A 60,948-nucleotide genomic window follows, 5' to 3' on the forward strand; every position below is an offset into this window, starting at 1 on the left:
GGTGTGGAGGGTTTACCATGGCTGAACTCCAGGTGCCCACCAAAGCTGCTCTGTCACTGCCCTCCTCAGCTGGGCTGAGAAGAGAGAGTGTAACAAAAGGCTCGGTGCTGGTTTTGGCTCGAATAGCATTAATCTTCTTCAATAGTCGCTAGTAAGGGGCTATGCTTTGGACTCATACTGGAAACTGTGTTGATAACACAGGGATGTTTTCCTTACTGCTGAGCAATGCCACAGTCAAGACCTTTTCTGCTTCCCACTCCATCCCACCACGGAGCAGACTGGGGGTGCACAGGAAGGCGGTAGGGAACGCAGCCAGGACAGCTGACTCCAAGCAACCCAAGGGGTATTCCACCCCATAGGATTTCATGCTCAGCGTATAAAACCAGAGGAAGAAGAAGGAGTGGAGGGGATATTCAGAGTGATAGCATTTGTCTTCCCAAGTAACCACTATGCCCTGCTCTCCTGGAGATGGTTGAACACCTGCCTGTCCATGAGAAGCAGTGAATGAGTTTTGCTTTGCTTGCTGCACAGCCTTTGCTTTACCTGTTAAACTGTATTTATCTCAATCCATGAGTTTTCTCACTTTTACCCTTCCAATTCCCTCCTCCATCCTACCAGGGGGAAAAAGAGCAAGTGGCTTTGTGGTCCTTAGTTTCCAGCTGGGGCCAAACCACAAAAGACTCATGGGTGGAGATAAGGACAGGGAAATAACTTAGCAATTGCCATGGGGGCAAAACAGACTCGACTTGGGGAAATTGATTTAATTTAATTAATTACCAATAAAATCAGAGTAGTATAATGAGAAATATAAACTAAATCTTAAAACGTCTTCCCTCCACTCCTCCCTTCTTCCTGGGCTCAACTTCACTCCCAATTTTTTCTACCTTCTACCCAGCAGCACCATAGGGAACACGGAGGATGGGGGTTGCAACCAGTTCAACATACAGTGTCTCTGCTGCTCCTTCCTCCTCTCAACAAATACTCCTCACACCCTTCCTCTGCTCCAGCATGGGATTCTTCCCATGTGAAACAGCCCTGCACGAACTTCTCCAATGTGAGTCCTTCCTACTGACTGCAATTCTACACAAACTGCTCCAGCGTGGGTCCCTTCCATGGGCTGTAGTCCTTCAGGAACAGATTGCTACAGCATAGGACCCCACAGGGTCACAAGTCCTGCTAGGACCCTGCTCCGGCATGAGCTCCTCTCTCCACAGGGCCATGGACCTTGCTCCAGCACAGGCTTTGCACACTGTCACAGCCTTCTTTGGGCACGTCCTCCATGAGCTGCAGGTTGATATTCGCTCCACCATGGACCTCCACAGGCTGCAGGGGGGTATCTGTTCCACTGCAGACCTCCACGAGCTCTAAGGGGACCCCCTGCTTCTTTGGAGTCTGCACCATCGGCTGCAGGGGAATCTTTGCTCCAGAACCTGGAGCTCCTTCTGCCACTCCTTTGCCAACCTTCATGTCCACAGGGCTGTTCCTCTCATGCATTCTCACACCTCTCTTCAGCTGCAGTTGGGCAGGTTTTTACCACCTCCATAAACGTATTATCACAGTGACACTGCCACCATCTCTGATAGACTTGGCTTTGGCCAGTGGCGGGTCCCTCTTGGAGAGGGTGGCATTAGCTGTCGGACATGGGGGAAGCTTCTAGCAGCACGTCACAGAAACCGCCCCTGCAGCCCCTCACTACCAAAACCTGGTCACACAAACCAAGTACAGAAGGTGAAAAACATTCAAGAATTTACTGTGAAATTGCTGAAGAACTGTGGCATCTGATAAATAAGAGATGCACACCTTGAGGCGTACAGCGCACAGATGCCCATACGGCCTCAGTACCATGAGAAGTTTTGTGCACTCTTGGGCACTGCAAGTCCTTGATACAAATGGCCTGAGAGCTCTGCTGAATACAGGTAGGCTTAAAATATGTTTTAAATCAAACGCTTAAATTACTTGCTGAATCAAATTCCAAATCCTGTGTGTTGGCATAGCCTCAGTTTTACACATTCAAGAATTAGGCCAAGGTGAATGAAGTGAGTTTGTAATTTCCAGCAAAAATAACCAAGATTGCAAAGCTATCAAGGGTTATAAACAAAAAGGAGAGAAACAAGGCCAAGATTTTTATCTGTCCATGAATCATGGCAGAGAGCAAAGGGAGAAGCAGAGAAAAAGCTTTCTTTTCTTTGCTTTTTTCCTCACTTGGCAGAATGAGTGGGTGTCTGCAGCTCCATTCAAATGGGATTATCTCACTTTCAGAAATGAATTTGCCAGGAAACAGCTGCTTATCATGAAGCTGCAAATAAGATGTACCCCCAGCCCACCAGCACCCAGAATCTAGGATGAGCAATTAAAAACCTGTAGAACTAAATGAACATTTGTTCTCCATCACCAACAACAAGTATTGATAAGGTTTCACCGTGCTAGTCCCCTGCTGCTTCCCCTCTCACACTGCTTTGCCCCAAGGTAAACTATAATTTGAAAATTGTCAGTCACATTCCTATTACTCCACTAAAGACATGTGAGGTTCCCTATAAATACCTCTGGTCAAAGCTCTCTGTTTAACAAAAGAAAATTGTAACTCCAATTTGAAGCGGAAATTGATGATTCTCTCATTTTTATTTTCACTCTATAATGACTGCAATTAGCTTTTTTAGAGTAGAAATGACACTGAATCTAGCACTATTCTTGCTTTCTTCATGCTCCTAAAGTTGATCACTTTTCTTTTTTCTTTTCTTTTTTTTTCTTTTATTTTTTGGTTTTAACAAATAAACTAGATGGACAGGGTAGATTTAATTTGGACAACTTTATATATCTCTACAGCAATGTCTAAGCATATCAGGCCAAACACACTGATGTTTTGGCAACAGGCCTATACTTTATATAGTGTGAGCACCCCTGAACAAACTGAAGAGCAGTGTGTCCCCCACTGGAGCCAGAGGGACAGCACAGCAAACTGAAGAACAGCACTTTCTGATGAATACACAGGGCACAACTTGGGAAATGCTCCATCTCTGCATGTTCCTAATTGAAGCAAAGCAGCTCCAGTCTGGTGGCCACATGGCTGCGTTGCTGTGGCACTGTACCAGTGGTAACAAACCTTGCCGAGATGCAGATCTATTACCTCAGGCACAACACCGACCTACCACAGCTGCCAAGCCTTCACACCAGCGTGCAACCAGCTTTAAGCATGGGCAAAAGACAAAAACGTCTCCACCCAACCACTCAGACATATCCATTCTTCACTGTTTAATTTGATTATATATCTGACCACTGGCATATCCCTTACATACGGAGCATAAGCTAAAAGAGAAAGCTTACTAGCTAAGAAATTGCACAGATGTAGCTTGTTTTGGACAGGGTTTCTTATCCCCAGGCAGTACTCTGCTACACACTAACATCACCGCCTGTACCTTCATTCTAAAGACTGCCATACTCTACCAATGAGCCCTGGCTCTCTGCGCAGCCCAGCAAGCACCAAACACGGTCCTGCCACAACCAACAGACGATGCTCTAGAAAGTCCTGCCAAGAAGTATTTACCTTCGAGCCCTTGGAAGCAAGCATGTAGAACCTTATTTCAATATTTCAAGTAAATTAGATTGTTTTGTTTTCAGAAGAGCTCCATAAACTGCACAAAACTAGTTTCGACTAGAATATAAGCTAAACAAACACAAAGCCAGAATACAATAGATCCAGACTATAAGGAGCACTGGTTCCAGGAAGGAATACAGAAAATGCTTGAAACTTTCTTCAGCACTTACTTTGTGTCATTCTAAATCCCACAAAATCAGGTCTTTCCAAGGCTGTCTGACAGCTTTCAAGGTTATTAGAAATTTCTGCATAAAAGCACATTTCAAAGGACACAATGATAACTGATTTTTAAGTATAAAGCAGTCACAGAATACAGACATGAAGGGGAGCTTTTAGTGAGGGCAGCTTAGAGTTGCTCATGAAAGCGGTCTTAAAGAATATCTTCATCCTGCCATGAACAAGTCACAAGGACAATGAAGAAGTGTGTTGAGTTGGAGAGAAATGAACCTTAGAATTCCAGAAATTTATTGGATTGAGACTGGTAATTCAATGTCAGGGAGAGGCTTTGTTTCTAGAAGAGCTAATAGGGTGAGGATCATGACCCAAGGATTGCAGAGGTGAAAGAAACACTACCATTGAATTTAGTAAGTTCTGGACCGATAATCAACCCTTTTCAGCAGCCCAATGTCTGGTATTCAGATGATGGATTACAGGACTTTTGTGTTCCTATAAGAGCTGTCTGGTCCCTTCTGTCTCAGGCTGTTAATCTCCCTGCATAAGCAATAGGAGTGCAAAAAAACACCATCAAAGATGCTCGGTGTTCGCTGGTTTGCCACAGTCCTTATCCTTGCTGAGCTCATGGCTGGATGCTGTCGGGTTTCAGTCTCCCTCACCAAGCACAAAGTACCCTGGCCTTGCCATCCACTGCTTTTGCTGGGGCAGTTACTTTTCTGCAGTCTGGAAAGTCTGAAGGGAAGGCAAGACTAATTCCTGTTGCTACTGCAGAGCTCAGGAAGCATGAAATATTTATCAATTTGAGAAAGCCAATTATTTTGCCACTCTCAAAAGCAACCTGTTAGATGATTGCTGCTACTCCTAGCAGTGTAAAGAAGCTGCAGAGCTGGAGAAAGGTCACTTAGCTCATCACTCGCTCAGCTCCTGCTTCGTGTGACTAAGATAACTATGCAAATAGATCCCAGAAGACATTAGAGCAATACACTGTTTTTGCTATGGGTGGGTGTCTCCAGACACACATGGCTGCCTTATTCCTGAATCACAGGATTAATGAAGATATGCCTAAGAGTCTGAAGGTGAATTGGGAAGAGGCACATCGATTTTGCAAACTGCTGAACTGAACTCTGAATTAAATGTGAGCCCTGGAGATAAAGTTGAGTAGCCCTTAAAGCTGCAACATCCTACTGCCTCTCCTAGTCTTCAATTTCTCTCTCTCCTCCTCTGCAACAGATTGATATGAATTACTCCAGAATAATCACTACCTCCCCCAGGGCTCAGCTTTCAACTGACAGAAAAGAGTTTATTTCTGTCCTGTTAGTAAATTGTCTTGTTTCCTTTTTCTAGTTTTTCAAGTATTTGCACTGAACTTTAAGGACATGATATCAGACTCCTCAAATTAGCAGAAATTCTCTCATTTTATAATAATTGAGAAAAAATGTAGTAATCAATAATCATACGTAATAAACCTTGTGTCTGTATGAGACTCTGCACATGACTACATAAGTCATTGAATTTTTTTATGCTTCTGTTCCCACTCTGGTCTGAGAAATGATAGTTCTCTCTTCTTTCTATTTCTTTTGTTTAATTAGAGTGCAACCACTTCAGGACAAGGTCTTTGAAACAGACACCTGGTTCACAGCAGTGCCAAAAGTAGAGGTAAAGATAAATACATACAGATATGCATATCATGTGGACAGATATTTCAAATTACAGTTATGATTAAATCTCCCACACTGCAATATTTTGGCATGAGAGTAGGGATGCTATCAATCTCAGAGGCACTAAATAATTGGCAAATCATAACTACTTATCCTAAATAAACCAGGCCTTATAAGAGGGACTCTACCATTCCTTTTGAGAGAGCTTTCTCAAAACAACAAGAAAATGCTATTTCAGGCTCTAACTCTTACTTCAGTTTAAAAAAAGTCCTTAGGAGTAACAAATGAACGAAGTTATTTTAAGCAGATAATGAATTTCAAGGTGAGCACCTTACCCCTGGCACTTTTCAATTAAGAGTGCGGGACTTGCATGTCTTGAGAATATAATCACTGCCAGTGCTGTTCTAATATCTTTTTAGAGGATTGCCCTCAGGGCTTCAGTTTCTTCAATCCATATCCTCCTCTCTTCCTTCCAGAGGTTCCTGCTGAGTTTCTGCCAACCCATAATACTTCAACGTCTCTCATCCTTTCCACCTTCTTCCTAACTGAAAATGAACAAACATCTTTTAACCTACTTTGTTGTTGTTGTTCTCCCAGCTGAAGGCCCCACACGCGAATAGACTGTTTGAACATCATCAAGAAAAGTGGTGATGGTTGATGAGAACTGTATTAACAGAACAGCCTGGAGAATTTTGTTGGTTTACGGTGTGCAACTGCATACAGATTTATTCAATTTAAGTCTCAAGTATGCTCAGTGGTGGAAAGCCAGCAAAACCCTCGGTATGAATAAACACCAATCCGGCTCCAGGCCTCCCGCAGCTCCTGTTTCACACTAAATACAAAGTCTGAAATTGCTAAAAGGCAATTTTGGGGAACTTATATCACAGTGCTTATAACAACCAGCCAGACTTCTGACTTACAACAAAACTGGTCTTTGACTAACACAGAAGACAGCTTTGCCAGTCCCTACCTGTTTCACAAGGCTGTTCTCCCAAGGTCAAAACAAAGCCACTGGAATTTCCAAGGAAGACTTCCTGTTCACCATTCCAGGATCATGGATTCACACTGCTTTTCATTCCTCTACCTCCTTTTACAACAGATAAATGTAAACAAAACAAAAGCTCCTCTAATTAGATTCAAGAGCTCATCACAATAACGAAAAGTTCCAGGTTGTGGATACTGCCATAACCATGGACAACTGTGATGTAATGACTGTTATTAGTAGCAGCTGCAAGCATGCCTGAAGTAGCACATGATCCTTGAACAAGAAGCCCAAGGAGATTATTTACTCATGGCTGATATTAGATTTATTGTTTTAAAGGTTGTCTTTTAATTAATCCACAACTCCAGAAAACTCTCCCATCTTTCCAACACAGGAAGAACACGGACGCCATGACCTAGGTGTGAAGGTTATGATGTATGCAATGAGAGTCACTGTTCCCAAAGCACAGCAGCAAGCCCACTCTTCACCACATGTCTAGTAAAAAGGATTGTTTCCAAGTTGCCTTGCCTTTGTAAAAGGACATGAGACTTAGGTCCTACTGCATACATCATTCACCATTGCTAGAAAGACTTAATGATGCTTCTGGACTGATACATCTCTTGGATGAAATTAAGGAAACACAGAACATTCCCCAGTGTCCATTAACACATAATAGTACTGCCCTCAGCTAAACCACCATTCTCCGATGAAACGGTGAAATAGTTTGAATATCATAGGGGAGAAAAACAGTTTCTCAAGATATGATATAAAAAAAAAAGACCAAGACAAAAGCTCAAACAACTTGCTAAAAAGACAGAGCGAGTGACTTGTAAACAACATAGTGTCAGTACTGTGCTCTGATCCCCTCTTTCAAATATAAGTGGACTTTTATGCAACTGAAAGATTTATAACAAGGTTACAGAACCTCAGAGAACATCAAGCACCTCAGCTTTCACTTAGGATCACCGTGGACAGGCTCCTGCAGAGGTATGGTTTAGTTTCACACCTTTACCTCTACATTTCAATAGCCTGGGTTTAACCGGAAGATCAACTGAGTGAATGTGGGAAGTTTTAGGTAAAGTTCCTTCTTTATCCAGGCCACCTTAGGGAAAGAGAACCTCAGGACAAAGGCAGTGGGATTGGAGACACACTTCTTGACAGTAAGAAAGGAACGAAGGGAAAGATCACGTCTCACTGACTTTTAGGGTGAGAGAGAGAGCATCATATTTTGTTATTCCAGTTCTTCCCTCTCATATTCTAGAGGCTGCCTACTCATATCTACCTAAGTCTCAGTGTGCACCAGATGCAGAAATGCCCTTTAGGATGACCAAGATCACCGATGACCTCTCTCCCATATTTACTTTCCATCTAGCCAGCCAATACATATTTAGAGCGTTAAAGGCAAAAGTGATGACAATACTCTGCAATAATAAATATTGGAAACATTTCACCTGCTTAATGTATAGCTTACCTAAAATAAATAAATAGATTCTTCCTTTTTCAGTAGAGGTTTCTCCAATCTTTCACTGTGGTGGCAAAAATAATTACTCCTTACCTTTGAAAGCAGCACAAAGAATATTTCAATTTGCTTGCAGAGACAACACAGCAATGAAAAGAGATTGTGTCCCTCTGTAAGAGTTAGCAGCAGCAGCACTGTTAAGTGACTCTTACTGCAAGGTCATACTTTGATCTCCATTATGATTTTAGCAAATGCATTTTCTGCAAGGATCCTGCTTACAAATACATTTGGCCTGCACAAATTCTTGATAGGTCCCAACTAACACATCTTGCTTCTCAGATACCAACAGCTAGGGAGATCATAGCTGCATTTATGAGTTGTTTGTAATTAATATGCAAGTCACTAAATTGCCAAGATTTAAAAACACATTTCCTTAAGTTCATGTTTACTTTTGCACCCACTAGTCTTTTACACAGACAATGCAAATTCAAGCAAACCATACTTTTAATACATTCACTCTAGGAAGCATTAGCTGTAAATACAGACCTTCACCATGCAGTCATTACAAAGAATAATCACTGCTTCTGATAACATTATTGGGATGATGTAACACAGAAAATAGTCCATCTATTTGATAGACATAATCAACACTCCCTTTGGACTTGACATTGTTATCCTAATTTCTCCATAACAGTACCGGCTGCTTTCTAAGTGTTGACATATCCTCCAGCCTCTGCCTCTTTCAAGCCAGTGACACCTCTAGACCACTGTAACTAATACAGCGTAATGCCAGAAGAGATCAGCAGCAAAGCACTACAACACTGAAATTTCAAACAATAAATCACAGCTCGTGGCTCTCGAGCAGAGTCCATACTAACAGACTGCAGTACACATCCTCCAGCTGACTGCAAAGCTTATGCAATATTTGACATACATATACCCATAACACTCAATAACCCGAGAATGTATTTGCAATTTTGTATATAAAAAAAGTGTCAGCTACCTAAGCAGAGTCACAGCTATAAAAAATAAATAGCATGTAATTATACGTAAAACTTCCATGTTGCTGTATCTGAATCTACCTTGGCCCACTAACAGATTCCTAAAGTAGGCAGTGCACACAAAATGATTCGCAAAGTCAGATTGAAATGGTTGACTACTAGCACTCATCCACATTGTCAGCACAGAACTTCTTGCTTAGTTGTCAGCCCTTGTATTTATGAAAATAAATGCAAGCCTTTACCAGCAACTATTAGATTACAAATATGGTCATTTTTGTTTGTGAAAGTAAAACTACAAAGCGCTTTGTAACATATTGAATTATTCCAAATGATTCAAGGAGAAGGTAGATTTGTGTTTTAGATTAAAGCAACTGATTCTAGTTGTTCTAGTTCTAAATGGTGACTATTTTAAGAAAAAAAAAATTGAGATATTTTTCATGCATAAACCTAAAAACAGTTTTCTGACATGGTTAGGAATGCAATAGCCTGAACCCTATTTGCCTGGTAATGCACTAACAAAATAGTTAATAAGCTGTAGGGGAGATGAGAGAGATGCGTGGCAGAGTAAATTTTCAAGCTTTCAAGTTGAAAGCCACCAAGGCACTAAATATAATGACAACCCCCTCAGCCTCATCTTCATTTTGAAACCACAGAGCAAAACAGTTGTGATTCACAGGTAAGTTAAGAGATCTGCACTTCCTGTTCTGTCTCAGAAACACTCTCCAAAATTTCCCTCAAAGCTCTGCTTCGAGCAGCTGTGCAAATCACCACAGTGATCCAGCACATTGTGCTATAGTGCCTGTCCAGAGAGTTGCATGGGGACAAAGAGCGAGATGATAGCTGAACAAGTACGACAATAATAGACATACAGTTGCTAACGCACAGTCACTGCTGATATCAGCACAACTCCCAATGCGACGTGTAGTTTTCCATACTCAGCCTTCATGTGATGCACGCAGCAGCTCCGTTCTACCTGCCTACGGCAAACACACTCACTATCCAGAAGTTCTATGGTACAAAGCAGCAGCAGACAGGACAGTTGCTAATATTTTGAGCTCTAGTCACGCAACAGAGATGTAGCGGCACCCCTTGCTCATACAAGGCAACGGCTACTAAATTACATTTCATTATCGTCCCTTTCACTCTGTTAGATGCATTCACTATGTCACAACCCACTGCACATTAGCCTTCACCTACAGTGCGTGTCTGGGCAGTGACGGACCGCCTGCTCGTGCCAGGCACGCAGGCAGCCAAACGGCTGGAATGTGCCCCTAATCATGTACAGAGATAACCTGGAGGTACAGACAGAGGTGGGTGGGAGAAAGCTAAAAATGGCAGTCTAATAGCTAACCAAATTCATGTAAGCTTTACATCCCTGAGCTAGGAAGATTCAAATGACAAGTATGCTCCCATCTGGTGAAAAATGATCTTTAAAAGTAGAAGAAAATCATGCTGTACTGACCAAAATACCTTGCCAGAAAGACTTTGTAATAATGTTGCACAATTTTCTCCAGCTGAGAAGAAAACACTTCGGAAAAGCATCCAGTCACAGATTTGAAAACCTCTGCAGGCTCAGTCAACTCAAAATTCAAAAGAGAATTCATGAAAAGGCAATCCATGCGACCCAAAAAATCAAACCTACCTATTAGCAAAATCATATGCAATAGCACCACCAGCTTGAATAGAATTTACCTAATACACAGCAAGCTTGTCTTTTTCTCAAACCCTTCCAAATCCAGATATTTGTAACAGAATAAGATAAAAATTATTTGGATTCCTATTTATAAGAATAAATTGAAGAAACCTTTCTTTTTTTGTCTTGGCCCAGCAAATTTAGTTCACCTCAAACTCATCAAGTTTGTTTAGAGCATATAGAGACAAACTTTTACATGATTTTAAGCAAACTTATACAGACAAAAGTGACAGAACACTATAAAAATATTTTTTGTCATTTATTACACACTGACCAACATATATATATGTAATGTGTAACACCTATATTTTATTCTATGTAATATCTAACACTTTCCATTAATGTGCTTTTTTTTAATGTCAGAAATATTCATTACATACTGGCTCCTACAATCTGCTCAGAAATTACTGCTTCTAAGCTAATCAATAAGAAAGCTTACTGTGATAACACAATTGAAGCAGCGCAGATGAAATAAAATAGTCTGAGTAACAGCACTCTCTGTTCAATACCTTATTAATACATCATCTATGCTAGCCACCTAACTGGGCATTATTCTGCAGCACACAGCACAAGAAATAAATACTGGTGAAATTATCCCTATTGTTTAACAACCTGACCACCAGAGATTGCTCTGGGTAAGTCTAGATGACTTCATCAGCCAGTTATTAACATCTTTTTTTCCTAGACATCTGCATCCATTACTACCGCTCTGGTGGTATTAGAAAGAGCTTTTGGAAATACAAGTTCAGCGCTGGGCAACCAAAGAGGTCAGACATGTGAAAACTGATTTTTCCAGTTTTTATTCCTGATGTAGAAAGATCAGAAAGTTATAGTTTCAACCGAGAAGCTGAACTGATTTTTTAAACCAGGAGTTGCCTTACCTGCCTCTCCAACTGAAAATGAACAAAAAGATTTTAAATGAAATACAATGCCTCATTACACACGCCATCCCTGATCTTTTAATTCTGGCCAGAAACACATGAGCAAGAGGAGTTAACAATTCTTATCCCAAGCAAAACCAGGATATTCAAAGGCATATGGGAAACACAGAGATATCCAAAGATTTTTAAGGGCAGGAAGAACTGTGACAATCATCTAATTAGATTTGCTTGAGAGTACATGCAACGCTCCCCAGCAATTACTATAGCAAAAGCAATAAAATGCAGCTGAACTAAAAGAACCTCTCTCAGAAACCAAATTCTTGTTTAAAGACTGAAAGTAGTGATCAACAAACCACTTTCCTCAATAAATTACTGTAGCAGTTAATTAAAATCTGTCCCTTATGTTCCGTTTTCCTTGGCATTCAACTCCCAGACAGCAGATTCTGATTTATCTTACACTGCATCCAGGCAAAGTTTATAAGGTGTGGCAGTAATTTTTTTCTAGACAAATTGATAGAAACTGGAGGCAACCTTTCTGGTACAATGCCCAAGACATCTATACCATAGAAAAGAAGGCACAGTTTATTATTCCAGTTTATGCTAGCTGCTGGTATCTGAGAAGTTTATGTAGTTGCTAGCATACATCACAAGTTATGCCAAGGTGTCTATAATCATAACCACTACCTGCCCTGGCTAGGTTGACTCTGCCATAGGACTCCCAACACATATGCTGCAATCATACCTCCATTCTATGGTGCAGAGAGATCCTTCTCTAATAAACATAAAAACTCTTTAACCTTCATTAGTTTTTCCTCCAAGCACAAGTGTTTGGTGAACGAAACCTTGCTATCGTCTGTGTGATACTCTCAACAGACTGAACTCTGTAAACTCTCACAGAAGGATAAAGACTTCAGAAGATCTATGGGTGCAAGCAGGACAAAAGAATCTTTCTGATTTCCTACAGACCAGCTTCTCCTACGCACAGACCCCTTTTTCCTCCTTTGGCCCCTTCCAGACATTGAATCCCTAGTTAACGCAGACGACTCCTCCCACTGCATGAAGGGAAAAGCTGACTCTGCCATTGCTGGCAGTGTGCACGGGGAGGAGAGACTGGTACTGCTCCTGTGTCTAGTTCTGGTGGGCAGGGATGAGCAGTTCCTTCTCGCACACAGGTCGCACAGCTCTCCTCCATGCCCCAGCTAAGACAGGGAAAGCAGCCTTCAAGGTCAGCTCTAGACTTGGCCTATATCTAAAGTTCGTCCCGCAGCTACATTCACGCAGATCCCCTGACGTCAATGAACTAGAGTTGCATGCATTGAGGTGAATTCAGTAATGGCATCTCACATTAGAGCAATTCAGTACTGGGAATTTCTATATTTATACCACACTAGCAGAAATGTAAGTGCTCCAAGGTCCCTGGGCTCATACATCCATCTCCTGGAATCACTCTTCATCAAGGTGTCAAAGCCAAGAACATCAGTATGACATTTCATTAAAATAGGCACATTAAAATATTCTGCGAAGTCAACACCTGAATGACTTATCAACTTCTTATTTTAATATTTTATTTGAGTTGATTGTGCATGGAAGTTCAGGGCCTGATCATAAACAGAGGAGTCACTCATAGCGCCAAAGCACAGCATTTTGCTCTAAACCAAACTTGCAAAATCATTGCAGGCAGTTTCTTGTTCTGAACCTGTTTCAATTTCAACTGATTCACATTCATACAAGTCCTGGTCATCACCTATATGGGAACACTCAAAATATGTGACAGCTCCATTCTCCAGACATGCTTCTGTTTCATATAATTATTTTATTTGCAGATATTTTGTAAATACTTGCGTGGCTTCTACCCTGAATGTACATGCTCTGTGGTGCATTAGATTCTCTAGCAACAATCCTCTTCCAGCTCCAGTTATTGTGAGAGAGGATGTTTCATCACTCAGCTGCTTGCCAGTACCTCTGACAGCCGTTACTTTGGGAAGACTTTAAAAAGTCACTGTCCATCACACACACAACCAATGCAAATTACACCAAAGTTCTTAATATTATTGGTGAGTAATTCCAGGTGTTCATGCATTGTTTTATATCAGCATAGACAGGAACTAAAATTTGTTTACAAAATTCCTATTAGAAACCTAGTATATTCATCTAAATGTCCCAGGCTAACTTCTGAATTTTTAAAGATATAAACAAATAAGATGGTCTTTGCTATTTAGGGAGAAGTGGAAGGGACCAGAAGACAGATAACAACAGAACTGAAGACAGACTGACAAGCAATTATGCTGTAAAAAAGCAACATACGAGCGTACACACCTGACAGGACTAGGAAAGATATAGAGAAAATTCCATTGTACATGCAAAGGATATATCATGTACAGCTCTTATTCTTTATTAGAGCATGAACACGCTATTGTAAAAATTAATTTTAATTTAAAAAATACATAGCTATAAACACCACAACAGTTCTCAAAAGTCCACTGAAACAGAAAGGAAATGTTTGAAATGTCTGCTTCACTGAATCTTGACTGGATTTGCCATTCATATTGCCACTTTTCTTTATATCGCTTCAGGGGATCTGAAAGTCCTGGACAAAAGTAGCAACCACTGTTTAAAAGAACTTGCTTCATCCAGGTGGGATTACTATATTCAGACTGGAGGAAGCCACAGTGAAGATGAGGTCAGGGAAGACCATGGAGCCTACTAAAAAATACAAATAGACAGGGCTACAAACCCCAGTGCTCTTTGCTGGCACTGGTAAATCTGTCTCCAGTTACTGCATGCAGAGCTGAAAGCAGCTTGTACAGGGAATGATTTGACTAAAACTGTTTCCCCCTACACTACTAAAGCATGAAATCCTTCCAATATTTCCATGCTGTAGCAAAAGCCAGTGATTAAACCAATGTGAAAAAAACAAAGGTTTTATTTAGAAAAAATTCTAGGGTTTTAAAAATTTATCTTCAGATTCCAGGTCTCAAAAATGCCTGAGAATAAAAATTTCATGAGTCTGAAATATCAACATAAACTTCTTGAAATACTTAATTCTGCTTATTCCTGTTCTTCATAATTAAAGAAACTTTCTATATGAAGATATACTACCTCAATTTTCATTTTGTAGTACAAAATCAAGTATTTCAGAACAACAAAGGAAGAAATCACACAAATGAGAAAGCCATACTTAGGTTCATTTAATATTCCAAATAATTTGTTTGAAAAACTCAATTTCTTTGAAAGCAGCCAGATCCTGACAGGTTTTTTTAACTCAAAACGATTTTTCCAATATAAATTACTCTATTATTTTCAGACTGCTTGACTTAAAATAAAGCTCATTACAAGCAGATCATATTGCAATTAAAGCTAGCAACTTTTCCAAAACATGGATTAAAACCTACATCACTAAACTCTGAGGGAAAGAGATTTGCCTTGGACCACTGGATTTATATGGCTTAATAAGTTTTCTAGTTTGTGGCCGGTATTTCCTGCAGTTGTACACTGAAATGGCCTCTGGTAAACTGCATACAGTTAAAAGATTTGCCTCTGCATTGTAGATTTCCAAGAAATGTTTTTCATAGTCATAATGCAAAGCTAGCGTCAAGCTGAACATGTCAGGATGCATTCAGTTGCAGGGCTTGTAGGGCCATAGCAAAACAATTAAATTCTGCACTTGAACAGCACATCTGTACATCTGAGATCGGACAGCAACTGTACGTACTATCAAAAACTTGCAGACAAACTGGCAAACAGCTCATACCCCATTTTCTGTTGGCTTTACATTTCTGGTTGGGATCTTCTGCTTCCTCGAGCTGATAAAGCATGAGACAGCGTTTTTCACAGAACAGTTTGCGAATCATCCTGAAGAGACGTGAGTTCTGCTGAATATATAATACTGTGTTTGACAGGAAATCTATGTCTTCTCTAAGAGGCAGAGTATCAAATTAGCAAAGACAGTACAGTGCTAGAAAACTGCAGCTCAGCAGTTAACTTAAGCAAGTGATGAATTTTTCATAAGTGGCCTGAAAATTTCACCTCCTAAGAAACCCCCATCTCTCTAATAAAACAGGAATAAAACAACTCCTCTTGATTGCAACATAGCTGACATGGGGCAATGGTGGGGCAAATCCATCGGGTTGTGCTTGGCTCGCCCATGGCGTTGAGTCAAACAGAGTTGCATTTCAAGAGAAGGAGCTGCAAATGCTCTCGCACCTCTTGACTTCTGTTTTTAAAAGCCAGGAATCAGCAAGGATGGCAGTGTTGTGGTTCTGCATCCACATTCATAACAACGTTTATAAAAATCCCACAAGCTACAGTGACTTTCAGCAGATGTTTCTGGTAAAGCAATCATCGCAAGTGAAGGACATCAGCAGCTTAGACAATATTGTTATTCAGCCAGTGTGCATGACTTCATGATGCACAGAACATTTCGTGGTTTCTGCAGCTACAGAAATGATGGCCTTTCTTTTCCAACCTACAGTTTATGAACATACTCACTTTCCTTTAAATATCAATGAAATGCTACATCCACCTAATGAAAGTTTTCTCTACTGAGTTGGTGGGGGCCTCGGCCAGCTAATTAGTATGAGATTTTGCAACTCTTACCAATACTGTTTATCGTTGTTCTACGAAGTGTTCACTGAAGACCCCAATTTCTGTCTCTCAGGGATTTTTTTCTAAAAATAAATTACATTTTTTTGAGAGCTTACCAAATTGCCAAAAAGAATTTTTCCCTGAGGGTACAATCCACATCGATATATCTTCTATTTTGTAAAAGTAACAAGTGGTTCAGAACTGCCACTGACTACAAATGTTTTGGGTTTGCGGGGCTTTTTTAAATCACCAGTCACAGATTTCAGCTTGACACTCCCCGTTACAAAGTTATTGGCCTGGAAAGGCACAAGAACATATAATATACGTGAACAACTACCCAAGTATACATATTCGTCATATATCAACAGCAGGACACTTCAAGCCTGAAGAAGCAAGACACTAGAACAATGATGAACTACAGGATTGTTAGGAATCCAGGAAGAGAAGAAATAAGAAGAGAACTAGAAGAATAAGATTTAAGGCATCTTACAGAAGATGTGACTGATTGCAAGCAGTATAAGCAGTCTGTGTTTTCAACCATTAACATGAAAAACAAGCATAGATCGGATTACAGCTACTTGGAGGAAAGGAAGAAATATTCCCATTTTCAAATGTGATGTTTCTCTTTAAGATGAAGAGACACTTTTCAAATATTTTCAACAGCGGGTATATGCAAGGGAAACAAACCCAAGAGATCTTCAAGGGGACAGTGGACATCCTCAGGGAGCAGTGTTCCATCACAGTACCTCAAAATCATAGAATCATAGAATAGTTTGGGTTGGAAGGGACTTTAAAGATCATTAAGTTCCAACCTCCCTGCCATGGGCAGGGACATCCCACTAGATCAGGCTGTCCAAGGCCCCAAACAACCTGGCCCTGAACACCTCCAGGGATGCGGCAGTCACAACCTCCCCAGGCAACATGTTCCAAAACAGGTGAATCCTGTTTGGTACACCATGGTACAACGCCCTCAGGCTTTCATGCTACTTAAGTCAAAGATTTGTACGCTGCTACTCCATGCATTTAATCCTCAGCTTTCCATATTTCCCAGAGGAAGATCCTGTGGCTGCTATGGCTAAGACTGACCTGAGCTGTGATACATCCTGCGATGCTGGGATCTTTGAGGAATACTTTTCAGACATTGATTCTCTCTCACTACAGTAATTCCCAAGTTTTAGCTTTCCTCACTTCACTAGAGTTCAAGAGCAGCAAGTTAAGATGTTTAGACGATAAGGAAGGTACTGATCAGTTGATCTAGCAGGCTCCAGTCTCCATCTAGGTTACAGTGGCACTTCAGTGCATTTGAAAACCTGGAATGGTTATTCAGTTAGAGCACAAGCAAACCTGAATTTAGTGGTGTTAGTTATTTATAGTCACCAAGGTCCAGCCCTACTCTATAGGTACTGTAAAGATGATCAAGCACCTTTGGTGTGGTCAAGGAACTTCTGTATTTCAAATAATTCTCCAATTACTTGTGAACCGTGGTATGGTGTAACTATGGCTGGACGGCAATTATGATACCAGCTATCCCCAGCACGCTGAAAAAGTAATGATTAGACAGATAGCACATTCTTACTTTTATCCACTTCATGTATTTTATGCAGCTCAGCTGCTGCTCAGGACAAAACCCTAACAGAGGCTCCTTTATAAGCGCATTTTCCAGCTAACCAACACCTGCCTGAACTTAAACGTTCACAGTCTAGAAAAAGCAGTCATTAAATTGTATTTATTTATGGAAGATTTTCCTAGGCATTAGAGGATGCCCTCTCCTTCCTCTGAGTTTTTCACTGAATAACCTTTGAACGATCTTTTATGCACTGGTGTACTGAAGTATTGAGCTCTGACAAACAGACCATGTCATGGAAAAAAACAAATTAGATTTGTATCTCTTTAATGAGCCACATCCATGGCTTTTTCTCATAGTTTTCCATAGAGAAAGAATGAAGTACTTGAACAAGGTAAGAAGCAATCAGAAGTGTTAGCAAAAAGAACACTCCCTCTCCAAGCTGCTGCGTCAGTCTAATTCTATACTAGAAAAATCATACATTTCTCAGTGCTATTAGTTAGTAAAGGAAACCCAGTGGATTATCATTTAACATGACTGGATTGCTGGCATTACCTTTCCATGCCAACATGGCAATGCTTATATACCCAAGCACATGAGTATATTTAAGAACAATGAAAGTCTAGAGAGTCCTGGCTTTATAACATTATCTGCAAGTAAGATATTGTATCATCTGCAATAAAAAGATAAAGAATCCCAATAGCACGCTGTTCAGCAAAGAGATAATGGGCTCCTTCCTTTCACTCACCCTCTCCTCTCCTGCAGACACTCCTTACAACATCTTCCGTCTTCCATATATTTAAATAAAAGTCTATCCCATTTTAATGTTATTGGTGGGCATTTTGCCTAAAGAGTATATCTGATCTAGAACTGTATTCCTTTCCAATGCATCTAACCAATGCATTTGCATAGAACCAAAGCAGTATACCAACATGCACCCAAACCTGCGTGTGGACAAAGTACGGCTTAATGTGGAAAAAGGAGTATTACCTGTCTGCAGTCCTCCCTTTTCCCCATTTCACTGTCCAGTGTGTAATGAAAGATTTTTGTGTAACATAAAGCAACACAGCTTCACAGAGTCCTCGCTGACCCCATACTCTCCTTAGCAGGATAGGGCATTCAAGTAATAGTCTCAGTTTTTCCCTCACCGTGTCTCAGAGCCTGTACGCTGACATGCATATTAGCAGAGAATAGTTAATCATTCAAATGTCAGGAATAGTTAAATGTATAACCATGTATATGCAACATCAGCTCTGAACCTATGGTGTGTCTATGTAAAAAATACCAAGTTAGCAATAGGAACTGAAATACAATAACATGATAAAAACTGTGTGCCAGCTAATGCTGAGCAGTCCACTCTTTGTTCTGTTTTTCACTAACAATTCCTACTCTACCCTTTTAGACAAAAAGAAACTGAAGAAGGGAGAAAAAAGGCAACCTGGAAAACAGCACTCTGAAGTCTCTGAAGTTCTGCAAAGTTGGTGCCTAATGAAAACTCCACAGTCTGGGGATTTACATAATCTGGGAGTAGCTAAACTATCCTACCAGGATATCTTGGCCTGTGTGGAAGCTTGAAAGAGGGACTTATTGTTGATCCACACATCAGAAAATACAGAGCTGAGTGAAGGCTGCACTAAGATAAGTTGAGAACTTTTTCTGGAGACCGGAACACAGATGCAATGGAAGCACAGTATAGGAAACTGCAGCCTACAGAGTCTGCCTACAAGCTAATGAGAGCCTGTCAACAAACCCAGTACCTTCCCTGACTCATCTCTATTCCCTGTCCCTCCAGTCTGGTTTGGAGATATTTTGTATTCCAAGAATTGCTTCGCTGCTTGAGCTACTCGGAGGCACAGAGTTAACAAAACTCAAATATGCAATCATGCAGCTCTATGTCTTTATGAAGGGAAGGAAGGGAGAAGCAGAATGAAGAAAGTGCATATAATGCCGTTGCCTTACTGTGAGTCCTTCTCAAAGCTATTGATTTTCTGTCATAGCTTTTTACTGAAATCACAGCGTGGCCTTCTGGCTGACAGAGATGCGTTTTTGTGTACACGTACTCCCTGGTGTCTGTATATTATCACATTATCCTCACATGGCAGTGCTCAGCATCTCAGTCACTACTAGAAGCTGACACACAGGTTTCCTTTATAAAAACATAAGGTTGTAACAATTTCCACTTTGACTTAAACTGAATCCATTGTTGCTGATCCTCATTCCCAGCATCAGTATTCTCCTTCTACTTGTTCCTTCACTTTGAGGGAAAATGGTGTTTGCCGAGGAGCTGTGCTAAATCTCTAATTAACAGGTAGTGCACTGAGCAAAAAGCACACCAGAAAATAGGCCTGTTTTAAGTCTATACTTTAATCAACATTACATTCAAGACATGTTCCCTCCGTTGTGAAGGCCCACACAGTCACTTAGGTCTTACTGCCGGCTTCAATTTCTGGCTGTTTCCCAAATTTTCGTTTCCTTCTCTCTTATTCTATACCCATGGAGACAACAAATGAGCTACTTCCACCATCAAGAGAAGCTCCTTGCTGAGTCCGAAGAATGAGCCCTAGTCAGAGAGGAGAATACTCTCAGACCCAGGTGTGGAAGTGACATCATAATTACAGTCAGAATAGATGGCCAGGAAATTGCACGGCATTTATAATTAACAGTGCTCTATAATGAAGACCACTCTGTGTGTGATTATAACCTAATAATACTTCATAGCAGCATGAAGAAATCTTTACTTCAATGAGAAAATGTAGATCAAATATTCACAGAAGCAATCTACCTTGCAATGTAAGAACCCCAAGTCACAGATGAAATTGTGGTTTATTTAAATACCCATCAAATTAAATTTCTTCTTAAACACTTGTTTTCCACAGAAATTTCAGACAGGGTAATGGCAGTTGCAACATAGAAATCTCTCTGTTGATTTAAAATCAGTACAGGGAGTGTTTGATTTACACAATAACACAATAGCAGTAATAAAAGAACATCTACTCAACGAAGGTGAATTTCAAATCCTATGTTTTTACCATTCAGTTGTTTTTCAGGTAAAAGAAATCGAGTTACACTAATTTTTCATAATGCAATGAAATAAATCTACTGCTCAACTGCTTCACTCGGAGTCCTGTCAAAATTGCCACTGCGGAGCAATTTAGCTTTAACAACATCAAGTCTGATGCCCCTGAAACCATGAGGTGCAGTAGGGTTGTGTACCCACCTTTCTCTAAATACATATATTTAAACTTACTTCCAGATCACCTGACATGCCAGGAGACATATTTCACTTACGAGGAATGACGTTGTTCATCCTTATCCTTCATTTACCCCTTTGGACTGCCATTATTTGTGAATGTTGTTCCATTTAAGGGTTCCTTGGAAGCCATGTCCCAAATTACTTCGCAGTCTGCATCAGCAGCTCTCGCTTTGTCCCGGGAACAGTGTGCTTTTACCTAGCACCACACTATTAAACACAGCATATGCCCTTCAGAAATTTCTAGATCCCATCATCTTTACTACGTATCTCCTCATTCACACACCACCAAGTTCCTCCCTTCAAAATTTGGTACACCACTACGGATCAGTCTGGCTCCCAGTTTTGTCCAGCCGAGTCCTGCTAGCAAGTCCTGGATGAATGGTCCCCTTCAGCAGGACCCTGGTGGCACCACATACTGCTGCATCCTATGATGATGGTTTTCCATGATTACTTCACAGCAGATTTATGGATGAATGCTGCTCCGTGCCCAGCTCCAGGCCTTTGGTGTCTGCTTTGGTTTCTTTTCTCACACACTGACTTTGAGACTGTATCTTCTTTCCAGCCCAAGTCCTATCCACTAGTCTGAAATGTTCTGGCCTAGATCACTTGCACACTGGCAGCTTATCTCGTCCATTTATTCCCATTTACTATCTCCAGCAAGTACAACCTTTTCTTTTTACCACTAACTCTGTGGGTAGTTCTGTAACCTTAGTCACTCTTTTGGGCTATGCTTAATAGGAATAAGACAAAAAACTTTCTATTTGCTATTTACAATAGTCATTCTTTTCCAATAGAAATATTAAATGTCAGGAAATTGAGCCCTCACAACACCAATAAAATAATTTTACAATTAAAGAGATTTATTTACAAGATTCTTACAGAAGTAATGCTATATGTATGCAGAAGATAAAGTACAAATAAGTTTATCAGTTCCCTCTGTTTTTTGTTTTCACTTCAAACAAATGAGATTTTACCTTATTCAATGAAAGAGTCCATAGAAATAAAAGCACCAATTCTTGCAGGTGAGAAGGAAATAGGAGTTTCTTTTAAATTATGATACACCTTTACACCAACACCACCAACACTGAACTTTTAATTTTTTAATCACTGCTATTTTCCTTTACAATGCTAGACAATGGCTGGCATCTCATTTCATATAATCAAAAAGAAAGTATTCTTTAAAACAACACACTCAAATTTCCTATTGCATCTTAGATATCAAAACAACATTCGATTAATAAAAAGCAGCTTGCAGATCAGTTAATGATCTCTTTAAGGACCTGATCATCTACCCTTGTCCTCTCTTTTTTCAAAAGGAAATCAGCCTCTCTTCCAGCCCATGAACGCACACTGTTGCAACTTCACACTTTGCCTCATAGCAGTTAGATTTTCCCGTGTGCCATCTCTAGATTAAAGCTGACATTTCCAGAGTGAATGAGTGACTGAAGATCAACAAGTCATGACAATGTTAATCAAAAATACTCCACATAGAATTCAATGCACTTTTAAGCTTGGAACTACATTTATCAATTGTTCATTTTCTCTGTGAAATAGTAAAGTTCGAAGAAGGGCAAGAGGCAGAATTGCAGCAGCCGCTGAAGGTTTTATCCCAGAGCTTACAAGTGACTGTGCAGAAAGTATAAAGCATTTTAAGGCTCTGTTTGTGCCAGAGAGTCACTATTAACGTCAGTTTTTAATACATCCAGTGTTAATAGAATTGAAGAAATTTCAGTGTAAAGGTATTAGATATTCACTTGTTTCAAATTCAAATGTTATTTTAATGAGGTCAGGGCCTAATTGTACAAGGATGCTGAGACTCGCAGAATGATGATGAAAACATCCCCCAATGTCTTAAGAGAGAATAACAACCATAATTAGCATTTGTATCACACAATGTCATAGCATCCCTCAGCCCTTTACAGAGCACATCTCTGGACTCTATTCCATGGTAGTTATTCAACAATCCTTGAGGTTAGCAGCACAACTGCATTATGCACCGACCCTTTATCCTCATTCCAAGGCAGCTACTGACAGCACTGGAACAGCCAAGCAAATAAGACTAAGCGAGTAGCGAGCAATATTGTTGTATTTATGAAGCAAATAAATCCAACAGCCTCTGAAATCTCCTGGGGCTATCTGGCATTCTCCATGTCTCCCACAGGAGCGACTTCCTATTCCCTGTCCTTTTGGCAGTACAAGAATACCCTCACTGGAGCAACAGAAATCAGCTTTGCACAGCTCATCATGAGAGAAAACAAAACACAACAGGGATGCAGGAAAAAAGCTTGGCTTATCTACACTGATGTTGGTGGTGTTCTGACAGCTCAGGCCAACCTAAGTCCTGTCCGAAAGAGTTTTAAATGGTAGCACAAAGTTAAAAAGGAAACGTAGTGTCTGGCCACACTGAGGGATTAGTTTTGTCAGAACAAAGCTTCCTGTCGCTGACTTAATGACTTGGCAAACCCACTGTAAATAAAAGCAACCCCGAATCTGCCAATTCCCAGCTTGTCAAACTCCTCAACAGCCAACAAACCACAAAAGTAATTACAGACAGTTAAAATGCAAAGAGCAGGAGACCATTTTCTGAAAGACACAATCGCTGTGTCCCTAGAGGCTGGGTTTAAGTCTATACCCTGCATTGATTTCCATACATTTCCATCTGAAATTTGCTTGGCTTTCCCAAGATGTAAGTTCGAGGTGTTTCCTATTTATCTGAGACTTCATCATGAAGGAACTCGCAGTACATATTTCAGTGACATGTTTAAGTCGCTCATTCCCATGGCATTTGCCCATAGCCAGCTTTCTGCAAGACAGTGTTCTAATCAGATCTAAATAAAGAGCTTGTTCTCAGCATCTTAATTTACAGTTTTCAGTATTAATGGGTTTTACTTTGTCTCCAGAAATTAACTGTTCATTTGCAGGGACAATTGCCTGATCTAGTGGGTCACATCCCTGCTCATCTCAGGGGAGTTGGAACTGGATGATCTTTAAGGTCCCTTCCAACCCAACCATTCTACGATTCAATGACATTTTGAAAATCCTATGAATCTGTGACCTAAAGATCTAATCCCATTTCCTGTATAAAAATGTTATGAATGCCACCAAGTGTCCACAAGTGCTTGTGTTCCTCGGAACATTTATCGATTCCTGAACAGAAATCCAAACGCATGTTCAGCATGTAAACTAGCGTGAATCCAGCTGCATGTACGTTTAGCAATAACAGAGGGAAACGTATAAGATGTCACAGCACTTTCACATTGCTCACACAGTCGAAAGCTTCGTGTTTATGAGCGTGCTCCCGTTCTCAGGAATCGTACACCAAAGGACAAGGAATGAGATGAGGCTATAATCATCCAAAATCATTAAAAATTAAAGAATATAAATAACTATATATTTAAGTGCTAGCTAGAAAGCCTACAAGGGGAAACACCAGCTCCTGTTTCACTTACATGCAGCAACTTCTGTGTGTCCGGTTTCTCTCTGCCCCAGTGCAACTTCTGGCTGCAGCCCAGGGGCAGCCACCAACCTGGCCCCAGCTGCCACGCTGTACTTGTGCTGTTCAGAACCCTGAAACCTGCTGACTGAGGGGCATTCACACCATTTAACTTCAAGAACTCCAGTGCTGTACTCTGAATCACCTCCAGAAGCTTCATTTTCCTTCATGGAGTCCAGATTCTTGGGAACTATTCTAAGAACATCTTTTATTGTTTTGCTTTTCTGGCTCTTAGGTAGAACACATACGTCATTCTTTCACAGCGGATAATATATTCGGAAGCATTTTCCAGGTCAGAGGAGTTTCTGTCAGCTTCAGCTGAGCTTCTTGGTAAACTTGTCCTATGCAGAACAGCAAATGCAAAGAGGACAAAGCTGATAAGTGTTTAGCTGCAACTGTAAAGCACACTCTGGGGCTACACAAACTCCTCAGCCTCACTTTGAACAAAGAGAATTTAAACTTAGGGAGGGGAAGGCAACTTTTCTAAATCTGCGAACAGATGGTTTCTATGCGTGCTGTAGTTTCACCTGTATTTTTCCCAAGGCCGCACAGGATTCCAGGCAGATGCTGGTTTGGGGAAGTCTAGAACAGTGCTGCCATTCATTAATTTGAACAGAGGTGAACAGGGTAGCAACCACAGCAATGTTGTGTTCACCTCTGTAAACATGGAATGCAGATGTAATCCACTGAATGCTTTTATATGATCTATAGAAATAATGTCATTGTCAGGAATTCTTGGGAATCACACCACCAGTGTAACACACCCACACTGTCAAAACTGCTTGGGCCCAGGAGACACTACGGATCATGACCACAGTCAGCAATGTTATGATATTTCCCGTTTCCTGCTCCAGCACACAAAAGTAGCTGAAGTTTCTATAAAACCTGTCCTTTCTACACACTCTTAAGACCCAACCAGACATAAAAGATCTCCAGTTGCTGTTAAAGTCCTCGAGGTTAAATCCCACTAGTGTATATCTGGATGCTTCACTAAAAAGCTCCATTAAAGCTAAGTAGATTTATGTCAGATGAACATATGACATTGTTGCTTTCTTCCCCTTATGCATCATTACCACAGACACACCAAGCAGCAGTTATAAAGGACATCACTAAAAAAGCAGTCTTTATTATTCATAGAAGCCTATATAAGTTTCTAGGCTGGTCTCTCAGTTATCCAGTGTTACTTTCTGCAAAAAATTTACAAGTTGGTATGACCTTTTACAAAACCTACCCTTAAGACACCTCTAAACTACGATGGCATTACAGAATTTGAAATCTGCTGAGGTAGATTAAACATTTCTTACTAGGATGACCTGAAAAATACAGGGTATGCTCATGTATTCCCCAGAAATTCTCATTCAGTGAGTTTTAGCTTTTTTCTTTTCCTTCCTCTGCAGATTTGCAGACCTTTAAGCATTTCCCTTTGGATCCCCCAGTGTCAGCATACTACTAACATCCTTGCCTTTCTTAATTACCTTTCTCAGATCTCTTAGAAGAAGCTAATAGACCTCCAGGGATCCATAGAACATAATCTGAAAATGATGAGTTAATAACCTTGTAAGTACAGACCCTTAAGTGATTGCCCTTCAAAGAAGGGCATACATTAGATATATATTATATACCACTTGCCCATTCTTCTATCTTGCATAGCAGAAATAACAACTGCAATCTCTGTAACCCTTTGAAACTCCATTAGTTTAAATTGTCACAAAACCTGCCCAAAGCACATTGGAGAAGTCAGGGTCAGCGGAACGGTGGATCCCAGGCTCAGCAATTACACCCAGCTACAGTATGCAAAATATACCTGATAGTAACATTTATTTTTATATGGTTTCCTCCATGAGGAGAGTTACAAAGTGCTTCATGCAGAGCAAATCATTCATAGTTCAAGCAACAAGGGAAGGTGCTGAATGAAACCTCATTTCAAAAGGAAAGTAATATAGATTTTAGTACTGCAAGTTTTAATGGTAATGCACACTAGAGAGAAATAGCACTTAGAAAAACGTACTAATGATACTGTCTTTTCAATAGAGACATCAGAGCAATAATTTCTATGGCACTTTTGATCCTAGACTCTGAAGGTGAAATTTTCTCTTCAGGAGCCGATGTGTAAGTTTTTATGAGGTTGTCATTAACTTTAGCTTGAAACTTTCACTGGCACACGTGATTTTGCCAAACGCTAACCAGAGGTAAGTTTGAAGCAAATGAAGTTTATTAAAAACAACAACAAACTACAAAACCAACTCATTCACTCAGGAGTTCTTTTATTGGAACTCTCATTTGATGACTCAGAATTTTTCTCAAATCCAAGGATACACTCACCTGGAATGTCATGTCAACTATGTAGCAGACACAACCCAGGTCTGTAAAACCAAGCCTCACAACAGACTTGGCCAACAAGCAACAGGGTCGCTTTACATGGTTCTGGGACACTGATCTGTGAGAAAGAAAAAAAAAAAAAAACAAAATAGACATAATTCAGGATCACTTATTAAGAGTGTGCTGAGAACAAGTCTTATGAGGAGCAGCTGAGGGAACTGGGGTTGTTTAGCCTTGAGAAGAGGAGGCTGAGGGGAGACCTTATTGCTCTCTACAACTACCTGAAAGGAGGTTGTGGAGAGGAGGGAGCTGGGCTCTTCTCCCAAGTGACAGGGGACACGACAAGGGGGAATAGCCTCAAGCTGCACCAGCGGAGGGTCAGGCTGGACAGAAAGGGTCATCAGACACTGGCAGAGGCTGCCCAGGGAGGTGGTTGAGTCACCATCTCTAGAGGTATTTAAAAGACAGGTGGACCAGATGCTCAGGGGCATGGTTTAGTGGCAGATAGGAATGTTTGGACTCAATGATCTAAGAGGTCTTTTTCAACCTAGTGATTCTACGATTCTTCTATAATCTCATGGAAATAGATAGAGTAAGAAAAACTTGGAAAAACTTACCTTTGCGATGCTTGCTGAAGACCAATGTAAAAAACTGCACATCAGCTGATGGATCCAATGAGAACAGGAGGAGGTTTGGGTTTAGTTTTCCATGGAATAAACTCAAAGTTTTTAAACTTTTAGCATGAATTTTCAAACCACTCAGTGGCTCCTTCCATTCACAGCATAGACTGTGGCAGCAACAGTGCAGTTAGTGATAACGCTTCATCACCAAATGCTAATACCACCGAGGGCTTTCCCTCTTTAAGCCAACACAGTGGTTTACCTCTTCATCTAGAGTTATGCCGCTGCTCTAACTAAAGCTTCATTAGCACAGATGGTGAGAGTAGGAGATGAAGTGGAAGCACTTTCAAAGTAGCATTCACATCTGTGCTATTGCACCAGGGGTAGTTGAACAAGGGAATAATTTCAGAAATCTGCCAGTCTTGGCAGGGCTATAATGAAGGGACACTCACCGTCAATGTTTCATTATGCAAGAGGGAGTTTATCATGAGCTGCCTGCTGTCACTGTCATGTTGATAGACAGGAACACAGAGCATCTCAGCTGTAATCTGTTTTCCTCACACTGAGGAATAACAGCCAGAGGAGATATATATGAACCGTCCTCTGCTCAGGGGTATCTGCCATCTACCATAGGTTCAAAGCAATATTGGTTTTGAAAGACATTTCTGAAGGCTTCTTCTCCTGTCCATCAACCTGCATTTCTATTAAGCTGAAATAATAAGGAAGCAAAATGGAAAAGGGATAATAAAAGAAGGGAAAGGGAAATTTTGAGCTTGAAGTCTGAGACGTTTTACCCCCAAATGATAGCCTTCATTCGGAATACTGAGTGTCTCTGTGAATAGGACACACAAGCAGCATGCACATGCTCTTTTGTGGGTGGCACACAAAAATATACCAAAAGTTTCAGCTCTTCAAACAGAGACTGATATTTAAGAACACGAAAAATAAGAAGGTTCTTCTGAGGAGTACTTCCCAGCAGGAAGGGAAGTACTTCCAATGGCTTCTGTGGTTACACCTTCTGTGAAAACCTGAACACCATTTGCTCTGTGCTACACATCGTGTCAGAAAGCTTCTACAGCTAAAAACAACACTTTCGCTTCTCAAAGTTTTCAGGTGGCTGAATTCTGACAAGTATCACTTCTCTTTGCAAGTTAACTTGGTATAACGTAGATGGAAATACTACAGAAATCTTCAATCTGCCTGGCTCTGAAGTAACAGAAAGAACTTAATCTTGGAGGTGGGAAAGGAGGGAAAAAGAAATGCTTTGTTGTTACAGTCTTCTGTGTTTGAAAGACTGTGTGACAGCTCAAAGTTTTGACAACACAGCTGCATTTATATATACTTGTAATGAGAGTTCCCATCAGCTCAAACCTGGCATTATGCCTGACTGGTAATTCATTACTTATTTTAATGTAGAAGCACTTCTTAAATCATCTCAGTTCCTCTTTAATGTCATCTTTTCCCTCTACCATGAATGTGCCAACTAGCTGACGTGCCTAAGTGGCGATGTGCACACCACTGAGCTCCAGGACTGTGTCCCTGAGCTGGTGAAGAGAAGCAGTGTGTTTATTCCAAACAGAGACCTGGGATAGGTACTCTAAAGAGTACTCTCTCCCCATGCACTACAGAGAGAGCCCAGATACATAAAATGAATAATGAAGGAACAAAAGCATACAGCAGGGCTCCACTCAAGAATTAATGTGCTTATTTTAACTCAACAAGCTCTGTCTTCCCAATTTACAGCCTGAATTATCTCCTTTAACGCTGAAACAATAGAGGGAGAACACTGTCACTGTTTTCTTCCTGCTAAGCAGACAGGTGCGTGCTGCTTGTTGGAGGAAAAAATGAGTCTCCTAATAGGATAATATAGTTTGGATTATATCAGTTATGGAAAAATTGAGACCAGAAAGCCTCAAGGGTATAATTATCAGGAGACACAGGGCTGATTACAACAAAGTGCTGAGCATCTGCAGTTCCAGACAAAGTCATTGGGTGTTACATGTGCTTTACAATATGACCCTTACCGTCCTTTCAAAAATAATGGAAAAAAGGTAGATTTTCCTACAGCTACATATCAAAGATTCCCTCAATGTGTATTTTTAAATATGCAGTTCTAGCCATTTAAACCTCTGAGTGCACAGAACAACAGTACAATTATTTATAATCTATATTTAGAAAGCAGAAACCATATAGCACATGCCCTACTGCATAATTCACAAAAAACCAAATGTCTTGAATGAAGATCAATTCTCTTGACCAACACAATGGAAAGAAAATTAAGGCTAACAAAAAGATGAACCAAAAAAAAAAAAATCAAAGACTTCCAGGTATTTTTCAAATTAGAGATCAGAGGAAAAACATTTTTAAGTCATTGGGATTTTCCAGTGTGTCTAAGGGACGAGACCACTTTACTCTGTACTAGTTAGCAGGACCAGGGCTATATTCTGGTAGCAGCACATGCTCAAACGTTTGGGGTAAAAAAAGGATCATGCAGTGCTAGCTGCAACTACCAGCGTGGCTGGAAGCCTGTACTACTATGCTACAGTGAAAATAAAATTACTGCATTGTAAAGGAACAAGATAAAAACTTGGTGATTGAGAGCATTCTTGAAAAAACCTTTGCTCCCATGCCAAGGGAACATCTCTACTGCTATCACCCCAAATAAGAGCCCAGAGCAAACAGGATGAAGGGCAAAAGGCGGAAGTTCTAATGGAAAGTCCATCAATGATACCTTAAGTGACTCACTGTGAGCCAAGAAATGAATAAATTATAACATCAAAGACTGCACTCATATACGTGACAGGTTGCTAAATTAAGACCTTTTTTATATTTGGGGAGCTCATTACCTACATAAATGTTTATGTGCTATCAAAACAAAAAAAAAGTGATTCCTTTTTAAAATTACCGTTACTGGCTTTTCTCCTTGGAGAGGGAAACACAGAACCACACAAAACTGCCAAAATCACAACAACACACTCCAATGTGTCCATCAACTAATACTAATCTATAATTGAACACTATGTAAGTACTCAGGAAATCCATTAATCTATACAGACTGTTCCTTCAGGATCAGTGCTTCAGGTTACTTTACATAAGGAGAGGCATTCAAGGTCTAGGACACTGTTTAAAAACCCATGGATTTTCAGAAATAGTCATGAGATAAGAGAGACATCTGAGAAGTAGGATGCTTAACTTCGGAAAGAGTACATTCACTGAAGACGTCCACCATAGAAATTGTCTGCAAAGACTTAGAGGACTTGATTTATTGTCAAAATCACTCAAAATTGTAATCAAGATTTAACTCCAGCCATTTCTTTTCTTTACACCGATGGCCCTTCTTTACGACGGTGAAACAAATTTGGCAAGGAAGACAAATGTCTTAAAACTCAATATACGTTTTAACAGTTTTTCATGTTATTTGCTACTTATCAAACGAAGCTTTAGGGTAATAAAATTGAAATAAACCAAAGAAAAATCACAATTTAAAACAAACAAAAAAAGAAAATCTTACATTTCCAGTAGAGAGGTATTACCTTTATTTCCTCTGAGTTCAAGTGACTTGCTGTGAAGACATATAAACCTACAGCTCCCATCCACTTTTGAAACAAAACTGTCAGCACTCCTTGATGATACGCAAAACATCGGAATGGGTTCAGCCCAAATGACAAGCACAGGGGAACAGGGCACCATTGGCACAATTCAGAACAGATGGAAAGGTTCTGCAAACACAGTAGTAGGCCTTAAATTTATTGAAAAACACATTTCTTCACAACATTATTTGCGAAGCCAATTGTTTTCTTTCTCAGAGGTTCTTCATTTCACAAGTATTACTTTTGTCCACTGGCCCCAGCTGTTCAAATGGATTTTCACAGATAAAGTACTCTGTTTTGCACTTCTCTATTTTGTAAGAAGTTGGAGATGAAAAGTCTTTTGACATCTTTTCTCTGCCAGAAGAGATTGACCAATGACAGCATGAGCTTGGCAACACATCAGAGGAGTAAAACCTTGTTTGAGGACACAGAGAATCATGAGTGACAGCAATCCAACAGAGTTTTTATTAATGGCAACATACAGATTTATCGCTGTGCAGCTGAGATCAGAAAGTGCTCCAGTCTGTACTCATATAGTAGATGAGATGAGTCTTTCCTAGTACATCAGCTAGTGCTCATCATGAATTAAGGATTGCTTGTTATGATGGATGATTCAGGCTCATTAAGATAAGCACATCCACCAGCCAACCTTACCTGAAGACTATCTAAAAAACTATCCCAAACAGTACATCTACTTTCATTGAAAAGAACTAGAACTGAATTTCTGGTGCTTCCCTTGGATAAAGACTTCAAGAAAACTTCACGGAAGCAGTTTTCCAGTGTAAGAAAAAGGTGATACCAAACCACTAATTCCCTCACAGATCTGCTGAGAACTTGGGGATGAGGACTGATGACCAGACAGAATTAATTTTCCTTATTAGCAGAAATCATAGAGTCATAGAATCACCAGGTTGGAAGGGACCCACTGGGTCATCGAGTCCAACCATTCCTAACACTCCCTAAACCACGCCCCTCAGCACCTCATCCACCCATCCCTTAAACACCTCCAGGGAAGGTGACTCAATCCCTTCCCTGGGCAGCCTGTTGCAGTGCCCAATGACCCTTTCTGTGAAAAATTTTTTCCTGATGTCCAGCCCGACCCTCCCCTGGCAGAGCTTGAGGCCATTCCCTCTTGTCCTGTCCCCTGTCAGTTGGGAGAAGAGGTCAGCTCCCTCCTCTCCACAACCTCCTTTCAGGTAGTTGTAGAGAGCAACAAGGTCTCCCCTCAGCCTCCTCTTCTCCAGGCAATGGAGAAAATGGGAAATGGGAAATAAGGCAAGTTGGAAAAGCTATATGCATTAAAAAGGAACCATGTTTAGAATGCCTTGAATAAAGCTCCATGAAAGCGCTCAGAACTGGCACTCTGAGCTAAAGAAAAATGCAATTATTATCCTGCTCTGAAGAGCTAAACTGATGTGCTTTAGCATAAAAAAAGATCAAAACACCATGGATTTGCAGGAAAAAGATGAAGTGCATCAAGAAAATCTTTTACCTTCTTTACAACTCTCAATTGTTGAACAGTTTAAGATTTTAAAACTTAACTGCTCACCCCATGCTTTATCTGGAAGAGACATGCTGGTTCATGACACCTATGCACATTCCTATACACATCTAACTAGTACGAAAGCTCTAGAAAATACCATTGGTAATAATTTGGAATGCTAGCGTGCATCCATTCCTTCTTCCTATTCTGCTCTGCAGTGTTTTCAGTAACAAACTATATCTGAATTTATTTTCCTGCTTCCACTGTTGTCCTTGGTACCCAGAGAGCCAAAGTCACGACTGAAATCTTGGCAGAGGCCAAGCTTTAAGGTGGAGTAATTCATCAGTAATGCAACCCATTAGAATTGCAGATAAACTGCTTAAGTGCTGGATACGTTTATGCAAGTTGTATACGAGAACTTCTTGTCATTGATTTATCCTTTGCCAACCAGTTAAGCCCTTTGGAACAAACCATGGACATTTAAAAAACTACTATCATTCCATTCAGCAACACAACACATATAAGTGAGAGGAAATGCTACTTTTACAGGCATTCTTCCTTACCCTGAAAGGGAAAGGAATATGGATTAGTGGCACGGAGAATTTTTGCTATTTAGTTCTACTTAATTTCTTGACTTCACAGAAGCACTAATTCATTGAATTCTTTGAGTCAAAACCACTGAAAAAAGGTATAAAGCTTCACTGTAGTACGAAGCGCTGCCTGCCACCCTCCAAAGGCACTGCTCCAAATTAAAAGATGACTAAACTCTCTAAGGTGACCTTGTGAAATAGCAGTAACATGTTTACTTTCTCTGCCTTCCAAATCAACCTTGATCAATTTAGAAGTAAAGAAAAGATGGTTTTCCTAATTGCCAGCCCTCAAAACTCGAACAGTTTTCTGAGACTTCAACTGTGTCTTTCAGGCTTGCACATCAGCAACAACAATAAAGATAGGGAAATAGCTAATGATTCTCAATGAAGACAGCAAACAGTTAATGATTCTGGGACCTACCTGCAAAGAGAATAAACTCCAGCTCACTCATCCACAGCTGTGCTGAATCTGCAAGGCTGACAAATAAAAACCAGTAAAAGTTTAATTTTGCCACCGAAACGATCAGGCGTAATTCACAACACAGAGACATTTCAGAGCTGAAGTAAGAAGTGAATTACCTGCAGCATTATTGCATACAGCAGTAAACCAAAGATTTTCCCTGCCTTTTTACTGAAATGGCACCCATTATAAAAGAGGTAAGTTGGAATGGGCAGCGACCCAAGACACACTCCCTGGAATGTGAGGCCAACTGGTTTTATTTTGATGGACTTCGGCATGATTCTTAATAGTTGGCTTCAGTTACATCCAAAGAATTGGCTACCTAGACTTTGTAAAATCTTAAATTCCCCTTTGGAGCAAAAGACTAATCTGCATTGCCATCAGGCTCACAGAAGTTCACCAAGAATCAACATTCTTCCACCTGAGAAAACAGACCTAGAGGAACACAGCACCAAATCAGTAATTTATCTCCTACCGAAACAGCAGTAGAGGTAGTAGTTGTCAAACCTGCTTCTCTGCCATTGAGGCTCAACATTTTGGCCATCACAAACCTGGGCCCAAGAGAACTTCGACGAAACTGCAAAGTTGAAAGTGCAGCATTGATTGGATTGCATGCCCAAGTGCTGCTAGCAGCCCCCAGGGACTCGGCCCTCACTGGACAACGGCAGCTACAACTGATTTACAAAATAATAATTAAAAAAACACTGTGAATTACAGCCATTTTCTATCTACACATCAAAAGTCACAGGAGTATCTTTTCCATTCATCCATTTTTGTCCCATGTTGCTTCTAGCAATGGGAAACAAGCTTCCCTTTGTAGCATAGAAACAGCCACTGGACAAACGTACTACTGAGTGGTAATTAAAGCTGTAGTAGCCATCAAAATGGAAAAACTACGTTCATTTTAAGAGATAAATCTGACAATGCTTATTCCACCTTTTTCTATATGACACTCGCTTATGTAGTTCTATTAAGATGCACATTTCTTGCTCAGACACATACTCCGATTCCAAACTGTTGCTTGCATCAGTGGGCAGTGCTGTATTTTGTGACTGGTTTTCTTTAACACACCTTGCTCGAGAGGGAATACAATCTATATTTCCATACGCTGCATGGGTGAAAAGAAAGCTTTTCCAAATGGCTTTTTATCCCAGTGTCTGAAATCAAAGATCATGTGGAATGCACTACGTAGAGCAAAATACGGTGCGCCAGCTTATTTGTTCATTTTGGTCACTAGAACAAAATTCACAGACATGTCAATTGTTTGGGTTTTTTTTTTTCATTTACCTAACAATCTGTTTCATTTTAGAGAAGGCGACCAGAATGAAGTAGATATAACACCACTGCTTACTTTCACAGGACATCCTCTTAAGCCCAGATGCAAGCAAGAAGCAGGCCTGGCTATTCATTTTCTCTTTATTTTCAGGCAAGCAGGCCAATCTCTCTCGCTTTACTCACCACCCTAGGGAGGTGTTTCTTCTCCAAAATGTAGCCTCTGTGAAGAGGTTAATTTCCATGCAGACAAGAAAAGAAAGAAGCTCTCCTGGAGGGTGGTTCAGAGCAGGATCTGTAACTAGGCCCTTAGGGCATCGCTTGTGATAAAGCTCTTTCTCCCCACTGAGTAATCAGGGAGAGTAGAAAGGCTAACTTAAATCACATCCCTTAAATTAGGCAGTTTCAGTATCTTCTTACAGCCGGAAGAACATTTTGGTTTTTGAAGCTTTTTCTGATTTTTTATCCTTGAACTCAATCAAAATGAATCTATTTGCATAAAAAGCCCATTTGAAAACAACTAGCTAGAAGTGCCAAATTGTCAGCCCTGGAGGTGAAGCATTTTTTATGAGCAGTGTGGAGTTCGCATGAGCAGAGGCAATGCATTTCAATAGTCTTCAAAACTGTACTGTCTCCACAAAAAATGGAAAGATAGGGTTAAATATGTATCGGCAAGGACTGTCCTTTATTAGAAACTAGGGAAAAAACCTAATAATTTCCCACAGAATTTTAACTGGCAATTAGCTTCACAGTGACCAAAAGGTATGTAAATTTACCTTCTGACTATTACTGCCCTGAAATGTATCAGAAAAACAAGGAACTTTAGTAGAAACTTTTTGTAAGTCAAGGCTAGTTTTTGATTATCAGAGTGAAAAATAAATGCAGTAAATTAATGGGAAAATATAACAGCCTTTATGTACTTAAGAATAGCTCATGCAGTTTCAAACTTGAGAATATCTTGATCCAGCAAAAGCAATTAAATACATGCGTAACTTTAAGTAACCCCTCTGGAATCTCCTAAATCTAAAAAGTAAGCAGTAATCATGATGCAAAATGTTACTCTTCATTCTAAAAACTTATTTCTACAACTGAATGTCCTAAATGAGGCAAAGGAAGAATTACATGTGGATGTCTCCCTGTTGAAATTATTTGCCTAATCTATTAGTTTAATTAGTTTAAGTGAAGCGTGTTTGTATGTACCTACATGAAAGAAGAAGAAAAATACCTTACTTTCATCCTGGAACCCATTTACCTACAAGTTGAAAACCCCAGAATATCTAGAAAGTGAAGCATGGATAACAAGATGCCTCTGAATGACAAAAAATAAGTGGTAAGAAAAGAATTTTGCAACAATCTTTCTCAAGTACATTCCCAATTCTGAATCTAGGTCATCTTGAAGTCCACCTACTGACACCCTTGGCTTTTCCTCAATTTTTCTGCAAACCCGTTGTTTTGTTGCACATTATCCTGTTCAGCTGTGGTTCAGTGCAATCACTGCCTTTTCTCGTAGCACAGCCAAGATAAACACCAAATATCTCATTTGCTTTGCTGTAATAGAATTACTGGTTGAAGAATTGGAAACACTGCGTGTGGATATCTTTTTTAAATAATGGATGAGGGAAGATCCTCATGATGGATGAGGTGCTCAATGGACTAGCTTCCCTAATAACTCACTAAACCCAAATAGCTCATGATATTTTTCCTCAGAGCTCAGAAACCCACGTATAATTCTGTCTTTCAGTTGCTTTGAGAATGAACCACTGTAGGGTTGATAGAGGGTGGTAAGCTGAGATTTCGCTATTAGGATTTTTCGGATAGTAGAAAGCGTAGAGAATATCCAGGATAACACAAAGGTTTCTGGTCTGGATTATGTGAGATGATTACACTCAGAATTTTTTTATGCACCAAATAAAAAAAGCATTCACCCAGACAGTAAAGTTTGGTGAGAACAGAGAGAATCAAAGATCGTTGTTTCGGCTGCTACATGGACACAGCTAAGATCAGACCTATAGCACGATGTCCACTTTGACAGCAAAGTAACATCTATGCCTTCGATAAACACATACCTTCCACCCTGCATCACAAAACTCTTCCCTGGCTCATCTGGGCAGCCAACACTGCTGTCTGTAACCCACTGGTAGCAGTGAATAGGGTCAGCACCATCAGCAGTCTGAAACAAAGGACAACTTTGTCATTATGCTGAAATTATAGCAAACTGAGAATCAGATTTGTGTAGATTCTAATGAGTCACGAATCAGGTCCAGAGGGTCACAGTCAGATGGTACCGTGGTGGCTTGATCTTGCGGGTGAATATAGCAAGTCCATGATCCTTGTTGCCTTCCCTATCTGTCCAGGCAACTGAAAACTCTTTGAAAGAAAAGTGACAGCTTTCTGACAACCAGCTTAGGATCTTGAGTTACTAGGAATCGCACACAGTGCTAACAAAAAAGACCCAGGGTAACTCCGTTAAAGACAAAAGGGGGCTTCTTCACATGTGCCAGAACTGTCGTCCACCACTGCTGCTATAACACATGGCTTGGGGCTTCCCCCCTCCCATTTTTATGCTATTTTAAAAGCTACCGTGTCTGTTAATTAACGTCAAAGAAACCATGCAAACTAGCTGAAAGCAGCTTTTCTCCCACTGATCTTTGACAAGCTATTAGGCCTGACATTTCCTTCAGCACAGTATTCCTTTGATTAATGCAGCTGCATAATTATTGTTTCTCAAAATTTTATAATAGTCACCCATGACAGTAACGGATGTATAAATATAAGACAAAGATTAAGAAGAGGTTGTCTTTCAGTGTGGGGGGAAAAAGGCAGAGCGAGGTTCATAGTCATAGTCAGGGAGGCTATTATACTGGCCACGAATCTTTCAGTTTATTCCTGATGAAGGTAGTAGCAAGAATCTCTTAAAAGGCAGAAGGTGCCGGCTACACTTCGCTGTGATGAAGGCCTGGTGTTGAAAATGCTCGGAGGACAGGAGAAGCATTTCGCTTGTGGCAGAACACATGCAGCAATTCTTTTTATCAAATTACTATGAGAAAATGGGAACTGGTATGGGAGGTCGCTAGTGGGAACTAACTCAGAAATCTGCAGGCAGTGCTGCAAGGGCAGAATGCTTCACATTTACAATCTGATACTTACCTAATGCTTCCTTACTCCCTCTCCCTTCCTGTCTGCTGCCATGTTTCTTTTTCCCATCTATTTCTCTCCCATCCCTACCAAATGCTAGGGATGAAATACAATACCTACCAAGTATCCTATAAGATCAGAGGTCTCTCTTTTTCTCATAGTTAAATCAGATCTTATAAAATAACCACTGCTTTCTCTAAACCAAACTTCACATTAACCCTTCGGATACTGTCGTACAAACAACGAGCCACATATTCACATGCTATTTTGTCCTACAGCTGCCCTTCCTATGGCAAAGTGGATGAAAACAACTGCCTTATCCACTGCAGTCATGCTATAACTTACAACGTGAACAGGATTCTGGATCATTTTCCTTCTTGCAGAAATTGTTTTTATTTTCTCTTTTGCCTGTCTGACTCAGGCTCTGCATAAAAAGGTGTACAAAGGCTGCCTCCTTGACTGATCCCTTGAACAATCTTGCAGTTTTCTCTTATGTGAGACTGCCAACACTTCTTCAAAGGACTTGCACAAAAATAAAGCCCTTCTTCAGAGTTTCAATCTGAATTATTGAAAATAAGTTGCTATTTTTTATTTATCTTGTTGTTCTCCAGTGAGTCAAGCTGCCTCCAGCTGTCTATCCCAATGCTCAATGTATGCTCAAACCTCCTTTGAGGAAAACACATTCTCTTCTTCATACTATATACACAAAATGTAATGGAAACTTCACAGTTTTTCTGCACTTTATATTTTCAAGTCTGAATGACTTTGCCATATGAAATACTCAACCAGGTGGCTTTGGTCTGGATTTTTGTTTTCAGCTTTTCTTTGGAGAAGAGCTACCACCCTCTCTCCGTGTAAATGTGATCCCTTGCCTAAAATCATCAACTGGAGACGTTGGACTGAAAAGTGGAACATTTGATTGGCGGCTGTTTTCAAAATTTCCTATACTGATCTGTTGAGCCTGTTGACTCTGTCTAGGGTTCTTGAGGAAAAACATCATGTGACCTTGCAGTATGTTTGTGTCCATCTATCTTTTTGTTCTCATCCCTCCCTTTCCTCAAAGTCTATTTTTAATCCATTAAAAAGTTTGAAATATAAACAGTTTCAAAAAGCTGTATGGAAGGACAGCCATGTAGAAGACAACTGTTTTAGTTGTGAAGTCTTAGACACCAAAGTATGTATTTTTTTCCCCACATACTAAAGATATGCAGCCTATGAAATCTACTCACTCCTTAACACATAGAAAATCCAATCCACGTCACGGATCAACATCGGGACCCAGTTTTAGAAGACTAAAACACTTCACTAGACCCACTGCTCACTAAGCTATTTGGCTGAGAAAGGCCACCCTGTGCCTGGCAGGTGGGTATGCCTATCAACATACTATGTCTAGGGCCAGCGATATTCCCTTGAGAGAGACAGCTTTTCACTTCTGTCCTAAAAGTGGAACCTAGATCTTCCCTGTCACGCCAAGTACCCTTGCCACCAGGCTTCTAGCTACTCTCTTGCTACAGCGCCTGTCATTTTCATTTGCCTCTGGATCTGCATAATTTCTTGGACACTAATGAATTTCCATGAAAGGTTTCCATTCCAGTGAATCAGTTTTTTCTAATGAAAAAATGGCATTGACAGATATTTCTCTGCTAGCTCACACCGGATAACCTGCAGCAACTCAATTTACCTCTTTCTTTCTCCATCTTGAAACAAGGTAATAACACAAACATCTTTCTTATAATACTCTGTGAGATCTATGGACAAAAGCATTTTGTAAGAGCAAAGTAGTATTATTATTATTATCTATATTCTAAGCATCACAGAGATTATAAAAGCAAAGCAAAACACTATGATAGTCACTGAGCTAAAAAAAAAGTACAGCAAATATTCTGGCAACATTTTTAACTGTTACAGCCCATACTTTTTTTCATTTGCATCACTATCTAAAAGGTTGTTATAATTCCTCAATATAAAAACTGGAAGAAAATACTTCATTCCTCAAAGTTAAGTAGGAAAAACATAAAGAAAACAGATACTGTGTAAGCAAACAGCCACCAATACCTTTGTGTCACTGCCAGATTTTTTATTTTCACCATTTTCCTGAGCGCATAAAGAACCAGTCACGAAAAATGATCTCATATTGCAAATATTGTATCCAGAATTTTATGCTTTATAGGCAAAATCTCTTGGTATCTCAGAATAAACTTAAATTCCAGTAACAAAAGCAAATTGAGCACTCAGTATCCTGTCACTCATATAATCAGCAAAAAATCCACAGAGAACAATGTTTTATGGAATATATTTCCATATCAATAAAGTATCTATGTATTTAAAGATCATTCAGCAGAGGTTACCACCCACAGTTATTTCCCAACACATTTCAGCCACATTGTAAAATTTTACAAGGCATGGAAATCTTCAGGACAAAAAAAAAAAAAAGTCTCATTCCCTTCTACAGATATCCCTGGAAGTAGAAAAATGCTGCCTAGGCTAGTAGCGATGGCCCTGTTTTAACACCAGTCCCTTCAGGCTGAAGAGCCTGTTCTCACAGAGAGATTGAGAGCCTCCCTGCATCACCACTGCTAGAAAGGGCTGGATTTCTCCGTTATTTATAAAGGAACTGTATTTCCAGTAATCACTCACCTACTGTGTTAAATTCTCTGGAAGACGAGCTCTGGAAATGTTGTTGCAGTGGTTTAAACCAGTCCCTCTTATCAGTAATTGCGCCTGTCCTCCCACCCTGTGCTGGGACCGCAGTGTGACCCCAGAGGTGGGACACATCAGCACAAGCTCCACTTGAAATCCAAACTGGTGCCTGAAATCCCTAAGTGTGGCTTTCCATTCAATGTTCAGACTGTGAAGTGAGACAGAGAAGGTACAAAGGGAACTCACAACTTAGCCAACTGGCCATAGGAACTGGGACATCTGGAAGAAACGCAGTGGCAAAGTCACAAGAGTGTGGTGACACTCGAGGCCTCCACTCTTTAGTGACATAGACAGATTAAGTAGATAAGATAGAGGCTGAGTGCTGAGAAGCCCATCGGTTTGAGATACCAAAGAAAGCACACACGCCATCAAATCTCAAGAGAAAAAGTCTACTTTATTTGATACAGTCCTGACTTCCTCTGGAATAGGACAGAGACTCCATTTCATGTCATACTTCCTCAGTTACACAATGATCAGGACTTAAATATACGAACTTTTCCTTGTTGTAAAACCTCTGCACAAATATGGTGCCAAAAAAGGCCCCCGAGTCCCTGCAAAAAGAATAGGAATCTACACGTATCACACGTTTGTAAGATCAAAGGTCCAACTTACATGTCAATATAAAGTCCTTAAAGCAAAAACGACTTGCAAGGAAAGAACAGTACTATATTCACATACGTTCAGGCTGCTGCAGTACATTTTATCTTGATCTTCCACTTCCACACAGCTCCACAGCCAAAGTATAAAAACCCCTCTAGAATCAAGGGAAATAGGACAAATTATATCTCCTTTATTACCCACACCTTCCTTTGTTACACTTCTCATTTCCGGAGTCTTTTTCAATTAAGAGGCAATATAGCACAGCCATAAAAATTATCACAGACTCCTAAAACATCTACTTGCTTTTAGAAAGGGCCTTTAAAATGTTGAATAATTTCTGTCAGCATTCAGAAGTCATTTAACATCTTTGGAAAAGATTCAAGCTCTGTGCCTGAAAGAGAGAATTATTTCTGTAATTGAAAGAAGACAAGCAAAACACAGATTCTGTAAAAGCATATGGACTCTTGGCAGATTAAACAATCATCTACCTTGTCAACTCAAAAAATAAATTTGGGCTGCTTTTTTTCTGCATAGGTTGGTTTCAGCTTGATAACTATTATTTAATAAAATACAATTAAAGCACTTGACATAGGAAGTTCCATATCCCTAAAAAAGCTGTGTGCAGGACCTGGTGAATCTTAACACAGAGATTAATTGATGGAGAGGGAAAGAACATCAGCCTTCTTGCCAGCCCAGAAGTAGTTTGATTCTATCTATAACACAAACTGAATGCATCTGCTGGTGCTGTCCTGGGAGTTCCTTGCACACCTCAGGCACAGAGCAGATCTTTTACAGAGACTTATTTCTAACCTATCCTTTCTCCTTTAGATGGTTAAGTGGTTGCCTTGTGGAGTAAAAAGCCATGCATAAAAATAAGGAATCTAAATGCAATGACCCTCCTAGTAAAAGATCTTGATCACAGCAACAAAATAGGTCTCTGATGAGCAGCAGCATTGCGATGACATTACATTGGCATTATCTGGTCTTACAATACATTCAGATACTTCACTGAATTTCATTTGTTAGAAAAGCCCTTTGCTTTCCAGCTCACAAACTCAAGTATAACAATTTCCTTCTCTCAAGTGGGTTACTCTGTTTCATCACTTCCATTCCATTCTGGACAGAGACCTAAATCCATGATGAATGAGAAACTGAACTTCGGCAAAGTTAAGAAGTAATTCAGGGTCAACTTCTACCCATTGTAGACACTGAAGGGGTTGTTTGCTTTCTTGGGGTGGAGGGTTATGTGGTGTTTATTGTCGGGCTTTTGTTTGGGGGTTTTGTTGTTGCCCTTGTTTTCTTCGTGTGGTTGTTGGGTTTTTTGTTTGCTTTAAAATCTTGTTTAAGCTACTTTACCCGGACCTAAACAAATCACAAAACTTTAGTCTGTCTTTTCTGGGTGTCTTTCTAGTCAATGTTCTTGCTTCCTGCGGTAATTTACTGCAGCCTTCAGTCTCTAATGAAGCATGTAATCTGGTTTTTGCATATATAAACAGTTTCCATTGTCATTAACTGGAGCCATATTTGCAGAATCAAAGATTAAATGCAACCATTAGTGGCTTGTATGGTTTTGCTGGTTATGCTCATTCGCTGTTCATTGTCTGCAAGGCTGCTCTTGCATGATAGTGTTAATTGAGGGATCAAAGCCCCGCATTATTATGATGTAAGCTTATTTCATGCTGCAGTTTATCAGAAACTAGTGGGTCATTTCCATGCCCAAGAATACAGCCCAAAATACACAGTTCTCAAAGTTGTCAGTGTTGTTTTTAAATTCAAAGCTTGTCTAGTGCTGTTGTTCTACAGGGCTTTCTACCCTGCAATATATCCTCTCAAGCCAGAGACACAAGTGTTAGAGAGGTCTACAGGGGTGTATATGGTTGCTTTTATACAACCATATCCTTTGGGCTGTGAAGTTTGGTGTCTTCTCTCCACTAACCAACAAAACCAGGGAGAGATTAGTTAGCACAGAGACAAGCACAGCAGAATTAAAACAAAGTGCCTCATGCTGTATCACAGCTTATAGAAGGAAAGAGGGCAAATCTATAGCACAGTAAGGATGAACTATGACAAAGCTGTGAAAACCAAATACAGGAAAAAAGTTATGATCCAGTAGACTTGCTTCCACCCCAGGGATATATATTTGATGTAGTCCCTTAAAAGAGTGCTACTGTCAGCTACAGAGACTGACTTGTCTATCTGTCTTTTATCATCACTCGTTGCATAGTGTTCTGATTTTTCTTTCTTTCAAACCATCAAGGAAATCTATTCAAAGCTAACTACTATTTTTTCGGTGGGAGGTGGAGGGGAGCTCCTCTGTGTTGTGCTTTTGAGCATGTACAAATGGCATCTTCTCAGCGATTTTGAAGAACACAGTGACAGAGAGGGGCCATCCTTGGCCCTTGTTTACCTCACTTTAAATCACAAAGTCAAAGAGTATTAAAAGGACTACTCCACGGCCACAATGTCATGGTGAAAATGCAACTATATTTCTGTTATATCCAGAAGGCCCTGGAAGTCATTGTTTCTTTTGAACTCTGCCCTAATTTTCTACAACTAAAACTCAAACACAGATGATTTCAGATTCTTTCTTTTTGAAGCTAATCAAGTATTCTCTGGCTGCTTTACTGTCCTTTCACAGGCTTCCCAACAAAACCTCACTTGCATAAAAGCTCTGTATTATCAGTATTTACCCTTGCTCTCGAACAGCAAGACCTAGCACCTCTCTTCATATTATGGAAGCAAAACAGCGCTCATCAGGCTACCTGGATAGATGGGTTTCATATACCCTAATGCCTCATGGGGGTATATGGGGTGAAAGAAGACTCACTATACCTCCCTTGTCACTGCAGTGCCATGAACATGCAGAGATGATGAAGAAAGAGATACAAAAACATGCCAAAAATATAGTTTCAAGCAGCAATCACGGAGATTACTACATATTTCAAACTACTACTTTTTTTCAGCATTTCTGTAAGTCTCATAATTTTTCCAAATATTGGAAGTCATTCCAGGAAAGATTTACGCACCCTCTGCCAGACAGCTTAAACACGTATATATGCATACACACATACATGTACAAATCACTTTCCCTGAAAGTTCGCTGTTATTTCATCCTTTGCCCATCATATTTATTTTTAAATAAAATATCATCTAAATTTGTTATTTAAAAATTGCTTAAGATAAAAATAAATAAAAAAAAGGACAAACTGAAGAGCAACATCTACTCTGTATGCGTGAAACACCAGTCTCCTGGATACCTAGCAACTCTGACCCTTTGACTATCTCACAAAACTTCAAGGACACTACACAGATTTGTAGGAGAATTTAGAAATGCCTAGAATCCTTGTCCCTAAGCTGCTTACAGAACTCAAGTAAAATAGCATCACAAGGTGAAAAAAACCCATATCTAAACACTATGCAACGTGCTCTGAACACCTACTGAAAAAGTTTTGGTTGGAAGGAATCTTAAAGATCATCTAGTTCCAGCCCGCTTGTGATGGGCGGGGACACCTCCCACTGGCTCAGGCTGCCCAAGGGCCCATCCAGCCTGGCCTTGAACTCTTCCAGGGATGGGGCAGCCACAGCTTCCCTGGGCAATCTGTGCCAGAGCCTCACCACCCTAACTGTAAACAAATTCTATGTCTAGTTTAAATCTGTCCCTCTCCAGTTTACAGCCATTGCCCCTCATCCTATCACTATAAGCCTTTGTAAAAAGTCCCTCCTCAGCTTTCCTGTAGCCCCTTCAGGTACTGGAAGGTCACTATAAGGTCTCCTCTGAGCCTTCTCTTCTCCAGGCTGAACAAGCCCAACTCCCTCAGCCTGTCCTCATTAGCAGAGGTGCTCCAGCCCTCTGATCATCCTTGTAGCCCTCCTCTGGACCTGTTCTGACAGTTCCATTTCCTTCTTATGTTGCGGATTTCAGAACTGGACACAATACTCCAGATGAGGTCTCACAAAAAAAGGAATCACCTGCCTCGACCTGCTGGCCACGCTTGTCTACAGACAACAGCCTTAGACACAGCTAACACAACCACTCGCGCTCAATTTGGTTAATAAAAGACACTCACCCTATGCTGCTTCTCATTCATATCTTTAGATTATCAAGACTATAACAATCATCAGATTCTTGGAAGCACAATGACAGAGATTATTCAGATTCTCACACTGGCAAGTGTCAGACCCAGACAGAATACATCAGTAGTTTAATCCTTTACCTTATCCTAGGACTTCAAGACCTATAACCCACAAAATAGAGCTCGCAGAGCTGGTTCAGAATATTGAGGTCTCATGAGCTTGTTTTTGTTGTTGCACACTGGTGTATGACAGTGAACCTCAGGACATTAACTTTCCTGGAAACGACAATGTTCAGCTGTACTGCAGTAATTGTCTTTCTCCCATTTAACACTGCTGGCCCAAAAGATCCAAATCTCTGATAGAAGCTTCAAGGGGATGAAAAGGAAAAAGAAAATAAAGGAGTGGTGGAATTACCCACCAACATTTGCAAGTGCTACTTGGAGTAGCCTCTTGCCTTTGGGAAGAGCAACCACACCTCTGAGAGCACCGAGTGAGTAGTGCTGTATTTTGAGATGCTCCTAGAAACACGGAACTGGTTTTAAGGTTCTTTTCAAAAGAAAAGAAAGGGTCTGAAGCCAAAAGGTAATATGAGAAGAGTAAAAGTCATAATGAGGAAAACTAGAGAGACTAACAGGGAACGACAAAATAGAAATTAAAAGATAAATTAGAAATCTAATACCTAAACTAAAAAAGACTCTAAAGAGGGACGAGGAGAAGTATATGGCCAAAGAAAGTAGGCAAACAGAGGGGCAATTTGGGGTTAGTAAAATACTCAGAAAGGAGTCTTTTTCATTATCAGTAAGTTACGATAAAATACAAAGAGTCAAAATGTAGAAATGAAGCTAAATACATATGCAAAGTACTGACTGTCTGGTAAAAATATCCTACATTACAGAGCAAAAGCTAAGAGTGATATAGCTTTTGCTCATCAAGCACATGAACTAGCCTACCTATATGTTACACCAATATATTACATTTTGATCTGCTGCACTCCAGGTAGCAAGCTGCGACAAGCAAATAAATTATGCTGTTTGAATATTTTATCAGTGAGATATGAGCCTTTGGGGGTCCTTTTCATAACATTCACATTCCAATTGTAATTTCAAATTTGCTCTGGGTTTGATTCAAGTGCAGTGCCAGAGCACTTGCAATGCTAGCACACATTAGCAACAGCAAGGCTTCTGCCTACCAAAGTCTCTGAGGGGAAAAAGAATATTTAATAAATATAATAAGCCACAGCCTCCGCATAACCCTCTCTCATACTGTCTTCTTTACGTGCAAGTGAAAAAGGGTGAGGTAGAGGATTTTAAGGCCTTTTTTATCAGGAACATTCCTCCTGATCCTCTTTCTCAAAATTCTTACTGTAATAAATTACCTCAGTGAGATCCTGGGTATTTTTTTTCCATCTTTGCAGAGGTGTATGTAGTACACAGCTACAGGACCTGCACGTGTACTTGAGCATTTGCCTGCTCTCTTTCCGGTCTCCGTGATGTTTCTGCCTCCATTGCCGAGGACACTGATGATAGGCACAGAGATAGCCAAGTACTAATCTCTAGAGCACAAACAGTTACAGTGATAAACAGGACCTGGAGCTTCTTGAGTGTTTTTCTCTTTCACAAGCCTCTGGTCTTCATCTTTCTAGGCACAAACAGCCTGGCTCCACTATTGTTAGGGCCTAAACAGCTAAAGTTAAAACAAAGCAAAGCATAAATCACCAGGCAAAGAATAAAGCTTAAAATATAACTAAGCACTGGGCAGAACTGTGGATGCCAAAAACTATGGAAACTATGTGTACCTATGGATAAGATAAGGAAGGGGGGACTAAAACCTGTTTGAACCAAAACAGACCATATCCTGAAACTTGCCCAAGTAAATTGCTGAATTGTTACAAATGGACATAAATTATGCAAACCAACCGATTACGATCTTACTTGTGAAACTCTGTGTAGACTGACATGTAACTGCCTGAGTATAAATACAGGCCCGCAAAGCTAGTTCAGGGTTGTCTTCCTTTTGTATGGGGCGACCCTGGCTGGCGAATAAGCAAAATTATCCATTCTATCAACCAATAACGACTCTGTCTCATCTCTTAATACTGAGACCCTTACATCTGGGGGCTCGTCCAGATACTATCAGCAAAACAGAGGTCCTGATAAAAGAAAAAAATATCCTTGAGTAGGTGAGTAAGTCTGTATTTGTCTGTTTCTGTGGAGCTTTATCTGTTGGCTCAAAGGGAAGAAACTGGACACAGTATTGCTTCCCTGAGCTGGAGTTGGTGCGGGGACACCCCAACACTCTGAGGGAGGACAGCATGGACAAATCCTGAAAGCCTCCCACTCTGAGTTTGTTCTGGTTTTTATCGGTTTCAAACCTGTATGCCTGTCTTTGTTGTATACATCGCGAACATCGGATTATTGGATATAGTTTATTGTCGGTTGTTTAATTTTATTGTGCTGTGTTATAATTTTTTTGAAGTGGGTCAGAGTAAAAGTAAAAAGGCAGTAATGCTGCTAGAATTAGTCGTGCAACATTTTAGGGATTACCAGGTGCAGGCTGCATTATCGGGAGACACTGTGTACGCAGGGAAATTAAAAATGTTTTGCCAACTTGAGTGGACAACGTTCCAGACAGGCTGGCCACCTGAAGGGACGTTTGCCTTTGCCCAAATTTACTCAGCCCAAGAGAAAATATTCAATAACCATCCGGACCAAATCTCTTATATTATAGCGTGGCGGTACTTGGTAGAAGAACTACCTTCATGGTTAAAACCTCACCTACCTCCCGCTAATCAAACCATCTCCCTCCCCTTAAGGCAAGCTCTGCCAAAAAGGGAGAAAAGAAAAATAGAAGCAAAGCCTGTTCTGCCTCCATTAGAAGGGGAAACTGGCCCACCCCCTCCTTATTCAAATCAAAATTGGAGGAATAATCAGGAACAAGAGGAACTCTTAAGTCCCCCCAAGACACGTTCTGGGTCAGTCTATAACTTCCAGAATGACCATGAGCCAGCATCCCAATCGGAACCTGGCTCATCATCATCAGGACTATATCCATCTTTACCTAAAGAGAAACCTAATGAGTCCGACCAGCCTCCAGCCCCTCCGGCGCCAATGTTGCCACTTAGAGAGACGGCACCACTGGAAGGCAGGGGACCTCCATATTTGGTTTATCATTTTCATCCTCAGACATTTATAATTGGAAACAACAACACAAACCCTTTCTGGAAAGCCTGCAAGATCTCATTAGGCTTCTCAAAACTGTTTTTCTCACACATCAGCCCACTTGGGTTGATATTCAGCAATTGCTAATGGCTCTCTTCACTGCGGAGGGAAAAGGAATCAAAAATAAAGATGAAATACTGTCCCTCCTGCAAGCCATTTGGGAACTCAAACAAGTGGCAGTAATACACTGCCCCGGGCACCAGAAAGGCACTGATGAAGTTGCCATAGGGAACCGACTTGCAGATAAAACTGCCAAGCAAGCTGCATGAGAAACTGACACCGTACAGATGCTAATCATGGTACCTGAGCCTCAGTTACCTGAAAAAAACAGAATATGCAGCAGAAGACGTAGATTATGTAAATAAATGGAAATATAAAAATTGCATAGAGGCTTGGGCAAGGACAGACACCGGAAAAGTTATCCTCCCACACAGATTAGGGAAAAAATTAATAAACCAAATACGCCAGGGCACACATTTCGGAACTCGGAAACTTAGGGAATTAATTGGTAGCCGATACCAGGTGTTGAAACTAAAACAACTCATAGCTGATATCGTAAATAGGTGTCCATAATGCCATGTAGTAAATGTTAACCCAAAGCCAATGAAACTGAGGAAAAGACAGCGAGGTAAAGAACCAGGAATATATTGGGAAGCAGATTTTACAGAAATGAAACCAGGGAAATTCGGGTATAGGTATTTATTCGTATTTATAGATATCTTTTTGGGCTGGGTAGAAGCATTTCCCATGAGACATGAAACAGCAAATATAGTGGCAAAGAAATTATTAGAAGAAATTGTACCCTGATTCGGACTACCCATAGCAATCAGGACTGATAATGGGCCTGCATTTGTAAGCACAGTCTCCCAAGCCTTGGCTAAAGCAATAAACGCTGACTGGAACATGCATTGTGCTTATAGGCCACAAAGCTCAGGCCAAGTGGAAAGAATGAATCGGACATTGAAAGAAACATTGACCAAACTAATTTTAAAAACTGGCTGTGGATGGGTAGACCTCCTGCCCTTCGCCTTATTGCGAGTACGATGTACCCCCTATATTAACCATGTAACCCCCTTTGAAATCCTGTTTGGACGACCACCGCCCTTATGTCCACAACTGCAGGAAGTAGCACTAGCCGAAATATCTGACCAAGCTGTGCTCCAGTCCTTACAGGGGACCCTGAAAGCAATACATGAAAAAGTGCGGGCTACATTCACCACAACATCAACCGAGCCACACCCATACCAACCTGGTGATCTAATATGGGCCCACCGACACCAAATAGGGAACCTGGAACCCTGTTGGAAAGGGCCACACACAGTCATCTTAGCAACACCTACGGCAATAAAGGTGGACAGCTTGAAACCCTGGATCCACGCATCCCACACCAAGAACGCAACAATGGAAGACACGCAGACGTCAATGTGGGAACCAGTGCAAGACTCATCCAACAATTATGGACTGAAGCTAAAACTCAGAAGGGTAAAACCCTAAACCTAATATTATTGATTGTTGTAATATTTATAACAATTTCAGATATAAAAGGGAACCCCTACCAATCTATAAACGAAAAATGGACCCTAATTGATACTCAGACTGGCCGAACCTTAGCCGAAACTAATACAACAGGGCAGCCTGTTTTCAGCCTAGATCTGTGCGAACTGATAAGTAATATTAATACAGGTTTGGGGACAGAACAGGGAATCCGTACGATCAATGATCCGGGAAATTACCACTTCATTCCAGGGGCTCGCCTTGCTGGGTGAGGGGAACCCCACTTAGAAACAGCCCTCCAGGATATTCAGTTTTACCTCTGCCCAGCCAATGGGGGATCCAACTGTCAGGGTGCAGGAAATTACCAGTGTGCTAGCTGGGGTTGCGAAACAATTGCACCCTGGGCCGACCAAGACGTTTATATATCCTTCAGGCGAACCGGTAAACCCAAAACCTGCAATCTCAATAACCTAGGAACTTGCAACCCTGTAGAAATTAAAATTAAACTCTGGCTCCAAGCAGAATGGAACTTTGGACGAACTTGGGGAATCAGAGCATATATAAGTGGGAAAGACCCAGGTACAGAATTTACGGTCCAACGTCGACCACTCCCATATAACTCCCATATCCCATTAGGCTAATGAAACTCTTTTAAACAGTCTACCCAAGCCACTGGCAACCCCCAATTCTGAATTCCATACTCCTGAAACCCCACAAAACTTTACTCCTGAGAGAGTATCTGATTACCTACTAGAGACCATAGATACTACTTTCCACTACCTTAATTTGACTCAGCCAAATATCACAGAAGAATGTTGGTTATGCCTTAACCCTTGACCCCCTTATTACTCTGGCCTAGGAATTGACGTCAACACCCTTGTAACCACTGAGGACCGGGGAACACGTCAATGGATTGATGGGATAATCACCCTTCAGGAAATACATGGGAAAGGGACCTGCATTGTATCAGAAGAATACCCACTTAAACACTCCCCTTATCAAACATATTGTATACCCGGACATAACGAGTCCGTTGAACATGGCTTATACAAAGCACCCAGTAATACATGGTTTGCTTGCACCAAGGGATTAACCTCCTGTATATACCCTGTACAATTCCAGCTTGAGCCAGAATTTTGTCTAATAGTACAACTACTTCCCGAAGTTTATTATTTCAGCAGACGAGCAGGGTGGGAACATTTTATCCAGAACCAGCCATGACAAAAACAAGCCATACCTATGCTGATACCAGCTTTGGTAGCCACAGGAATTGCAGGATCGGCAGGATTAGGTATAGCATCCCTAGTCAACAATGATATCCAACTTAAAAAACTTTCAGAACAGATAGACTTAGATATCCAACAGCTACATTTCTCCATTGAGAAACTCCAGGAACAGGTTGGATATTTTGCAGAAGTGGCACTGCAAAACCGATGAGGGCTAAACTTAATTTTTTTAAAAGAAGGAGGACTGTGTGCAGCATTAGGAGAACAACTCTGGTTTTATGTAAACCACTCAGGAGTCATTAAAGAAACCTTATCTAAAATTAAAGAAAGCCTGTTAAAGTGAGAAAGGGAAAGACGGGAATCAGAAACTTGGTATGAGCGAATGTTTAATTTGTCTCCTTGGCTAACCTCACTTATAACGGCCCTAGCAGGGCCAATAATATTGCTTCTGCTTGCTTTACTTATAGGACCTTGTCTTATAAATGCTTTTCTCAGGCTTGTACAGAATCGAATCACTGCAGTAAAAATGCTCGCGCACTCATTATGAACCCCTAGACTCCAATGAATTAGAATCAAAGATTTGATTCACGTTCAAGAAAAAGGTGGGAGTGTTAGGGCCTAAACACCTAAAGTTAAAACAAAGAGAAGCACAAATCACCAGGCAAAGAATAAAGCTTAAAATATAACTAAGCACTGGGTAGAACTGTGGGTGACAAGAACTATGGAAACTATGTGTACCTATAGATAAACTGTTTGCCTGAGTAAATTGCTGAATTGTTACAAACGGATATAAATTATGCAAACCAACTGATAAAGATCTTGCTTGTGAAACTCTGTATAGACTAATATGTAACTGCCTGAGTATAAATACAATCCCGTAAAGCTAGTTCCGGATCGTCCTCCTTTTGTATTGTGCGACCCTGGCCGGCCAGCTTTCCATGCGCATTAGTAAACGACATTATCCATTCTATCAACCAACAAAGACTCTGTCTCGTCTCTTAGTACTTGGACCCTTACATTTATCTTTACAGCCTGCCTTCAGGTATTTGCACGTATTTATGAGATTTCTCCAACCCTTTTCTTCTCCAGGCTGAACAGTCCCAGCTCTCCCAGACTTTCTTCAACTAAGAGGTGCTCTGGGCCCTTCATCATCTTTACCAACCTTTGCTAGCACTCTCGCCAGTAGCTCCAAGTCTCTCTTACACTGGGGAGCCCAGCACTGCACAAGAGTGCTCCAGATGTGACCTCACCAGTGCTTCCTCCCTCCCCCCAGTGATCACATTCCACCTAACGCAGCCCAGGATATTGTTAGCTGGTCTTTGCCATGAGGGCACATTCCTGGTTCGTGTTCAACCTGGTCCACCAGGACCCCCGAGTCCTGTTCTGCCAATCTGCTTTCAGCCCCAGCACATACTGAAAGCAACAGTCCTTAGAATTTGCCTGGAGGTTATTACTGCTGTTGGAAATTCAGCTCAATTTTCAGAGTTCCGAGTATTAGATCTAACAGAAAAGGTTTATTATTTTCAAAGCTTTTCTGTACAAATCGAGTTTTCTATGTAAAACCAGTAAGTTTTGTATTGTTTCATAATTAGAGAAACATATGCACTCAAGAAGAGTTAATAAGAATAGGCAGCGCTACTTAGGATCTAGTTCCAAGTCTCTCCTATCCTTACCAGAAATGTTCAAGCTTTCAGATTTCTTATTGGCCAGGTGAAAGCCCTCACCGCAGGAGTCCTGAGCGTTCTGCATGATCTTTTCCCCAGACACAAGGACATATTTTCAGACAAACTACGCCAAACACAGGGAATCCACAGAAAGATCCCTAAACCTCAACACATTCTTACTGAAGCTCTCCTAACCTACTCTAACACCATCTAAGATCCTCCCCCACAGATAACCAACGTTTTATAGTTTACCATAACTACACAGTGTAAACAACCCAATGAAGGGAAAAGAAACCCCAACTGCAAATTACATCAAAACACAATAAAACCCCCTATCAAAGCCATTATCCGAACCACTGATGCAGTCAAGTGCAAGATGCAGCTGATCTGTAAATGGAATTTGTTTATCCAGCAGGATTTCAAGGCTTTAAGAAAACATCCACAGCAGGAAGTGTCTCGCAATTTAAATCCCAATGCAGAAGAATCTCCCATGTAAATATTTTGCCAACAATTAGTTAAATTCAAAGAGGCAGCAATACTTAATGTATAGAAATCCAACTGCTTTTCTGCCTCTTAATAGCACAAATGACTTTTCAGAGTTTTTTCATTGCACTAAATCCAATCAAGTAATTTAATAGTTTGGTTTTGACAGGCTCTGTAACTGTAACTCTCATAAATGTACAGTTCCCATTCTCTCCATCATTCAGAGCAGTACTAGGTTTCATCAGAGAGCTTTATGAAGCACTGAGATGCACAGAGGAAAATACACTCAGCTTAAAATAATAAATGCTCATCAAGAGCAACTGTATTTCCTGTCCATTGTTTCCCCCTATTTATTAAGCTTATTGCTCATTATATCGAAATAGAAATTCTCTTACTGCAGACACAGTCTCAGAGGTAACTTTTTTCCAGACTTGGAAATGTATCTTGTCAGTATATCAAACACATGAGTACACAACGTGTTAAGGAACTTCGGCCAAGCCACCCGGCTTTGTATTTCTTTAATCATTCTTCCTCTGTAAGAAATGTGCTCTAGAAAAATGAAGTACAAATAAGGATGTGTGACTACCCACCATCAGTAATGATTTACAATAAATGGCAAAAATGAGAGGTTCTATCCACGTTTGTATGCAGAAGACTTAACCACATAAGAAGAAATCTATTTTGTTCCTAATTTTGCACCTAATCAGGTGCAATCATGGAGAGGTCTGCTTACAGGTTCTTACTTCATAAAATGACAAATAAAACCCAAAGAAAAGTACTTTGGTATGGGACTTTGATTTAAATGTAACGGAAAGCATATTTTTAAATACCTTCTTATTTTTAAATTAAGATCCCATACTTCTGCACTAAACATGGGTGAATTTTCCAGAAGTCTGTATTGCCTTTCGGGTAATTGTTCTTTTAACAGAAGCAGAGAAAATATTGCATATATCTCCATAAAGCCAATATGGAAGTCTCCCTTGAGTTTGGTTAACTAAAATAATTAAGCAATGTTGGATGCATTTCTCCATAGACCATAGGATCCTCTGCCTGTCTAGAAGCCCTGAAGATGAGAATTTCAGCTTCAGTTTTTCTTGCTTTCCAATCCATGACTGCTGAAGTAAGCTAATACGTTCACTTGGAAAGTTTCAAAACCATTTTAATCTTCAGATTAAAATATCTTAATCAGTTTCTTCAGCTAAAAAATCATAATTGAAAGGTACTTGCATAAACATCTAATTTTGCTCAGGGGAACAGAAATGGGCAATTATCTGTGCGGTGAATTAAAAGGGAGAGATGTTAGCACAGTCGCATGGAAGTCTGTGGTTTGGCCAGGTTTCACGCAAGGGTATAAGTCAGGAAACTCTACACCTAACCGCCCCTTATAGCAGAGCTGTCTCCAGCAGCAGATGTGGTATCTCAATTTTCTAAGTTATATTTTCACCCACACCACTTTCAAAGTGAGTGAAACCAATTCTTTTATTGACATCGTACGAAATAATGGTCTGAGAAATCCAATAAGCTATTGAGACATGACTGTTATTGAAGATCGCAGCAGTCGAACTAGACACTTCTCAGAAATGAATCTTGAAACTGCTCATCCTCTGCCCTTTTATTCTGTAAGTGCCCATTGATTGAGATTACTGATGTGCATCCTCAAGAACAAAGGGTTAATTACTGTGTACCACTATTACTTAAAATAATTCCAGTAGAAAAGGCAGCTGTAATAGCCTATTGTGTACTTACTTTCAAGAAGTCTGAGCACATTTTCTTTAGAAATCATAGAAATTTTTATGTTCCTGGCAAACAAAGAAATAATTACTCTTGTAGTCACTGGAATCAACAATGGGCACAGGATGGAAAAAAACCCCAACAACTAGAAAGTATCCATTTCACCCTACTTAGACCGCAACAAATAGCCCAAATTTAAGGAAAGTCAACTTTAGCAACAAAACTTTACAATCCTTTCTCTCACTCCCTCTCTTTTTTTCCATTTCATTTGTTCTTTGTTAAAACATAGCTAAAATTCCTGTAAAAAAGCAAAGCCTTATAACTACACACAAGCATTTTAAAAGTTAGCTCTCTGCATATTCTATGAGGCAACGGCAAATAAAGGAAAACACAAGAAGCAGGTAGAAAAACAGAGAAAACAGAAGAAAATAAAGAAAATTTCAGAGTGAAATCTTCTGAAATAAGCCTTTCCATGGCAATTTCTATAAAACTGTTCCTTACTGGGGAGCTCGGAAGGAATTTCTGCTTGTTCACAGAAAGAGGAAACCCCCTTAAAAGTGAGATTAATTCTAAGGGAATTCACAAATCCCAATGCATAGTTCAGAGAAGACAAGGACAATCTGTCCCTGTGGTAGGACAGATATTTGCATGGTTTGGAAAGCAATAGTAAGAATAACAGTAATAAATAACCATTCCCGTCTTTTCTTGGGCTTATTGTATTGCTCTGCAATCTTAGAAATTTTGGAAAAAACAAAAGTCTAGATCTTCATTAATTTATTTGCAGCGATTCTTCCAGCCAAATCACAAAATATAAGCTGAAGAGATAGAGAAAATTGTTGTCTCGCATGCCTACAGGACAGAGCTACGAGCTCAGCAGGGAGAAGCTGATGTGTACTCAAGTTTAATGAAAATCAAGCTTCTCCCACCACTGCAAATCTTCTGTTCAGCCAACGCCTCTCTCTGATAAGTGTTTTTCCCAGTTTTACCTCAGATGACATTTTTTGTTGAGGATGAAGAGCAACCATTCTGCTACGTCAGCAAAAATTGTCCTGCTTAACAACGAGAAATTGCTCCTTTGTCCTCAAAGGGTCAGACGGCAGTGAAGGTCAGACGGCAGTGAAGGTCAGACATCCTTTGTTCATACACAAGGTCAATAGTCAAGCAGACTGCTACTTCTGAAGTCACTGATAAATTTAAATCCAACACATACGGAAGGCTATTTATACAAAGGGGAAAGAGGCTTGAAGAAGCGAACATCATTAAGATTGGATTACTGGGGAAAGCAATTGTATGTAAATTATCTCCCTTGTACAATTAAACATTTTCTTTTTCTTAGCATGCTAATGTAAAAGGATGGACAACCTAACAAAATGATTAGCAGAGGGAAAGGGGAATAATAAAGCTTATTGTATTTCAGATTAGCTATGCTTTCACAAAAAGGCTGTTCCAGCATGCTGAACAAAACACCCTTCCCTTGTGGGTTAGAGAGGAGAAATTACCTTTGCAGGTTTTAATTTTAAACTTAAGTTTATGAAACACTAATCCATGCTCCATTAAAGATAGCATTTGCTGGCAAAGCCAGCAAAGCAGGAATGCTTACGAGCTTTCAGAAGCGTATTTTTTTTTGAAGGAGAAAAATCATTGAAGTCAGCCTTTTCCACTGTTCACATAGTTCTCCATTTGGCAACACTCCAAAAAGAATTGGCATAAGAAACTGTACTATCTCTTCTCTGTACATCAGCCACAGATTTTTTTTTTTTGCTTTTTCTTATTCTTTGGTACATACAGACTTTTTACAAGGAGAAGGAACAAAACAGAAGTGAGACCACTTCGCTGCTCTCTTTTTTGGTGTTTGTGGTTTGTTTTTTTTAACTATAACTCCATAGATGAGATCAAAGACCCACCATGTTCCAGCAGCCCAACCTACCCTGTCCGATTGTGAAGTACATCACAGAACAACTACATGGGCAGGACAAACATAGCGTTATTTCCCAAAAATACCCTTTCAGTCTCCACAAAATTGCAGTACAGAGATTATGGAGCCAGAAATAGTATCTTGATATTCCTCCATTAGCAGAGAAGCTGAGTTAACAGTAATAGTATCTGTGAATGATATCTCACTCAAATACACTACATGCCATCAACAATCAATAGTTGCAAAATATCTGCCAATGTCCATCATGCTGAACAACTCAAACAAACAAGAAGGTGGAGAAATTTACTTTTCCAACACTGACACTTTAACGAACACAGTAAAAATTACCTATTTATCTGCAAATGCACGCTTCTCCAACACATCTAGAAATTATCTCTATTTTTATGACATGATTAAATTGCCTCAGTTTGCTAGTACTTGTTCGTAAGTCTTTGATGAACAGCTGTTCAAAGAATCTTTAGAGAGGTTATTCTTCTCTTAACTACTGTAGTGTCATGGAAGTGGAACTGCCTAAGTAGTTAATTTTATTTTGCCAATAGTTTTAAATTATTTAACTGGTTAAGGATAACGCACCTTATTATCTCCCTGAAGCAACACAACCCCAGATAAGGATTACATAAGAGGGGAAGTATCCATTTCAAGATGAAACAGAGAAGGCACGGAACAGATTGCTTGTGACTCCATTTCACTACTGCTTAGATATTTAACTCAATATGTACCTCAGAATATTCACAGCTGCATATCAAAAAAATCAGAGAATTAGACACACCTAGACAAGATATCTGGGTTTTGGCTTTCTGTCTGGGGTACAATAGCAGCCAGAGAAGGAACTCAAAAACTTACTATTGTTTTTTACCCCTAAATACCAGAGAGAACATCTGAAAGTCAAGTAACGTTTTCCAGTTTTTTCCTCTCTTACTTTTTTCCCCACTTCAGAAAAAATTCCCTCAATGTTTAAAACGCATCACTCATCTCTTTAATAGCACCAACTGGAAGAGTCATATAAGCTGTGCAGAAGAGTCTTTACAAAATAGATGCTGGAGAGCAAGTGAGCCACTGATAATGGTCTTATCTCAATGGCTTGGAGTTCAGGCTGAGGTTTCAGCATGCCTTACCGGGTTAGTCAAATCACCCCATCTTACAGTTTGAGCTGATGGACTGATGAGACTGCAAAGCACTTCTCTGTTGCCTTTGGCAACAGCACAGCACAGGCATTTGCTAAACAAACATGTATCTAAGCTACAGCCATTAGTAAAAGCGTGTCCCTAGCTTAGTTTAACTGGCTTCAGAAGTGAATCGAGACAAAAGGAATTAAAGTTCAGTTAAGTATGCGTGACAGCCTCCACATAAGGATTAATGCGAATTAATTATTCCTCTCCAGAAGGTAATTTGGATTATTCCCCATTTACTTGTGTCCTCCCAGCATGAAGAAGCTGTTTATGAATCAACCACCCTCTCCCTGATTCAGCTGGACTTTTAAGAATACATGGTTTAGAAACACAAATAATTCCTTCAACTCCAATAAGCCCACCTACAAACCTAAAGGCCTTCATCTCTAAATGACCTAAATTAGGCATAGGTTTATTTTGCATACTTTTCTCCTCCCCTTGGCAACAGAAGTTTCATGTGAGTATTCAGAGAAACCAGATTAAGGTAGGGATGCTGTGCGTTTAAGTATTTCCCTCTAGGGAACCTCATTCCCATCTTGCATTATCACCAGAATACTCAGAAACCTGTCCTTTTAAGTGAAATGCTATAGTCAAAACAGAAATTATGGTTTCATGCAGAGATTACTAGAAGATATCCTTTGGCCTGTATTGTGAGGCAACTTGATCAGACCCTTGTGGCCTTCCCTTCCAGCCTCAAATCTTCAGGGAATTGCTGGAAAACAATTATTGTTTTAATTGCAAATTTAAATGCAAATAACCCGCCAGACTTGTTGCAGCTGCTGTCCGGTAAAGACATAACCTTCCTTAAACTCTTCTATTGACAGTATCTGATAGAAGCCAGAGGGAAAGAAGCATGTGCACTTCGTGCAATGTTGTTAGAAACTACCAAGACATTTTCAGCTTCTTTTGTTTTTAATTTTGGAAAGATAGACAGAAAAGTTCATCAAAAAAATCAGACATTTAAAATGCATTTACTCAATGGGAAGCATGAACCTAGAAAAAATTCTAAATGCCAAGAAATCAGGTTTTGTAATGGAAAGGAAATCTATCTATCCAAGCCCTAACGGAAGACACTGGTGGCACACAGTAGCACTCTAGTGGACTGTCCAGTTTCCCATGTGTCCAAGCAGCCTGACTTTCTAAACTTTTAATCAGTCCCTCTGTCTGGATTGGTGCTTATGCTACACCAAGAGCCCTCAAATTTCCCTGGAGCCTGAGTGTCCAAGGCACAGGCTGAAGTTGCAGCTGTAACACCGTGGAGCCTTCTGTGCAGCCTTCGCAGCAAATGTTAGTCCAAACGTTTTCAAAAAGCAACACTGACGAGTCTCTTCACTTCTGCTCAGTAGATGAGAAAGAATCTTACTCCCAGTTATGGCCCGGATGTACTGGGCACTCAAATCATTGCTTTTATTTTTATTTCATTCTAGAGTAAGAATTAATAAAAACTACCTTCACAAAGGATCAGCTCAGTCGTCTCTTAGCTGACATGTCATTTGCTGTGTGGCTCCTTCTAGTCGTGCCCTGAGATACCAAGCTACTACAGAATCATTCGTAAATCTTCATGGGATCTTCAGGCCACAGATAACTGCTTATTTTAAGAGTGAATGTTCTGTTTGCATTGAAACACATCTGGGCTTTTCTTTGCAGCCTCCTCTTCCCTCTATCCCTCCCAGCTTCCAAAGCTGATCTTGTTAATGTGCTTCCTGGGAAAGAAAAAGCTTTCACGGGAGGCCACTCTTGCACTGACACCTCTCTCCTCTCCTGATCTCGCCTGAACAATTTTATTCTCATGTACATATTTATCTTCCTATCACATGCAATTGTGTGTTTGACTCGTTGATGCAAGTACAATTTCCAGTCCATCAAAGCTACTCCAGCGACACAGGGACACAGGTCAGCGGCTCTCCCCTTCCCTCCTCTTCACTGAGCTGATTGTTATGAACTCACCCTAGAGACCGTTCAGCTGGAGGAGAGCAAAAGCAAACCAGGCAGCAACTAAACCAGAAACTATAGAGAGCAAAGAGAGCTGGAAAGCCTGGCAAAGCAGAGCACATCATCACAGTAAAGTGATGGTTTGTACAGTGAGACTCCATTTTATGAAGTGTTCTATTCATTCATTTTCTCTCCACTTACTGCTCCTACTTACTCTAAACCTCAAAGTCTGCTCTACTTCCTTGGTTTTCCTTTCAATTGTGGAATAAAAGGAGAGAACCAGCACTTTTTTTCTTTTTTTTTTTTTTGCAACTAGAGATAAATGAATTAGTTGTCTACCCGAACACTAGAAATCTGCAGTTTAAGCACCAGCAAAAAGGATGCTACGTCTAGTTTCACACTTACTTGATTATCAAGAAAGACAGTAGAACTTCCAGAGGAATGTTTTGTAGGAGCTAGCCAGTAAAACGAAAAAAAACAGGACTTCATGGACAAAAGAAATAGCAAGTTCATAGAGTTCAGTGGCGTGTGCAAAGCACCCAGGGAGCATTTACCTCATTTACATGATGTTTATCAACTTGTCATGGAGCTTCAGCCACTGTCCAACAACACTGGCAATTTTAGGTGCAGAGAATAACAACCAGAAGCCAGTGCACAGACTGAAGCGTGGACAAATATAGTAAGAACTCATACTGAGTGCTGGCAGACAAGAAGAATTCCAGCTGTAGCCTAGTACATATCCATCAACACTTTAACAGCAACTGCATGTTCCAGGTGTGAACAATTCATCCGGCTAGCTGAAGAAACATCTCTTTTTGCAATCGACCTGTTTAGACAGGCCTTCCCACATTCCCTGCCAAAGGGGATGAAAACAGCTCAGGCAGAGCATTACTGCTTTTGGGTTGTTGATATGTTTTT

The 60,948-nt window shown here is 40.3% G+C and overlaps 1 long non-coding RNA gene across 1 annotated transcript; it reads right to left on the bottom strand.

Moving 5' to 3' along the window:
• Positions 1-26,661: 26,661 nt before the first annotated feature.
• Positions 26,662-60,548, bottom strand: LOC128852702 (uncharacterized). The gene is made up of 4 exons (XR_008450708.1): positions 60,436-60,548; positions 36,735-36,838; positions 33,358-33,413; positions 26,662-30,992 (listed from the first exon to the last, which is right to left on the bottom strand). It is a non-coding gene; the product is annotated as an uncharacterized LOC128852702 (long non-coding RNA).
• Between the last annotated feature and the right edge of the window lie 400 nt (positions 60,549-60,948).

Source organism: Cuculus canorus, chromosome 7 (genome assembly GCF_017976375.1).
Source record: "Cuculus canorus isolate bCucCan1 chromosome 7, bCucCan1.pri, whole genome shotgun sequence".
In the NCBI taxonomy this organism is placed as follows: Eukaryota; Metazoa; Chordata; class Aves; order Cuculiformes; family Cuculidae; genus Cuculus; species Cuculus canorus.